A 72,089-nucleotide genomic window follows, 5' to 3' on the forward strand; every position below is an offset into this window, starting at 1 on the left:
CATTCTTCCGACAGATTTTGTCATTCTTGATTATGAAGTGGACTATGAGGTGCCAATTATTCTTGGAAGACCTTTCCTTGCTACGGGGAAGGCTCTTGTTGATGTGGAAGCCGGAGAGCTCATTTTCCGGGTGGGTGATGAAAAGGTGGTACTCCATGTGTGCAAATCTATGATGCAACCAAATAGCAATGAAGTATGTTCTTTCGTGGACTTGGTGACCGATGTGATTGTTGATGACACAAATGCCACGATTAATATGGGTGATATGTTAGAGGCTGTCTTGCTCAACTTTAATGATGACAAGATGGATGGCTTCATGGAATATGTGAACTCTCTTCATGGGATGGGGTCGTACAACTATGCACCCCGGAAACTTTCCTTAAATCTTGAAAATAGGAAAACTCCTCCTACAAAGCCTTCAATTGAAGAGCCTCCTACCTTGGAGTTAAAGCCATTTCCTCCACATCTTCGGTATGAATTTCTTGGCCCTTTATTCTACTTTACCGGTAATTCTTTCCTCTTGTTTGACTAACGTGCAGGTTGACTCTACATTGGCCGTGCTACATAAGAGGAAGAAGGCTATTGGGTGGACTTTGGCGGATATTCGGGGAATAAGCCCCGCATTTTGCATGCACAAGATTAACTTGGAAGAAGATGCCAAATCATATATTGAACATCAAAGGAGACTAAATGAGGTTATGCAAGCCGTGGTCAAAAAGGAGATTATCAAGTGATTAGATGTCGGGGTTGTATACCCCATTTACGATAGTTCGTGGACTTCTCCAGTACAATGTATCCCAAATAAGGGGGGCATGACGGTGGTCACCAAAGACAAGAATGAGTTAATTCCCACAAGAACAGTGATCTGGTGGAGAGTGTGTATGGACTATCGTAAGCTAAGCAAAGTCACAAAGAAGGATCATTTTCCACTTCCCTTCCTTGACCAAATGCTTGATAGGTTGGCCGGCCGTGCTTTCTATTGCTTTCTAGATGGATATTCAGGCTACAACCAAATACTTATTGCTCCGGAGGATCAAGAGAAAACAACTTTTACATGTCCCTATGGTACTTTCGCCTTCAAGCGGATGCCATTTGGTTTATGTAATGCACCGATGACTTTTCAAAGGTGTATGATGGAGATCTTCACGGACATGGTAGAGTACTACCTTGAATATTTCATGGATGACTTCTCAGTGGTTGGGGATTCATTTGGTCGAGGAACGCATTGTCCTTGGCCACAAGATCTCAAAGAATGGCATAGAAGTCTACAAGGTAAAGATTGAGGTAATTTCTAAACTTCCACCTCCGACTTCGGTAAAAGGCGTGCGGAGTTTCTTAGGTTACGCGGGGTTTTATCGGCGCTTCATCAAGCATTTTTCTAAAGTGGTGAACCCATTGTGCAAGCTCTTAGAGAAAGATATGAAGTTTCACTTTAATGATGATTGCATGAGAGCCTTTGAATTGCTAAAGTTAAAGTTGACAACCACTCCTCATTGGAGTATCCCTTTTGAGCTCATGTGCGATGCTAGTGACGTAGCGGTTGGGGCTGTTTTGGGTCAAGGCATCAACAAGATTTTTCATCCAGTCTACAATGCTAGTAAGACCATGAATGATTCCCAAAAAGAGCTCCTTGCCATTATGTTCGCAATTGAGAAGTTTCGCCTGCACTTGATGGGTGCAAAGGTTATTGTTCATACATATCATGCGGTACTTTGCTATCTTATGAGCAAGAAAGATTCAAAAGCTCTGTTGATGAGATGGGTGTTATTGTTGCAAGAGTTTGATAATGACATCCAAGATCGAAAAGGGAGTGAAAATCAAGTGGCCGACCACTTGTCTCATTTGGAGGAGGAGGGGAGGCCGCATGATGGCCTTGAAATCAATGACTCCTTCCCCGATGAGAAACTCTTGGCTATCTCAATGAAGGAGATACCATGGTTCACGGATCTAGAAAACTTCCTTGTGAGTGGAATCATCCCGGATGAGTTCTCTTCAAATCAAAGAAAGAAGCTCAAACGGGATTGTCAAGATTATTATTAAGATGAGCCATACCTTTTCCGGATTTGCACGGATTGGGTAATTAGAAGATGTGTACCAGAAGAAGAGCAAAGTGATATTCTTGAGGCTTGCCATTCTTCGCCTTATGGTGGTCACCATGGCGTAGCAAGAACGGTGGCCAAAGTGCTAAGTTGCGGTTTCTATTGGCCCACTCTTCATAAAGATGCAAGTGATGTGGTGAAATGATGTGATGAATGTCAACGGGACGGTGGAATCTCTAAGAAGAATGAAATGTCTCTCACTACCATTTTAGAGATTGATATCTTTGATGTGTGGGGTATTGACTTCATGGGTCCTTTTGTGAATTCTTGTGGAAACACCTACATCTTGGTCATGGTTGATTATGTGTCTAAATGGGTTGAGGCCATTTCCCTACCCAACAATAAAGCGATAATTGTGGTAGCGTTCTTGAAGAAGAATATTTTTGCAAGGTTCGGTACTCCACGGGCTATCATAAGCGATGGGGGGTTGCACTTTTGCAACAAGGCTTTTAACACTTTGCTTAGAAAGTATGGTGTCACTCATAAAGTTACGACTCCCTATCATCCACAAGCTAGCGCTCAAGTGAAAGTCTCCAATCGGGAGATAAAGAGTATCTTGTCCAAAACAGTGAATGCTAACCGGGCGGATTGGTCAAAGAATCTTGATGATACATTATGGGCTTATCGGACTGCTTTTAAAACTTCTATCGGGATATCTCCATACCGGTTGATGTTTGGCAATGATTTTCATCTTCCGGTGAAACTTGAGCACAAAGCCATGTGAGCTCTAAAGAAGTTGAATCTTGATTGGGATGCAGCCGCTAACTTGAGGGTTGAACATTTGAATGAATTGGAAGAGTTTTGGTACCATGCCTACGCAAGTTCGTCCTTGTACAAAGATAAGATGAAGTACCTTCATGACAAATACATTCGGAACAAAGAGTTCAAGGTGGGCAATCTGGTGTTGTTATTCAACTCACGGTTGAGGATGTTTCCCAGAAAGCTGAAATCTAAATGGAGTGGTCCCTCTGAAATTGTGGGTGTGACACCTTTTGGTGCATTGGAATTGAAGAACAAAAACAGTGAAGTATTCCAAGTCAATGGTCACCAGGTGAAGAACTATTTGGGAAAGGTTGATGATGTCCACGTTGTGGCGGTGATTCATTTCAAATGACGGTAATCTGCGTCGTGCCGCGACGTTAAATCAGGCGCTTCTTGGTAAGCAACCCATGTTTCTTTTTCTTTTCTTTCCTTCTTGGTAGATAGGTGTTATTTTTGTGCTAACTGGATTTGAAGTGTGTTGCACGGATGAGTGTACTTTATAGGAATTGTGCCAAGAAAATTGGCTAAGTGTGGAAAGTATTGCGGACCGCAAGTGTATTGTGCGGACATCACAATTTTGGTTGTTACAGCAGAAGGTTCTCTGCGGCCACACAAATACATTTCGGACCATACAAATTGAAGGTGGAAAATGCCAACTCTTAGAAGTTGGTCCGTCAGAGAAATGGTCGATCTGCAGCCACGACACGAATTCTACGGTCCGCAACAAAACTTGCAGCCGCACGACTAATTCTGCGGACCGCAAAATGCTAAGGCAAATGGGTCCTCAGTTAACAGAGTGCGGACCACAATGGGAATTGTGCGGCCACACTCATGCTCTCCTCCCTTGCCAAAACCCGTTCACTATAACTAGCAGAAGCTAGGGCATTGTTTCCTTTTTCCCTCTTTAAGCTCACAAAGTGCAAAATTTGAAATTTCGTGTTAAATTAGCTACTCATAAGCCTAAAAACTGCTGATCACTCATCTATTGCACAAAATTCATATCTGGTATGCATAATCATCTTGATTAATTTCTTTTAATTTTTAGATTTTCAGTGAAATTTTTGACCATTTGTCTGATTGAATCTATTTGAATAACTATGTGGGATAAATATGTAGTGGGTAGACTAGTAAATGCTCTATGGGGAATGGGTAAATTGGGTTTCATGCTTAGATGTTGTTTCCATGTCACAATTGTGCAAAATTTTGAAGCCCTAGGTGAAATACGACCTTCTGTTTATAATTGTTGGAATTTGCGGCCGCACAAGAAATTGTACGGCCAGCAGAAGTTAAAGATTAGGGCACTATAGTGAGGCATGGTTCTATGGCCGCAATGAAAAATATGCGGACCACAGAAATCCCATTGTGGCAGCTAAACAGCTTAATCCCTATGATCAGAGAATTGTCAATTTGGTGACTCTCAAGTGCGGCCACAAAGAAAATTGTGCGAACCGCAGAAAACTGAGTGCGGCCGCAAAACAACCAATTCCCTGTCATCAGAGAGTTAGAATTTTGATGACATATCAAGTGCGGCCACAAAGCAAATTGTACGGACCACAACCCAGATCTGCAGCCGCACTGGAAAATTGTGCGGTCCGCAATGCCCATTTTGTGGCCGCAATGACAATTCTGCGGACTGCACTTCCCTACCCTGCAATCATCTTTCTACAATGTTTTTCACTGCAATCTCTAGTGTGTCCTTGCATTCTTTCTGTGTCTGAAATTGAATTGCAACTAACAATCACCTTTGCTTAGTACAGAACATGGTTCGCTTTAGAGAACGAAGTGACACTTCAAAAGGAAGGGGTGGCCCTTCCCAGGGACGAGGGAAGAGACCCTTTCATAGTGCCCAACAACTTGAAGTTAGAAAGAAGACAACAGCTGGCAGAGGGAGAGGTATAGATCTTTCTGGGACCAGTTCTTATGACCCTTATCGAGATGCATCAGAGGGCAACTCAGCCTCTGTACATGAGCAGCCATCTGTCCTATCAAGTCCACCAGGGAGATATCAGCTCAGGGATGAGCCGTCTTCATCACATAGCACCTCTGAGGGTTCGGAGAGTGCTAGTCAAGCTTTTGAGCCTTCTACTACACTTGTCCCCCAGGCACCAGAGATATCAGTTCAAGGCATCCCAGATGATGGCCGAGGGGGAGATACTACAGTTATCGGCCTTGAGCGGTCAAAGAAGAAAGAGGTATGGTAGGACAGATTCGTCAGTTTGGCTGCCTTCTCTAGCTTCTGTGGGTGGTGGCCAATGAGGTTGCTCACTCTTGAGAGACAGTTCCAATTAAAAGATCTAGAAAAGTACAACCCTGCAATCTTGAGGCAGTTTCGAGAGCGCAAGGGATGGATGTTGTTCACCTAGAGCGTGGTGGATGCAAAAACACACCTTGTCCGGGAGTTCTATGCCAATGTGGCGCATATTAAGAAAGGGACAAAGGTAACTAAAGTGAGGAACCTCAAGGTGAATTTTGACCAGCACTTATTGAACACCTACTTGGGGTTTGATGATGTCGATCCCACAGAGTATTTGGAGAAGTTAGAACTTGGGGATGCAGCTCGCCTGTGGCTAGCTGAAATTCTAGCAGCTCCTGGGGTGCCTCCACCATAGATCACAGCAGGGGTGGCTATTCAAAGAAACACTTTGAGTTTTGAGGCAAAGGGGTGGCAGACCTTTGTATGCAGCCGACTAGACCCGTGTCTGAATGAGACAAATCTTCCGATCCCGCGGGCAGTTCTAGTCGCCTCTATCATGACCGGGTACCCGATCAATGTGGGTGCCGTGATGTCGGCCAACATCTCTGTGGTCGCCAGGCAGGCTGACACATCCTATCTGTATCCCAACACCATTACTGAGTATCTTACGGATGTGAGGGTGGAGCCGAAAGATTTTGATACGAAGGTGCGGGCGAAGAAGCCCTTTTCATGGAACTGATTGATGGATGCACAGAACCCTAAGAAAAAGGGTCAGCCGACTACTACCACATGACAGTCTGATGAGCCATCGGTAGTAGCTGCAGAGGCAATTGACATGCCATCCACTTTAGCCGATCCTTTAGCTAGTGCAACAGTTATGCCTCCACCTCCAGCCTCAGGGCCAACAGCAGTCCCTGTCACAGATTCCACCTCAGCTTTGAAGCTGGTGTCGATGACTACTACTCCACTCTCTGTGATGCGAGTCTCCCAAACATTGGTAAGCCTTAACAACTAGATGTAGACAGCCACTGCAAAGCTATCTAACATATCCAGTACTGTTACAACATAGTCCTCCATCCCGGCACCTCAGATGCCCCCAATAGTGGAAGAAACATTGAAGAAGCTCCTGGACAAACAGAACACTATTATGGCTACACTGGTACAGCATGGGTCAGTGATCGAATATATGGGCAAAGAAGTTAAGAAAATGATAAAGACCCAGGCCTCTAAGAATTCAGTGGACAAGCTCCGTAGACAGGTTACCAAACTTGCGGCAGCTGGAGATATTCCATTTGATATGCTGATTGACCCACACCATACAAGCCCAGATCCTACAGCACCTACAGCACTAGTTGGCAAGTCTGAGGAGCCAGACTCTGCTGCTGACACTACTGAGGTAGTGCGTCAGATGTTCACCAACCCAATCACTCCCAGAGTTGAGGACGATGAGATCCAGTTGGAGGAGACTGAGGGTGGTGATGTTGTTGTGAGACTGAGGGTGGTTATTTTCTTCTTTTTCCTTATTCTGTATATATTCTCTCTTCCCTTCTCTCATTATGTATATATTCTCTAATTGTATATATTTGTATTGCTTTCAATAGTTTTTGTTTGTAGCTTCTTTATGTTTGGTTCTCTTACTAGTTAGTGTTTAATTTAGTAGTTTCTTATCTATTTAGTAACTTCTTTTTGAATTAGTAGCTTCTTTTTATGTTTTAGTGGATAATAACACTTTGTTTTCTTAATGCCACGGTTCTTTCCAAAGGTAGTTTTTGTGTGAACCGGGTGACTCTTCACAACGATGGATGGTGTGACAACCTTCTTACGGGACTGAGTCCGTTTTGGTGATTAGGTAATAATAGTAGTAGTAATGAATAAAAAGACCTAATTAAGTCATGCTCGAAGAGTCAAACATGCTTCACTTGGCACCAACAAACTTAACTACGTGCTTATGGTTAAAAATAAGGTTTTTGGAAAGAAATAGCTCTAGTTAGTGACTTTGTGACTCTTGTGTTGACTTAGGTAATCATCGAGTGGTTCAATCGAGCCATAGTGATTTTCAATCTTGAATATGGTCATTGTGGGCCCTCGACTCTATCCTCTTTAACAATCTAGTTGCGTGAGGGGTGGGGTGTTTTTGTTGCTAGTCCAAGCACCCGTGTGAATGGTCTAGAACTTGACCTGAATGTGTTTCAAGGCAAAATCTTAAGTTTTGCTTGGCTTGAGAAGTGATTGTAGGATTTCCTTGACCCGCTTGAATTTTTCCATTGCCTACCAATGTTGTTATCCCTAGTCAACCCATTTGAGCCTCGAGCCTTTCTCATTTGATAACCATGTTACAAGCCTTTATCCGTTTTGTCGTGACCCTCTCTTGGCACCCGAGCTTTCCTTAACACTCTTGTGAAACAATTGGCTATAAACGTAAGTTTGGGGGAGATACGAGGAACTTGAAAGAGGTATCAAGGCACATAAATAGAAAATAAATAATGAGAAGGAAAGTCAAGGAAAGAACAAAAAGAAAAAAATAAAAATAAAGTGAATAAGTGGAAAATTTGAAGGGATTCAAAGAAAAGTAATGATACAAAGCATGGAGAAATCAAAGAGGGAGAAAATGAATGCCATGATCAAGAAAGAGTGATTTTAAGTCTCTCTAGTTCCCCAAGGAAAAGATTGCGCTTCAAGGAATTGGCAAAGCATGAGCCGAGAATAAAACAATGGAGTGCTTAAGGAAAGGTGAACTCACTCAACCGTAGTGTATCCAACCTTGGTCCAAAAGCCTTCATTACATCCCGAAAAATCCCTACGTGATTTCAAGCCGAGTGAGCTTACATTAGTGGCGATCTACATGAGGGGCAAGCCTATGGTACTTGAAGTCGTACTTGCGGCATTCTCTTGAGAGAGATGAGTGAACCTTTCACAAATATTTGGATTGAGTGCTAAAATTCTTAAGTAAGCTAGGCAAATGGAGAGTAGAGGAGGAGGAGTTTGGGATCCACAATGACCTACATGAAAGAGCGAGCTTCCTTGATGAATAAAGTTAACTCTTGATGCTCAAGTGTCACATTATAACTATATATGCATAAAAGTTTAACTTGTCGCCTTGTTGATAATACATAAGTAGTGTGGGTACTTGTTTGTCCCAAATGATGTGTGAAGGGCTCACTTTTGTTTAGCTAGAATGGCCCTTAACTTGTGGAGGTGGGAACTATTTTATTTGCTTGAGGACAAGCAAAAACTTAAGTTTTGGGGAGTTGATAAGTGGGGATTTTGACCACTTATTAGCGCTTTTTAGCTTTTGTTTTAGTCTAAAAGCGTTTAATTGTGTTCCCTAAACTGATGAAATGTGCAAAATTACAGGAATATTGGAAGTTGGACTCCTGAGATGAAATCTGACTCAAAAATGAGTAATCAAAACACAAGGCAACAAAAGGAATAATGGCTTGCAAAATGCGGACCGCAGAATACCATTTGCCGCCGCAGACAATGAAGCAAATCCCAACAGGGTTTCCTAGCAAACTGCGGACCGCACAGGAATTATGTGACCGCAAATGAAGAACTGGAGATGAACTTCAGAGGGTGTGAGAATTTCCAAAGCCCAAGTCCCTCAAGAATGCTGACCGCACAGGAACTGTGCGGCCGTAGAAGTAAAGATGTAGACCGCACAAGACCAGGTTACGACCGCAGTGATAAATTTGTGGATTGCAAAAACAATGCCTTGCGGACGCAGTGGAGAATTGTGCGGCCGCAGAATCCCAGATCCTGCAAGATGAAGATTTTTGCGAACCGCACATGGAATTATGCGGCCGCAAAATCTCCTGAGGGGCATTTTTGTCCGAAATTTCCAATCTTTAATAAATAGACGAGTTTCACAAAATTAGGTCAACCTTTGACATCAGCAAGTCCTGTAGCCATTTTTCTTTGCTTCTTGTAGTAGTTTTCTATATTTTGGGATATTTTAACATAGATTTTATCATTTTGACTTTATAATATGAGTTTAATTAGTATTTCTTCTTCTGTTTCTTCAATTTCAAGCACGAGTAGCTAGATTTTTATTAGGGTTGTGACCCAACCTAGTGTGTAAACCTTATGGGTATCTAATTTAGTGCATGTTAATGATTGGGTGTTTATTATTTAGCCTTGTTCATGATTTGATTTGTGGAATTAATGGTTGCAAATATTAATTTATGTCTATTTGACTTAGTCTCTACTTGAGAAAGAGAGACTTAGTCTAGGAAAACTTGGCTAATAAGAAATTGGGTCAATTGAGAGTTCGATTAACCCAATTAAAGGGTTCAACCTAGAGATAGTAATAACTCGACTTGTGCTTTTATCATCCGTTTTGTGCAATACCCATTTGGACTTGAGAAAGCCAAATTGGGCAAAATCTCTCTTTGACCAAGAGGTATTGAGTGGGTAATTGAGAGTTGATAGCTATAATGCATCCCGATCAACAAAACAAGCAATAAGGTTTATATCTCATTAGGCAAACACCTAGGTGATGGTCATAGCCCTAGGCTTTTTACAAACTTGAAAAACAACAAAAACAATTACCTTAGTTTTATTTCTTAACTTTGCAATTTTAGTTTTAAAAATAGAAATAGAAACAAAACCAATTTGTGGAAGTGTAAATTAAGATAGATCAAACTCACGTACTAGAATATATACACCTAACTCCCATATAAACTCCCTGTGGATTCGATCCCAGCTCTTTGTTGGGTTACTATTATTGCAATCGACCGTTTCATATTCTTGTTATGGGGTGTGATTTGGACGAGATCAGTAATCCACACCTCTAAGCAACCGAGTAAATTCCTACCCCATGTGCACTACATCCCTTACGAATAACCATTCAAATTATTCCTTGATTTCCATATACCCATAAAGTGTAACGCACCATGCATCCAGAAATTTCCTTGTGTGGGTCATCCTCCAAACCATCCTCTACAAGTCATAAACGATCTACAAGTATGCCTTAGACCGAAACCCATACAACACATAACCATGCAATCAAATCGTCCATAGTAGACTCCCCCACTTAGCTCCAAGACATAGAATAACACATTCCTTAACTCACAATACCCATACTCTATTACTGCCATAATACCGCAGTCAGTACAACGAAACGTTTTCTCAAGCTCATGAAATACGAACCATAAAATACCTCAATCATCCGCTAAGCTCGCATTTATTCTCTTGATAGTGAAGTCAACTTTATCAACCAAATTCAAAATCAAATCTCAACACATACACCCCGCTGGTAGAAAAGAAACTCTCCACTCAACATTATAAGGAGCACACCTACGTAGATTACTCCGCATGAGATAACCCACATGATTAGCCTCAAATTGGCATCTTGCCATACCCTTTCGCAGCCACAATTACTACGCAATCACTTAATCTTTATGAGTCCAAACTCATTAACAACACATGAGAATTTAATTTGTTCCACAATTTAACAACGTGAAAAATCCTTCAACACACTCATAACTCGAGACTATACGTCAAATCGAGACAGACATCAAGCACCCAATAGCACTTTTTACCTCTCAAGCAATCTCTTTTCATCACATTCAAACCATCTGAACACATCCCGCAATCACACCATACTCATCATATAGCCATTCCACCGCTTATTAAGCCACAAATTTCACTCGTAGGGACACTACCAGACGCATAAGTCCAAATGCACAAGTTCTGAAAACCGATCTTAAGATGCGGTCTACCCCTGGCCTCAAGTCCTCCTTACTGGCCCATCACCAAAACATAAAATACACATCTCGAACCTCGTTCATGGAATCACAAGCCGGCGATGCACAGCTAATACCGAGTGCTCACATGCGCACACGAATGCGTGAAAGAAATTCAAAGAGTTACGTTTAGAGCCGAATCAATTCTGCACGATAAGGGAAGAAAGATGAGAAGTTTATCCTAAATGCCTTGTAGCCTCTCGAATATAGGTATGGATGTCATCATACCGATCCGCAAGACTCTACTAGACACTTGCTCATGACTTGTAGTACCTATGAACCTAGAGCTCTAATACCAACTTGTCACGACCCAAAATCCACCTAGTCGTGATGGCAACTAACCCAACCCATCAGGTAAGCCAATTAACAACAAACCAATTTAAATGAGATTTATTATGAAAAGAAATGAAATTACAACTGCTTTTATACAATAACTTCCCAAGGACTGGTAGTACAAATCATGAGCTTCTAAGATTAGAATTTACAAAGTTGGTATGAAATAAATACATCCTCTGTTCGAAATGTACATAAACAGATTTGTTTAAAATCTAAGGCTGCCATGAACAAGAGGCAGCTACAACCGGAACTCGGGTACGTCTTCAAATCCATCTCCCGTCGATCACAGCAACATCAGCATCCAACATCTGCACGCAAGGTGGAAAAGTGTAGTATGAGTATAATCGACCCCATGTACTCAAACTTAACCTTAGGTTGAAAGTAGTGACGAGCTGGAACACAGGTCAAAGTCTAACATAAATAGCCAACAATAGCTCATAACAATATAACAAGAGTGGTACAGGAAAAAACTCAGAAAAAAAATGTTCAGCTCGTTCACAATTCCAGAAAATAGACATGATTTTCAAGTATAAAAGTGAAAACCCAAATCTTTTACCGAAAATACCAAAATATGAGTAAGTTTGTAAAATCGTGATTTTTCCTTCCAAAAATTTTCAACAGGTAAATGTTTCATTATCAAATGGCATGAGAAAAAGTACATATCTATGCCTACATGTCAATGTGTGTAAGAAGTCATGAATGACGTCATACCATACAGCATGAGGAAAATATGTATCTCTATGCTTGTATGTCAAGTGTGCATGCCAATGCAGTACAATATAGTGAACAACCATATGCATACTCTCAGAGTATCAATCCATTTAGTCCTCCCATTCCCACGGCACTAGCACTAGCACTAGCACTCAATAGGTACGTGTGCTCACTGGGGATGTGTGTACACTCCGGGGCTCCTTCAGTCCAAGTGCTATAATCCGCACGGACAACTCATGTGCTACACGGACAACTAATGTGTTATAGTATCAATATCTGGCACGGACAACTCATGTGTTGCACGGACAAATCACGTGCCATAGTAGCAATATCTAGATCTGCACGGACAACTCACGTGCTATAGTATCAATAACCTCACAATCAGGCCCTCGGCCTTACTCAGTCATCAATCTCTCTAGTTTCTCGGGATCACTATGTCATGAAACTAGCCCAAAATGATGATATGATGTATCAATAAATAACAACAGAGACTGAGATATAATATGCAATGAATGAACATGACTGAGTATGAAATTGCAATGTAAGCAAATAACTCAACAACAGTAATGACCTCAGTGGGTCCCAACAGAATAAATATGTAGCCTAGACATGGTTTCTAACATGGATCACAGCTCAATAACTCTAGTACGTAGAGATTTCATGATTATAGATAAGTTCAGGTAACTACACAGCACCACAGAAATAACGGAGTTACAATTCACACGGTGCACGCCCACATGTGCGTCACCTCAACAGCAATCACATAACACGAAATTTAGGGTTTCATACCCTCAGAACTAAGTTCAGAAGTGTTACTTACCTCAAACAAGCCAATTCCAATATCGAGCAAGCCAAGCGATGCTCCAAAATGCCATCCTGCGTGTACCGACCTCCGAATGGCTCGAATCTAGGTCGATAAAGGTCGAATCTTAATCAAAAATCTGAAATCGACCCAAAAGCCCAATCTAGGCTCGCACTTTGAAACCCAATTAAACTCACAAAATCTGACACCTCATTCAATTACGAGTCCAACCATACTAGTTTCACTCAAATCCGACTCCGAGTCGATATTCAAAACTCAAAAATTCACTTTATGAGACTTTAGGCTAAAATCCTCAAGTTTCTCTTTAAAGCCCATAATCCAATTACCAAAATGAAGATAATCCGAGTCCCACATCTCAAAATATGAACAAAACGACCAAACCCTCGATTTAAAGCTTCTGCCCAGTCATTCAGCTTTTGCAGACACAAGAGCCTCTTCTACGGCGTCGCTTCTCAGGACTCCACTAGCCAGTCGACTCCTCGCACCTACGGATCTCCATCCTGTTCTACGCAACCGTAGGTGCGAAGCCAAACGCGCTTCTGCGCTCCTTTTCGATTCTGCGCCCAAGGCCCTCGCTTCTGCGAGGCCGCAAATGCACTCCAATTTCTGCTTCTGCGATCTTCCCCAGCCAAGCCTACTTGTGCTTCTACGATCAACTGTCCGCATCTGCAGACTTGCATCTGCACCCATTCTTCCACAGATGCAGAAACACCATAACCAGCAAACCTACAACAATGCAACATGAAACGAAAATGATCTGAACCTCGTCCGACACTCACTCCGGACCCCGTACGAATATACCAACAAGTTCCATAACATAACATGGACCTACTCGAGGCCTCAAATCACACATAACAACATCGAAATGACGAATCGCACCTCAATTCAAACTAGAATAAACTTTGAACTTTCAACTTCCAAAACTCGCGCCGAAATATATCAAATCAACCTGTAATGAACCCAAATTTTGCACACACATCCCAAATGACATAACGGGCCTATCAAAATTTCCAGAATTGGATTCCGACCCTGATATCAATAAAGTCAACTCCCGGTCAAACTTCCAAACCTTCCATTTCAAGCCAAAATCAATTACGGACTTCCAACTAAATATTCGGACACACTCCTAAGTCCAAAATAACCATACGGGGCTATTGAAACCATTAAAACTCCATTTCGGAGTCGTTTGCATAAAAGTCAAACTCCAACCAACCCTTTTCATTTAGGGTTCCTACATGAATTTCCTTCATCTGAACTAATCCCGAAACACCTAAAAACCAAATCCAACAATACACACTGGTCATAATACATTATATGAAGTTATTCAAGACTTCAAATAGTTGAAAGGAGCGTAAATACTCAAAACGACCGATCGGGTCGTTACAATTGGTATCTGATTTGATACTTAATAATCTAACCGCAACAGAAAACTGAGAGTGCATACTCCCTTCACTTAGTGGACGACTAGAGGCCTCTAACTATTCATAAAAATATTTTGCCTCTTTGTTAGGAGTTTGTTCAACACTTTCATGGGGTTCAAACTCGAAGTGCATTCCAAAAGCATCCGCAACCATTTCATGGTATCTAGGTTGTTGAACTTTATTCCCCACTGACCTACTACTTCACCAACAACTATGTTATGATATACACTATCACTACCATCAACCTCTCCATGACTAGTCCACACAAAATAATTATCCATAAGCCTTTTTTTATAAAGATGAGTCTTAACATCCTCTGATCCAAAAAAATACAAACACTTGCACTTCACACAAGGACACCTAATCATCCCTGTGATTTGAAATGGTTCAAGTGACATTGCATGCCTAATAAATTCATTAACCCCTTCTATAAATTCCTCCCTCAAAAACCGACGATTAGGATAATTCCTATTATACATCCAACTACGATATTCCATCTACACAGAGAACAAATAAATTGCATGTTATATTAATTTGAAAGTTCACATATATCACTAAATAAGTTCTTTTAAAATTTAATTATATGAAATAATTTGACAGTTCACATATATCCCTAAATAAGTTCTTTTAAAATTCAATTATAAGAAGTAATTTGAAAGTTCACATATATCCCTAAATAGGTTCTTTTAAAATTCTTATATCCCTAAATAAGTTCTTTTAAAATTCAATTAAAAGAAGTAATTTAAAAGTTCATATATATCCCTAAATGAATTCAATTAGCTTAGATTGTATCGTTACACTTAGTATTAGATTGAGAAATAGCTTAATATATCCTTGTAATTTATTTTAAGTTTGATATAATTTATTTAAAAGTTCATATAATAAGATTGATTTATCCTTCAAATTTATTTTAAGTTTTAATCATCAACTCACAATTATACAACTAAATTTAATTAAACATTAACTAAACCCTAATTTATACAATTAAAATAATTTAAATTACTTAAATTTAAAAATGTAGATAACTAACTGTCACGACCCAAGATCCACCTAGTCGTGATGGCACCTAACCCAACTCGTCAGGTAAGCCAATTAACAACTATCTAATTCAATTGATATTTAACTGACTCTAATACACTCCCCAAGGACTGGTAGTACAAATTATGAGCTTCTAAGATTAGAATTTACAAAGCTGGTATGAAATAAATACATCATCTGTTTGAATGTACATAAATAGATTTTTATAAATCTAAGGCTACCATGAACAAGAGGCAGTTACGACCGAAACACAGGTACATCTTCAAATCCAGCTCTCGTCGATCACAACAACATCAGCATCCAATATCTGCACGCAAGGTGCAGAAGTGTAGTATGAGTACAACCGACCACATGTACTCAATAAGTAACAAACATAAACTTAGGTTAAAAGTAGTGACGAGTTGGAACAAAGGTCAGGTTCCAACACCAAAAACCAACAGCAGTTCATAACAACATAATGAAAGTAACACCAGTAATAACTCAATAATAAAATGCTCAGCTCGTATACACTTCCGAAAAATAAACATTTTCTTTTCAATTATAACAGTAAAACTCAAATCTTTTGCCGAAATCACCAAAATATGAGTACGTTTTGTAAAACCTGTGATTTTTCCCAAAACCTTTTCAATAACAGATAGGATGTTTCATTTTTAAATGGCATGAGGAAAATACATCTCTATGCCCACATGTCAATGAGTATGTGAAGTCATGAATGATGCAATATCGTACAGCATGAGGAAAAATACATCTCTATGCCTGTATGTCAAGTGTGCATGTCAATGCGATGCAACTCAGTAATAAAACCATATGCATACACTCTGAGTATCAATTCACTCAGTCCTCCCAATCACTCAATTCTCACAGTCACTCAGTTTTCCCAGTCACTCAGTCCTCACAGTCACTCAATCCCCACGGTCACTCAGTCATCACAGTCACTCAATCCTCACAGTCACTCAATCCTCCTAATCGCTCGCCACTCGCCACTCGCACTCAGTAGGTACCTGCGCTCACTGGGGGTGTGTACAGACTCCGGAGGGGCTCCTTCAGCCCAAGCGCTATAACAAGCCAATCATGGCATAAATTAATGAAACATGCTGTCGCGCACAGCCCGATACCATAAATATCCTCACCATTAGGCCCTCGGCCTCACTCAGTCATCAATCTCTCCAGTCTTTCGGGCTCACAATGTCATGAAAAATCAGCCCCAAAATGATGGTATGATAAATCAATAAATAGCAATAGAGGCTGAGAGATGATATGAAATGAATGAACATGACTGAGTATGAAGTTACAATTTAAACAAATATTCGACGACAGAAATGACCTAAGTGGGTCCCAATAATGCCAACATTTGCCTAAGCATTATTTCTAACATGAGTCACAACTCGATAATTCTAGTACGTAGAGATTTCATGATTATAGATAAGTTCAAGTAACTACACAGTACCACAGGAATAACGGAATCACAGTTCACACGGTGCACGCCCACACGCCTGTCACCTAGCATGTGCGTCACCTCAACACCAAACACATAACATGTATAATCAGGGTTCATACCCTCAGCTCCAAGATTAGAAGAGTTACTTACCTTAACCTTCAAGCTCCGAAAATACTATAATGCTCCGATTAATTAAAATGTCCAAATATCACCCACAATTCAATACCTACCATTAGATATCCTAACTACATCAAAATAAATACGAAAAGATTCATAAATATCCATTTAGGCTTCACAATTCGGCAACAAGCCTTTAACCACCCCAAATTATCCAATAGGCTCATCCATTAGCCTATTCAATTCCATTCTTATCATTTAATACTCAGTTGGAGTCATTAATAATACTATGTTAATTACCCAACATCATTAAGTCACTATTTATTGTCTTCTCCAACAAAACCCTATGTTCAAGAACACCTATTTCAAGAACTAGTGTTGTATCTTGTCCAAATGATGATTCTCTATTCAATTCATTCATCAATTAAGTTATCAAGTCTATTGGAATCATTATAAATTCAAAACAATTCCTTTTATATCAATTCATCACTATTCATCTTCTTCTTTGCCCAAAATATCATTTTCAAGACCCTCCCTTAGGGTTCATACAATATCCCATTACAACTTCAAATAAAACTCATAAAAATACTACCCATACTCCAATATGACATATATATGAAGCTCAAGTGAAGGGATTACCTCTTGGTGGAAGAATCTAACTTTTTTTTATTTTGGTGTTCTTGAAGATTCAATCCATTTCCTATGGATTTGATCCATAATAATATTAGTGTTATCACTAAATGATGTTATATGATCATCCTTGTACCAAAATAACTTACCTTGAAGTATATCCATGGTGGAAGAGCTCCTCCTTCTCTCTAGATATCAATTCCAAGTTGAGGAACTAATGTTTTCTCTCTCTAAATCCCTTGTTTCATCCCCTTTAAAATGGCCCCTAAAGCTGCGTAGCCTCCCTGTGTAGTCTACGCACAAAGGCTACGTAGGGTGGACTCTATCCCCCTTCAGTTGGAAGTTGCTGGATTTGCCTACGCAATGGTGCGTAGGCTACGCTGCTATGTTGCGTAGGCTACGCAAGACTCGCGTAGCTGTTCTATCACCCTTTAGTAAAATGGTTATAACTTCTTATAGGAATTTCCACATGACAAACGGTTTGAAGCATTAGAAACAAGACATATAAACCTTTCTTTTGATAGGTTATACACCATATAACTCTTCATATCTTGAAATTTATGCTCGTTTGAAGTTAGGTCTTGTGCGAACTCACTTGAAACTGTATCCCATCATATAATTTTCAACTTGACTTAGCCTTAGGGCTCTTCTTAGACCATAAACCATTCTTAATGTACCTCATACATATATTATCATGATCAATTGATATCATTCAAATTATCAGTCTTGTTCATATCCGAATTAATATAATTAGCACCCGCCAATCTTCTTAATGGTCTTAAAACTCTTCAAAAATTTTCGGGTGTTACACTAACCTTGAAATGATATTAGCACCTAAGACAAGCATCTAGGTCTTCCAAAATATAAAAATTCAAAATTACACAAAATACCAATTCACAAAGAGGGGCTAGAGTACAAATATGAGCTCTTCTAATATGAAATATCCTAAATAATAAATGATAAATGATAACACATGAAATATTTCAAAGGTTTAATGACAAGGCAACTCACAATTATACAACTAAATTTAATTAAACATTAACTAAACCCTAATTTATATAATTAATATAATTAAAATTATTTAAATTCAAAAATGTAGATAACTAACCTTGAAATGCTAGGATAGGGGGTTTGATTTTGGGTGGTGGAGGAGGCAGCGCTGGTGGAGGAGGCAGTGGTGACGGAGGAGGCAGTGGTGGCGTCGGTTTTGATTGGGTCGGCAGAACAATGGCGAGGGAGGGGAGGGAGACTTCAAAATGCTTTGTTTTTGGGTAAGGAGGGAGATATGAGTGATTTTGGGTAGGGATTTGGGAGAATCGCAACAGGTGGTGGAGAAGAAGAGAAATGGAAGAGATAGAGAAAAGAAGAAAATGGAGAAAAAACCATCTGGGCTAGCCTTATTTTAAAATTTCCGACCGAAATCGGTCAGAATGTTTAAGTGGGCTTTGACCCGTTTGACCACGGCCATTTCGACCGAATTCGGTCGGTAATTTAATGTTAAAGTAAAAAAAATATTTATTTTTAATACCGACCGAAGTCGGTCTATATTTTAATTTTATATTTAAAAAATAAATTATTTAATTATAAATACTATATAATATATAATTAATTGTGTATGTATATATATATATGCATATATTCACACACACACACACACACACACACACATATATATATATATATATATATATATATATATATATATAGAGAGAGAGAGAGAGAGAGAGAGAGAGAGAGATAGATACTATATAATATATAATTAATTATGTATAAATATATATGTATATATTCATACACACACATACACACACACATATATGTGGTCGGTATACACCTTATTAGTATATATATTAATACAAAGTGTGTATGTGTGTGTGTGTATATATATATATAAAGTATATATTGTTATTGTTAGATTTCGGTCGGAATTATTGTTAGATTATTTGTTATTTATAATATCTACACATATTTAACAATACACACACACACACACACACACACATATATATATATATATATATATATATATATATATATAACATAATCTTGAATGTTTTATTCTCGATCACCTTATTCGTACTTTGCTCAGATACTTCATCAGTGGATCAATTGGAAATTCAATTATATTCGATTAAAACTTACTATAACACATTTAAAAATAAAGTGTATAGTCCTATAAGATGTAGTGCTATGTTAATACTTAAGTTTTAGCAACAACAACATATGTATACTTATATTAATATAGCATTAATATGTATACTTATAATAATATCTATATATATTTAACAATACATACATTCATATATATATATATATATATATATATATATATATATATATATATACACACACATAATCTTGAATGTTTTATTCTCGATCACCTTATTAGTACTTTGCTCGGATACTTCATCAGTGGATCAATTGGAAATTCAATTATATATATACACACACTCTTCGAGACGATGGTATATTAGAAACAACTTCTTTATCTTCACAAGGTAAAGGTAAGATCTATATACACACTACTCTCTCAAAATCCTACTTATAGGATTATACTTGTTTATTATTATTGTTGTAGTCATAGTACTGCAGTAAATTAATTAATCCATTTGAACTTTTTTTCTCTTTGTTGTTTCGATCATAGCAATTGCATGTTCTTTGAACCCCACCAATAGTAGTTACTTTTTGAATATGGCAAGTAAAATATGTTTCTAAACTACAAAAAGTTAAATTTTTAGAGGAGATTTAACGTGTGTTATGTTTTTCGTCGTAGATATTCTCTTTTCAGGTTTAAATTAGGGGTTGATATTTTCAAACTCTAAGTTCTAGTTTAAATCTTCTATCCCATTGTGTGAATGGGCGTTGAGCTCGAGATTGAGACCTGGGGATGATAAACGGACGGTGCGGGTTTAAGGCTATGCGGCGCGAGGTGGGTGTGGAGCGGGACGGGTTGCGGGTTTACGCGGGTGTAAGAATTTTTCTTCTTATTCTGAGTTCCTTGTGATCACCATACGACCCATAAAACTTGCTTCTCAACAAATTGCTAATCCACTTTGTAAAAAGAAAACATAAACAATTTGCTTATTATATTAATAATAATTTTATGATATAGTTCGTCAAAGATAATACGTTAATACTACTTAGAGATCTGAAAAAAATATTTTTACAAAAATTAAGACATATAACAATCTGTTTTTGTGAAACTGAATTGTGATGTAAAGACATTCATTAAGGGGTATTAGATGGTTTATGCGGGTTTGCCCCGCAACCGCACAGTAGCGGAGCCAGGATTTTCAGTAAGGGGAGTCAAAATATAAAGAAATAAACTCACCAAGAAGTCAAGGGGTGTCATTATATAGTTTATATACATATTTTAAAAAGCAATTACCGAACTAAATAGTGTAATTTTCCGACGAAGGGGAGTCGGTTGACACCCTTTGGGTGCACGTGGCTCCGCCACTGGCACCGCACCGCACTGCTTACCATCTCTAACCTGAAGTTGGAATGTAGCTAAGCTAACATTGTAGGGAGCAGGGACCGAAGTAGGCTTTAAGCTTACCAGTTCGGCAGAATCTAGTAGCTTTGGCTCAAACACTGTATATGTGTTAAGAAATTCATTAAATATGTACAAAAATTTGATTCAAAATCCTATTACTAACACATTGAGATCGCTGTCGTAAAATTCAGAATCCATAAAGTTTAAATTCAAGATCCGTCTCTCTCACATCTTTTGTGAGAGCAATTGCTTATCTTCCTTGCTTGATGTCCAAAGTTTGTTGCTTTTCTTTCTTATCACTATTCTAAAGTTGCTCCATGAACTCTTGCCAGTCCTAAAATGTGACTTGTAAATAAAGATTATCTTTACTTATATTAATTTAGTATTGAAGAATACCAATTATAAGTTATGAACTAAACTTTAATAATCGAATAAATAGGTGTCTACATTATGTATGGTTTCTTAACCATAAATGAAGGTGGCTCCTATAGAATTGCACTTTGACATGATTACCACCTTGTTAATTAATGAGTCAATATGATTACCACCTTGTTAATTAATGAGTCAACCTAATGATTGATAATTACTTATTCTGAAAACTTGGATAAAAATTACGTAAAAGGTTTACTTGTATATAAAAGCATGTGACAAATATTGGAAAAAAGCAATATAGTTAACTCGAACTTTTCAATAACTCCCATTAAATTAATGAATTCACATAATTTGATATTTATTCTCGGAAAAGCATGTGAGAATTGATATGAACCATATCCACATCATTTTGCAAATTATATATGGTTAAAAAGTTTTTATACCAAAACATAATCGTCTTTCTCACTACTCTTCTTTTTCTCTTTCCTTCTGCTTCTTTCGAATTGTGGTGATGAAGAAAGTGATAAGAAGATCCAGAAGAGTAATTAGGGTGACAAAAGTAGGGATTTGACCGACAAGGATTGTGGTGGAATGGTAAGTACTCCTTCATCCTTAACTAGAGGTCTTGGGTTCGAACCCTAGATATGAAATCCCTTTTACCGGACACTAAGTAAAAAAAAAAAAAAGTATGAAATTGTCGTTTGTGTCTAGAGGATAGAGTGGTTAATTAATATCGTTTGCTTTCAACAAATAATGCATGTAATACATTTCTAGTATTTTGTACTTTTAAGAAACAGAAAAAGTAGCTTCTCTCTAAAAGCGGAAAAACAACACAAACTGCTTCTCACCAAAAGTATTTTTGAAAAAAACACTTTTGGAAAAAACGCTTCTCAAAATAAACTGATTTTTGCAGCTTGGCCAAACGGGGTATTAGGTACCTCATAGGAGGCAAATAAAACTTTCGAAGTTTACCAATATTAGCAGCAACTTCTTCACTTGCGACTAGAAGGGGTCGTTTGGTACCCCGGACAAGGTGGGATAAGGTGTGAGTAAATTTATACCATGTTTAATTGGCGATAAAAATTTATCCTGGTGTTAATAAAGAAAATCCTACCTTATCCCATTAAACTTGAGATTATATTATCCCACCTCCCGAGTGAGATAAATTAATCCATGGATTATCCTAGGATTATAATCCCGGGATAATTTAGTGGCGTACCAAACGATCCCGAAGGTTCTTTCCCACTAGTCGAGTAGATCCACATTATTATATGTAAATGAACAGTTATCCATAGAGACAAATACATGACCAAAACAACACAGAGATTGGAGAGTCAGTCAGCCACTGCCTATTTCCTTTAACTGTAAAATATGCTAAGATACATTACTCCTAAATGATCTCATTTACATCTATCCAAATTATTGTGAAAACTATAACATGCTTGAAGAACTCTAGAAATGAAGTTACCATTACAACAAACGAACATGGACTGGAAATTTTTTTTTTTAAAAAAAAAAGGGGGCAGCCCGGTGTACTAAGCTCCAGCTATGCGCGGGGTTCGGGGAAAGGCCGGACCACAAAGATCTATCGTACGCAGCCTTATTCTGCACTTTTGCAAGAGGTTGTTTCCACGGCTCGAACCCGTGACCTCATGGTCACATGACAACAACTTTACCAGTTACGCCAGGGCTCCCCTTCGAACACGGACCGGAAATAGTGCAACAAAATCTAAGCTGGGATTGGTAACGGCCCGCCACCGTGGAAATCCTTTGAAGCCAGCAGCTTTTCAGAAAGAGGTTCTCATTTACAAATGTCACCAAGAATCTTTCAGAACAGTATTAGAAGAAAGTTGGTTCTTGTTACTCCCTGGGACGGGCAAGCCAGAGGGAGCTAAGTGCTCGAAGTCGAGAAAAATAATCACTGATGGCAAGAAGAGCACGAGCTGATTGGCGAGTTGTCAATACGCGATGCATTTGCTGCAGTGTCTGTTGTCGTAGGTTATCAGCCTGTCATTTAAACTTTATAGGTCAGTATTTTGTATGCAAGGGAAAACTTCCAACATGTACTCAAAACAACAACTACGGATCAATCCCAACCAAGTTGGGGCGGCTATATGAATTTTCACTGACCAAGTCGCTCCATTAAGCTCATCTCAAACTAATACTTTACAAAATAAAATAAAAATAAAAAGTACTAGAAGTTCACTATATTTTCTAAATGGCACCAACATGTACTAAAACGTGCAGATAAACATTTGTACGAATGGCAGCTCATGCATGCAATTTACCATCTAATCCGACTGCACTGCGGCATGTTAAAAACAGATCTTCTTTCTGGAAGCATATTTGTCAACCTAACTAGCAAAGCTTGCAAACGGCAAAGTGCAAACCTCACCTCTGGTCTTTAACTTTTTCAACCATAACTATTAGCACCATGCTGATAAGAGTACCAGTTTTCCGATTGGTACAGCCCAGTCTCTGATTTATCACTATAAAATCAAGAGTGGAAAAGGACGAGAAGTTCTGAAATTTTATGACGCCCCAAAACCCCTCATACATCCTCTCTATCTTCGGAACATACGCAAAAAAACACAAGGACTAAATATCTTAAGCAACTTGGGAACACCTTTCTCTAGGTAAGGAACATAGCCAAGCAATTATAAGAGAGAGAGAGAGAACTACAGTTGCTGCAACTCCATTCTTTGTTTCCTACAATGTCAGGCTCGCAAATGCGAAGTGGGAACTTGGGGCTAGGGATCGCATTTGCGAACAGCTGTTCGCTTTTGCAATCTGGTCTAGGATCACTTTTGCGGTCCTGGTGTCACATTTGCGGACAAACAAAATATCAAAACATACAAGAAAAAAAGGGGAAAAAAATGATAGAAACGAATAAGTAGCTCAATATTTGTTTTTAGACAAAACGAAGCTAGGATGAAAGTTTTGCCCTCAATAAAGTCCCAAGGCACTATGTGCCTCTCGGCAAGCTATTAATGATCCCAAAGAAGTGCAAATAACAAGGTCTGATGGAAAATTCTTCAGACAATATTTTAAAATACAAACACAAGACACCTATACCACAACTAGGTACCTATTCTGAAGAACTCCACGAGTATAGTTATGCAACCTCTAAAGACAAATTGTTGCATAAATGATACAAGAGAGCCACAAGGCCCTGAAATGGAGATAGTTGACATCGCTATGAGAAAAACAGAAGAAAGAAAAAGAGAACTTTCCACCAGATAGAGCATGTATCTCTCAAATAATACATGTAATCCTGAATCTTATATCCCCATATCTGTCATACAACTATGTCACTTGATTTTTAGTAGCTCTTATGATAACTGGGAAATAAACGTCCTAACAAGCACCAAGAAATTTCCTCCATTAACACAAGGTAGTGATAGGTGGATAATGAGGCATCACAAAAAGGTCTCAAGTTGTTATTATCATGATAAGGTCCAAATGGTTCTATATGCTAATGGAACTACACCGAATCTTCTCGACTGAGAGAAGATAATTAATGCAATTAAAAGGTACAATAAATGCAACCATCATCTCCACAAGGTAGGGGTAAGGTCTGCGTACACACCACCCTCTCCAAACGCCACTATGTGGGATTATATTGGGTATGTTATGTTGTTGTTGTTAATAAATGCAACCCTCATCAAAGTCAAGATCGCCACCATATAATAAAAAATAATAGCCATGCTCGGCTATCATAATTAATGTACTATCTAATCAAGCGGTGCAATGAATGCACCGCACTCAATCCTATTACCTTCACATATATTGTCGTATTTTTGTATTCCACATCTAAGAATAGGTGTATCTTGCAACTCATTTATATCAAGTTAGTTACCAATTTAAAAACACAAATCCTCCCTCCGTTCCCTTTTACTAGCTCCTTATACCAAAAATAAATCTTCCTTCTACTTGTCCGTTTTAGCAAATCAAGGGAGTTTTTCTTCCAATATTACCCTTGTTTTTAAGTATCCTCACTTCCTAAGTTTATTGAAGTTACAACTTTAATAACCACTTACAAGGATAATTTAGTAAAACAAATCCTTAATAAATGATTTCTTAAGAGAAGTGCCACGTAAATAGAGAACTAGTAAAAGGGAATGAAGGGAGTAATTCTCTCGTTTCTTTCTCCTCCCTAAAGATTTTACACATGGTATCAAAGACTCTACGGCCTTATTTGAGATGTATCAGAGCCTCTATAAAGACATAAAGTGCTTGTGCGCTCCAAGGGCAGCCTTACGTCACCTTTTGGTCTACGTTGTTCATTTTGTAAATATACGGTGATAGCTCAGACAACACCACAGCCTTCTTTTGAAATGGTTATTATGCTGGACATCTCTCTTCCTTGTTTTGGCCACCATTCAGGCAACTTCGGTCCCTCAATTTTTGTCGTCCAGCAACACATTTTCTATCAGCATTTTGTCAGAGCTACAACACTAGGCAGGCTCATGTCACCATCTAGTGAGATGTCTCCAGTCATTGCCACCTAAACGTCCAGCGACATGTTGCCGTCTGATGGCACATTTTTAATCAGCGATTCAACAGCGCCACGTAGCGATCAAACAACACGTCTTCAGTCAAATTACATTTTTCCAAGCAGCACGCGTCAGTGCCATGTCGCCATGAGCAACATGTTTTCAGTTAATAGTCAGTTATCACCACTTCACCATCCAGCAACACATTTCCAGTCAGCTTTTCATTAGCGCAATGTTGTTTTCTAGTGACACGTGTCTCTAATTAACATCAAGTCAATGCCACATCTCCCTCTACCAACAGTTTTTGATTAGGGTCAGGTCATTGTACATTGACACATTTGCAGTTAGAGCGACGTCGTTGTCCAGGGACACATTACTCTCCACTCAGCACCTAATCTATGCTACATGTTTCAAATTCAGCTCCTTGTCGCATCCAATGACCTGTTATTATTCAACCAAAACCAGGTCGTCGCCAAGCAACATATCTTAATACATTCAGCACCAGGTGCCATCCCGTGAGACGCTGTCATCCATTCATCAGTGCCATGTCATCAAACAATAATCTTTCCTGCATGCCCAACACGAATTCCCAGTTTTTGATTTGCAAAGTGTCCTCACCATCTTGAGTTTAACAGGGCATGTTAAAGGACAAGAATTCCCAGTTTTTATTTGCAAGTAATGGTTGGTGTTATAATGATAAATACGGTCATGTCAGGCAATACATGCACTACTATCATAATAAATGTAGTCAATTAGTATAAAAAATGCACGATACTTAATCCTTTAATAATTTTACATATATTTCTGTATTTTCTAAAGTATTTTTATACATACAAAGTTGTATCTTGTAACGCATTTGTATTACCCCATATATCCCATTTTATATGGCACTCTTTCTTTTGTTAATGTATTCCAAAAGAATGACAGATTTACATTTAAAAACTTTTTTAACTTTAAATTTATCATTTTATCCTTATCGGCATGCTATGATTGGAAGGTAGTAGGTGAATCATTCATTAAATGTAAATCCACTCTCGTCATAAAGACCAATAATCGGGGGTATTCAGTCAGTTGTGATAAATATCATTTTGGTATAACAGATTTTTTATTTAAGAAAACAGCCAAACCGATAATCAGACCGAAATTAATTCAGTTCATTAATTAAGTTTTCCTCTCTCATTTGATTCTATTGAATAAAATTAGAAGAAAAATAGGAAAGGAAATGTCAAATGATTTAGCAAGTGTGCCTATCAATTAGACAAGTTAGTGAAAACACATAGCTCAATTTTGATATATTTTTTCTAGATTAAATAGTTACCTTTATAATATTTTCATTTTTATGCGCGTAATCTTTATCTGTGTATTATATTTCAGAAACTCCCTGAAGACAGTTAACCAGTGCGAGGCTATTGTTTGTTCATGCATTTGCTGCTGCTAGTATATGTGTACATCTTGAAGATATTTACGGGTATATATCAAGTTTTTCTCAAAGTCTCCAGGTGCTTGTGCACCCTCGCCGGACAACATAGGTCCGCCTTAGAGTTTTAGTATGTGCCAAACGTCTCGTTTTCCTTAAACTCAGTGCCCAATCAAACACCGCCATATAAAATGAAATGGCAAGAGTAAGTTAGTTACTAAATTATGACAAACATAACTAGTTCTCACTAGGGGTGTTCAAAATCGAACCGAAACCGAAAACCGAACCGAAATCGAAACTTAATGGCTTATTGGTATCGGGTTAACGGTTTAACGGACGGGGAACGGATTGAAATTTTTTTATTAACGGCTTATCGGTTTGGGGGCGGATTATTCAATTTTCTTAACGGATAATCCGTTAACCCGTTAAGAATATATATATATAAATATATATATATATATATATATATATATATCAAAAACCCTTCCACTTCTTCCAGTACTCCATCTCTAAGTTCTAACGCCTAATTCCTAAATAATCAGAACCCTTACATACTATGCATTAGAAGATCCCAGGCTTGGCTTAGCTTAGCTTATTCTCCCACCCTACAACAAGATTGTTTAAGCTGCTGTCTATGGTTCACCTCTGCTTTTATTTTTTTAAAGCTAATGCTTGCTGTCTATGTTTAATAGAAGAACAATAGTGTTGTGCTACAACTTTTTTCACTCTACAACACATGACACACTACATCATTCTTATGTAGGCGTTAACAGACATGTATGTTTGGACTCAATGTGTAATTTTCTATTCTGAATTTGTATGCTAGGCGGTCAACAAACAAATTAATGAACGCAATATAGATTGAATTAGGCCGATAAACCGCCCAATAACCGCCCGATAAGAGCTAAACCGTTACCAATCCGCCCGATATCTTATCGGGTGGCTAGTGGATTAATACATTTAAAAGCCGATAACTGTTAAGCCAAACCGTTAAGAGTAATTAACCGCCCAATCCGCCCGTTAAGCAGCCCTAGTTCTCACCATCTCCTCCCAAGATTACAACAAACTGAATTCTCTTTGTTACAATGTCAACAAGAAGAGATGTCAAATTTATGCTTTTTCCCGCATTCAACAGCAATGACAAAATAGAATACGACACTTTGGTGACAGATCATGTCCAAGAGGGATGTTGGTTGGCAGGAATCCTTTCGGGTGGAATAGACAAGTATGATGCAGTAAAAGGTTTATTTGAATGGACTTAAAATATGAATCTCTCTTGAGGAACCTGGAAAGTCTCCCCGTCTCATTTTATAACATACGTGTGACACGCTTTCCTTTTTATTATATCCCAAAAAGAATGGTACCTTTCTATATTTAGAAATAATTTTAACTTTAATTTTCTCATCCTTAATGATTATATTATACCCACGCAAATGTCTATAGCATGTTTTTTACCACAAGTTTCAATATTTTTTTGTTTTTCTTAAACTCTGTATCCGATCAAACACCAACAACAAACTCAGTGTAGTCTCACAGGTGGGGTCTGGGGAGTGTAGTGTGTACGCATAACTTATCCCTACCTTGTGAAGATATCCAATCAAACACCATCACAATTAAAAAATAAAAAATTTGGACGGAGCCGAGGTAGTATGACACTTTTCAATGACATATCAATGACAAATCTGAGGCTTTTAGGAGAGCATCAGATAACCAAGTCTATTTTTTCCAAATGAATACACACGAGGAAAGCATTAAGCACCTGGCGAATGAAGCCCTCAAGTGTTCCCAGCTTCCCCATTGCCATCGCCATTTGACCCATGTAATTGGCAACATTCCCCGAGGAGCCTGAAGGTCCAAGAGACCCTGCCAAGGTCTCAGCCAATGACTGTTGTAATGCCTCCATTCCCTGGGATAAAGCATCTTCTGCCTGTTGCGATGACTCTTGCAAGTTGTTGATTGCTAGCAGCTGTTGTTCAGTTAAAGGCTCTAACTGATTAATGAGAAGCTGCAACAATGGAAAAGGAAATTAAAAAGGGGTTTTTTCATTTTAGCGCCGTGGCCGAAAATAATTACAGGTGGTAGCCCAAATATACAAAACATATAATATTATATGTATATTTATGTATATCATATGCATAATTATGTATATTTATGTATATTAAAGTATATTTATACTTAATATACAAAACATATATATTTGCCGGCTATTATTTTTTAGGCGGCCCAAAAATGAAATTATCCCAATTAAAAACTAGCAGGAGGTATTGAGTTAATGAGAGCAAAGGAAGCACAAAATAATCCTGCCTTTTAAACACCTCCAGCCCTTGGAAAGAGAAATAAAGGGAGCAAGCAAAGATTTTAGACATCTAAAGCTAAGAGTAATAAAAATGAATTGTAACCAAAATAAGAGAGAAAATAACAGTGGAGGAAGAGGTATAACTAAAGCAAAGATTATCACGAGAACATAGAAATTCAGGAGTTATCCGGTCTAAAACCAAGAACTTCTGTCTAGATAAGTATAGACAAGTCCTTCATCAAGAAAGTGGTTGTAACTAAGGTCAGAAGTCGACTTGTCCTTTATTATTATTACTCCCTCCATCCCAAAAAGAATGATACTCATTGGATTTCGAGAGTCAAACTTCTTAATTTTGACCACAAATTCGGACATAGAATCTTGAAGTTTTTCGAAATAAAATTTACATATTTGGAAACTACAAGTACTATGTCACAATAATTAACAATTCAAAATATCTAAAAGGCGTATAAAAAAGTCGTGGACGAAGAACAACTCGTTATACTCTCGAAATACGAAAAGTATCGGCCTTTTGGGACAGAAGGAGTATTATTTTATGAGAAAGGTAGAAAAATTTGTCCTTTATTATTCATAGTGAAGGTACACAATAGTAAGATTTTCATATGAAAGATTAAGCTGACTTACCACGTTGAATTCTAAAAGAAATCACCTCAATATTGGTGAACTCTTTTTTGAATGTGGATAACCACCAATTGTCCTAAACATCTAAACCCATTCCGAGGACATGGCGCAGCTTCAGATTTCCGTGAACGGTTGGCTTTGACAGGTACGAGAAGAGGTAGAGGGCAACCTAAGAAGTATTGGGGCGAGGTGATCAGGCAGGACATGGCGCAGCTTCAGATTTCCGAGGACATGGCCCTGGATAGGGAGGTGTGGAGGTCGAGCATTAGGGTTGTAGGTTAGGGGGTAGTTGAGCGTTTTTTCCTCGTTGTTCCGGCTAGTCTGATAGTGTTTTGTCTAGGACTGCTAGCGGTTTTTGTTTCATCACATTATTTTTATTTTTATTTTCAATTTTTATTATTACCGTAGTTACTGTCCTTCCACTTATTTGTTGTCTCTTAAGGTGCTGATATTATTTGTCTGGTTTCTGTTATTATTACAGATCTTTTGTCTCTGAGCCGAAGGTCTCCCGGAAACAACCTCTCCGGGGTAGGGGTAAGGTCTGCGTACACTCTACCTTCCCCAGACCCCACTAGTGGGAGTATTACTGGGTTGTTGTTGTATCTGAACCCATTCCGGTTTTTTTTTCTTTCCTTAATTCCATTGGGGAGGCGGGGGTTGGGGTTTCTCGAGCAGTGTTGTCACTTCTTGGAATGGAAGAAAAAGGCTCTCACCTTGAGAAGTTCTGATGAACGGAATCCACCCAACCACAAGAAGCATCTTTCTGCAGGAGTTTTCCACATGCCTGACAATATATGAAAAACATCAGCCTTTGCAGCATCACCTTTAATCCTGAATATGTCATCATAGTGCGCCAAGATGCCATCCACGATTATACGCAGTTCGCCATCACCAGCATGAGAACTTACAGCTCCCCTAAGCTCAGTAATACGCCGGTTGTGCTCTTCCAGCCATCGTGCATATTCTACATCAAACGCCAAAGCTCCTAAAATAGCAAATGTTAATATTACTTACTTTCTCGGAACCCAAAATGTAAACTAGATACATACAAAATCAATTACAGTCCAAATATATTGATCAAAAGCAAAGAACCAAAAGGGCATTCCATTAATCACAGAGTAGTTTGGATCTGTTAATATGATCCCACTTCGCACAATTTCATTCCAATATTGGAAAAATAATGTCTTTCAAAGAAAATTAGGGTACTATAAAACAGAAGACACCATTTTTCACACTTATCCCTACACCTACAGAGAAGTCTCTACCAAACTAACAAGGTTCCCGGCAAATATTGGATTTAATGCAAGTGTAACAGCAACTACACCTTAATCCCAACTAGTTATATCGCCTATATAGATTCTGTGCTTCCACTGGGTTCTTCTCTTAGTTATGTCCACATCAATTCTAAGGTATGTCATCCTTTTTACCATCTTCAATTATTATAGTGTTGCACCAGCGAACCGGTTGAAGGTTTATGTTGGCCAAACCATCTCAGGCTTGGAAGTAGCAACTGTTTGAAAAGTTGGAGTTTTTTCACCATTTTGCAAAGCAAATAAGCTTACCATTTCCAGTCTTTGACTGTGATTGATCTCCTGAACTTGAAATAAATATGCCCTGCAGATGAAGAACAAAGCTTATCAAAAATGTTTATCATCTTTAAATGATACTAGCCAACAACTACATAGGTTACTAGTAGTTCTAGAGCAAGACGAAATAAATGAGGAAAAATAATTGCGCCGAACAAACCTGTTGCCGAGCTCGCTGAAGCTCCTGCTCTAGCTGTGTCAGCTTCATTCTACTACTCTCTAACTGTTGAACATATGCCTAGACCACCAAAAAACCAAACATAGCAAATACTTGGTGTAAGTGAAAGTAAAAGTATATGCCCTGCAACTTTAAACCCCGTAAGAATGACAGAGGAGCGAAGTTAGACAGAATTTTGGTGACAGTTCAGATGTATAGGCTCAACCATGCAAGGGAACGGCATGATGGATAAAGATGTGAAATGGATAAGGTAGGAAGATGCATAACAAAGTGAAAGATAAAGTACTACAGAATGTTTGTAAGACCAGCAATGCTATATCACAATGAAAGCTGCACCTTTAAGGTTCGATATATCCACAAGATCAGTTACGAAAAAGAGAATGTAAAGACGGCAGTACAATGATCACATCCAAACAGAAGGTACAAGTACAACAAATACTGGATAATAAGAGAAAAGGCGCCTAAGATAGTTTGATTGTGTTCTACGCAGATGCAAATACCGTTCCACTAGTGCAATGATTACAAGGTGCTAAACGAATAAAATAGACCTAAAATCATATGAAGCGAAGTTGTCTCAAAAGATGTTCTGTCTTTTGAAATCAATGTAGACTTGGTCAAAAACAAAACAAAATATAAGCAAAGTGTGATGCCCCGTCCCATTATTTACTTGTATGCATCACTTGTTAGTACTATTACTAGGAAGGACATGCATACTTATGAGATGGTATGATTATGGATGTGTTTCACCGCAAGGGAATGATGAAAATACGTTCAGACTCATGTTGCTAATGCTTTGGTTGAGAACGAAATGAATTGGGATAAATTTTGGGTGTGGAAATGAAACAAGAGCGCTATTTCGAAGCAATGTTTTGCTGTTTTATTACACCGGTGTAGATCCGAAGTGACTAAAACACTAAAATGTTTATCAATTTTTACTGTTGTATGTAACACCCCAAAATTACTAAACTAATATGTGCATTTTCAATTGACCATATCTTTATAGTGAGGATAAATTGTACTTCACACTTCTTGAACTTGAATTTTCACGTTATTGGAAAGTTGCTTATTGACTAGCGATAAGAATCCCTATTTTATATCGGGTATTGGGCATTAAGTTATAGAAATTATCTTATTAGATTCAAGTTATAAAGTATTTTGTGATACAGATATTGGGACGTCATGGTGTAGCTATGTAGAATACTCTTACTATTATTTTCTTAAATAAATTATGAAATAGAATGGCTTACTCAGTTTGCTAGCATTAGTATTAGTATGATATCCTTTTATTCATAGATTGCTATTACTACCTAGAGTTTAACTGCTTTTTTGGCTTCGGTTATCTTTCCATATCACTTTGAGTCACTTAAATTGGAGTTTTACATAAGGAGATTTGCTAAAAGTACCAAAATATGTGCAGTGTAAAAACGGGTTTGGTTAACTTACCATAAAAGAGAGAAGTAACTTGAGGTTCAAGAAAAAACAAGTCTAGCTGGTTGATTTAGCGAGAGAATTTCATAGTTTTCATGTAAGATTACTGGATTTTGATAAGAAAGAAAAGAGGGTTGGGGTTTGCTTTTTAGGAGTTCTTTAGCAAGAGGGAAAGAAATGAAAGGAGGTGAAAAGGATTATGACACAAAAAGGTGATATATATCATCTTGGATAAACATAAAAGGGTGGCTGCCCAAAATACTAAAATAACTATTCCATTTCATAATTAATTTAAGAAAAGAATAGTAAGAGTATTCTACATAACTACACCATGACGTCCTCATATCCTTACCACAAAATACTTTATAACTTGACTCTAATAAGATTATTTCTATAACTTAATGCTCAATATCCAATATAAAATAGGGAATCTTATCGCTAATCAAATAAGCAACTTTCCAATAACGTGAAAATTCAAGTTCATTAAGTTTGAAGTAAAATTTATCCTCACTATAAAGATATGGTCAATTGAAAATGCAAATATTAGTTTTGTAATTTTGGGGTGTTACACGGCAGCAACAACAAACCCAGTAGTTTCCCACAAGTGGGGTATTACACGGCAAGACCCGTAATTATTTTCTCATATACTTTGGTGCCTTTTGAAATGCGAATAAATATACTTCTAATAGAAAAGAAGAAAACTTTGGAGTAACTTATTTGCAGATCAAATCTTAATTACAAAAGGATGAGAGCAATGCAACTGTAAGAGGATTTACCTTTTTCCTTAGACGACTCTTTCGTGCAGCTTCACGATTCTGAGCAAGCCTGCGAAGCGTCTGCACAAGAAAAGTTCAACATCAGTAGGATACTTTTTCTTTTCCAACCATGTTTTTTTATCAAACTATAAATGTGCATAATGGAATGGTTGGAACCTTTTGATCTCTTGGTTTGTCACTTCCATCAGAAGTCACACTGGCCACTGGTTGAGAGTTTAGAAACTGCGCCAAGAATGATGAATATCAATTTCATTAAGAATGAAGTACAAACTAGTATGGTACAGCAAGATTCTGGAAAGTTATGGAGTAATTTGCCAGCTTGAAATCAAATTTGTGTATTCTTTTCCAATATCTGTGTACTTAAAATTAGAAACAGGATTGCTCTTTTTTTCCCAAGTGTTCCTCTTTTCTTCCTGAAATTCTTTGATAACATGTTCTGGTTTTGCAAAACAGGAAAAGAAATCATGTTTCAAGTCATTTTAGAACATAGGGAGATGAGATAATAGAATATAACAGAAGAGAAAATCCATATTAACTTGATTTACTTGTCAAGAAAAAAAGCATAAAAATTATTTACATTTCTTTGAAAAAGATAGCTACTTAATTTTCCAAATAGGAACCAAACTTTGAATGAAGATAACTAAAAATCATCAACCAAAATACCATGCAGTTAAAAGATTATGTTAAGTCCAGAAAAGCTATAGCTGAAATTTGAAAACAATAAATGAGACAAGAAAGTAAAGACAGATTTCAGAAATAACTGGTTTACCCTCAAGTTTTTATCATCTGTATCAGCATCTGTTGATGTGCTAGGACTGATATCTGCCATCATGAAGTGTTACCAACTTTGCAGATGATCACTGGGAACTTAGATTGACTCTCTCTGTAAAAGCACCGAATTAGAACACGACGTCAATACATATAGATGAAATTAAGTTGACAACTGTACACAGATATTGTGCAATCATATCAAAATGCAGAAGAACTCCACCTATGTGAGCTTTGCAAAGTATACTAGTAGCGACTCCAGATAAGAGAAAATTAATGACGGGTATTGAAATGTAGAAATTCTCTGAATATTTAGCTTTAACAAAGAGAAAGCACATCTATCTCCTAATTAATACTAAGCTTCAGCCCCACTAACATTGGCCCTTAGATTTCATGCATCAAAAGTTAAATCACAGGTTACTTTCTCTTCTGTATTTTTTTTCCTTTTTCTTTTTTAAATTTTTTCACATTGCCAACTGTAGCTTGAGGGCTTGAGCAGCAGTACACAATCTAAAATAGAAACGACGACCTATAGTCGGAGTTGGTTATATGAATCCTCTATGTCTATTCTCCTATAGTGCGCCCAAGGGTGTAGTCTAGCGGTCAATGTAATGGGCCCCACTAGGAGTTAATTTCTTCTCATCTATCTAAACATTGGTGGTCAATCATAAGATACTTGTGCTGATGGGAGGTAGCAATACCCGATGGAATAGTCGAAGTGTGCAATATGGCCCAGATAGCACCGTTAAAAAATGTCTATTCTCCGACAGTTTAGACCGATTTCATTCCAATACTCAATACTTTTTCTTTCCAGACAAATCAGGAAATCCTTTTTTTAAGTATCAGAGATACAATTTCACATCAAAAAAAAAAATTAAATTGCTCAACAGTTATCAAATCCTAGACAGACTTAACTTCTGAGCTAATATGATCAAGAATAATTTGCATCTCATATAGAATATAGGGCTTTTAACACATTTGGTCAGTCCGCCAAAAATAAATACAGCTGCTAGCCAAATATACAAAAAAAATACTCGCTCTGTTTCAATTTATGTGAACATATTTTTTTTTTTTAAGTCTGTTCCAAAAATAATGACTATTTTCCATATTTGAAAACAATTTATTTTTATGCAATAATTTATAGCCATACAAAATATATAAACCTCATTTTACAACACAAGTTCAAAAGTATTCTATCTTTTTTTTTATTAAACTACGTGTCCAGTAATATGTATACAATATATAATTATAAAAAAGATATACATTCGTCTGCTATTATTTTGAGTATTATATACTAACATAAAAAATTATTAATTCATCAGCTATTATTTTGAGGGGCGGCTTAGTTTCCCCAATAATAAAACCCAAATCAAATCTTCCCCCTCCCCCACCCCACCCCCCACCCAACAAATAAATTCAAATTTGCTAATCAAATCTTTAAAAAAAAAACAATATTTTCACCTTCCACCTCAAAAAAAAAAACAGACAGCCTTCTAGCAAGTACATGGCAACTGAAGCGAAAGAGAGTTAATCGACTTACAGTTTAATAAACGAATGACTTTAACAAAAAACCAAAGTTGGAGGGAAAAAATTCGGTGTTTTACTTCTGTTGTTGTTTTTGCAACCCTTATTCTTTTGCTTCTGGTTTCTTCTTCTCCTTTTTCTTCAGAGTTCAGTAAATCGGTGAAATCAATTGAAGTTTTTATTCAGCAAAACAACAAACAAAAATGGGGATATTGATGAGTTGGTGTGACGTTCACTGCTTTGTCAGCTCTCTCTCTCTCTCTCTCTCTCTCTTACAAAGCCAATTTGACTTTTTTTGGTCTGAGTGGATTCTTCTCTCTTTCTTTTTTTCTTTCTTTTTTTAATTTTTTATAACACCTTTAACTAGCATTTAAACATAAATTTAGTTGAAATATGAAAAACAATTGAAATTGTATTGAAAAATAATTTTTGACATGCATTTTACTTGAAAAAAATTAAAGTTTTATTAGTGGAAGAAAAATTTTCATCCAAAAAATAGCTCAAACCAGTTTTTAGAACTTAAAAAAGAATTTATTCATTTTGTTTTTCAAAAACCGATCAAATTTTATGAATAAATAATTTTTTAATCTTTTTTTGAAAAAAATAACCGAAATCTATGTTCAAACGGGAGAAGAGGAACCTTGAAATAACGAACAAGTTGTCTTTGAGTGACCTATTGCTTGCATCAAGGTAGGTTGTCTATCCCTTGGAGTGCGACCTTTTTTCGGACCCTGCGTAAACGCGGAATACTTCATGCATCATTTTTTGTTCAAACGGGAGCTTAGTTTATGCGAATCTTGATTAGTTTTATCAAGTAATGATAATTGCGAACCTTGATTAATTTTTATCAAGTAATGATAATTTTGTCCATCAAAATTTAGATAAATAAAAAGAAATAATTTAATATTTTTATCTCCACTAAAATTTGAGCATGAAACATATAGTTCTTCATCCACTTTAACTTTTTAAAAAATTTTCTATTTTGGGGCTTATATTTGTCTTTTAGCTAATAAATTTGAACCTTCCTAGTTAGTCCCTCATTTTGTCTCTTTGAGAAGTTAATAATATTTGAGAATTACTGTGGGGACGTGCATCGCAATACAATGTTAAGAAAAACACAATTTAATTATTTGTTTTAGATTTTAAAGTTTACTATAAGTAATTCTATGGTAATAATATTTTAAGAACCGCAAATATGTAGAATAAATTAATGAAACTTAATACTTCTTTTTTCTCTTCAATAAACTTCCTCTGCTAAGCTTTTAAAGCAACTAAACCACAGTTAGGTTGTCGAAGACACGTCTAAAGAAGGTAAGGCAGAGTTAGAAGGTAAATCCAAAATGTTAAAAAATTTAGCCTTCGTTTAAAAAATGTTATAATAAATTCGATAAAATCCATGTCTGTAAAATGAAGAAAGAAGGCGAAATAAAGATATTAAATTTCTATCAAAATAAATGAAGTTTCAACTTTTAACTAATAAAAAGCCTTATGAATCTACTCGATTCAATTACATACATCGAAGGCAATTGAAAAATATTCTTTTATGGATTAATAAAAATGTAAAAAAAAATAACTTAATGTCTTTTTAAGTTTGTTAGTTTCTTCCTTTTTACGTTTGGCAGCATGAAAAACAGTTCCAAAGAAATTTTTATCTTTACTCTACAAAAGAAAAGTTGGAAATACTTTTCGCTTGTGTTTTGTTAACAAATCGCAAATCCTTAAAACTTCAACGTGTCACAAATTATTTATTTTGCGATCAATTCAATCGTAAATTGTTTGCGACCATATATTTTTCGACGGATCATTTTCAATCGAAAAAGTTCGATTTTCAACGAATTTACGATCGATTTGACTGTCGGAATTTAGCCATTTCTAATAGTGACGCCACAATTAGACTAGTTTGGAATTTCTGAAAAACATAAGATTATCCAGAATTGATAAAGACAAACTGGAATCAGCAACATGAAGTATGCTATGACAAACTTATACGGCGTGCGAGGCTAAAAATTTACTTGCTTTCATGTTTATACTAACTCAAATATGATACATATTTTTATATTTTCTTACTACTAAATTATTATTAATTAATATACTTTCTCATCTTAATTTATAACTTAATCATAATAAATTAGTATGATTAATATAAATATCGAATGAGTGTAAGTTATAATTGTTGCAAGTTGTGGCATCCCTCTCAATTCATGCTACGAATTTAAATATTTGGATAAATACATTGACAATATAAAATTATATTTTTGTTGATGAAAAAAATTACTCGTATTCAATATTAATATATAAATATAAGACATATATCTTGCATATATATTTTTATCGCTTAACCATGACTGATATATGATTTATGTTCTCATTTGAGTTCGTAATTCTTCACTTTAAAATTGTTTGATATTATGTAAACATTAGATACAAGTTAAAAAAAAAATCTTTGTTAAGCCGCCTTCGTATGAATATTTGTCTCCCAAACATATATTTTTGAGTCATGTAGACTAATAATGAATACCGTCAAATATTTACCTTTTCTAGATATTAGCTACAAATTGAAGTTATAATTTTTTTTTTTTAACTTAATACTCCTGCTGCCCAGTCAATATCGATTATTTCACATATAATTACTGAAATTTACTCATTATAACTGTAAGTCGTTAAATTATTTTTTTACTCATTAAAATAATTGAACTTTAATTCACTAGAATAATAAAGTTAATAAATTATCTTTTTTTGGTAAACTTCTAGGTTGCAACAGAAGCTAACAATAATAACTAAAAATAGTATACTCGCTTCGAAAAGCACTCCGAGCCTTCCCTATTGAAAAACAAATTTTCTTTTTCTCTACAACGATAATTTACTAGCAAATTTATTTAACTAAAAAAAGAAAAAGAAAGAGATCCAAAAAATTAAAAAGGGAAAAAAACGGAAATTTTTTCTCCTACAATCTCTCGCAATCAATCTTTAAGAAATGACCTCCTGTTTCCAATATTGGAATCATCCCTTTCTTTACCTTTAATCTTCCTCCCGCACTTGAAGGAAAAAAATAATCATACAATTTATGATGAATATTCTCTCTTTAACAAATTATTATTTCTTTTCTTGACCCCTCCAAATCCTCATTTCTTTCATGCTTTTCATCGTCATGTCACTCTCAATCCCCATCATTTTGCCACCTTTTTCACTCATTTGGTTCTAATATATATATTCATTCTAATTTCCTTCTCCTTCAATCTGTCCACTTGAAAATAAGGCATAATTATTATTGTTATTGCTGTTGCGGTTGAACTTTTTTTTATTTGAGATTGAGGTGTAGTTATTATTGTCGTTATTGCTAAATCTTGTAGTTGTTTGGGATTGAAGCGCAATTATTGTTGTCATTGTTGCTAAATCGATCTCTCTTGTTCTTGTGTTATTTCATTGAATCCAAAATTTGACATTCAGGCGTAACTATTGTTGTCGTTGCTGTCGTGGTTGAATTTTTCTCTATTTGGAATTGAGTCGTAGTTGTTGTTGTCGTTGTTGCTAAATCTTATAGCTGTTTGGGATTGAGGCGTAATTGTTGTTGTCGGTGTTGTTGCTGAATCTCTCTCATTATTGTGCTATCTTTTCATCTTCATTTCTTTGCACTTTGTCCCCTAATACAATGGGGAATTGTTGCTCTAGTGGGGAAGAACCTAATGAAATTACAAACAATGAAAATGGACAAACCAATAACCCTAAAAATGGAGAAAATTCTTCATCTACACATAATCTTGATTCCACAACACCAACAAAAACAACCCCTCCTCCTCAAACAACAACAACATCCCCTAGCCCTTCATCAAAACCTTCAAAACCATCACCAATAGGGCCAGTTTTAGGCAGACCAATGGAAGATGTTAGAACAACATACACTATAGGAAAAGAACTTGGTAGGGGACAATTTGGTGTAACACATTTGTGTACACACAAACAAACAGGAGAACAATTTGCATGCAAAACAATAGCAAAAAGAAAACTAGTGAACAAAGAAGACATTGAAGATGTTAGAAGAGAAGTACAAATAATGCACCATTTGACAGGACAACCAAATATTGTGGAATTAAAAGGAGCTTATGAGGACAAACATTCTGTGCATTTGGTTATGGAGTTGTGTGCTGGAGGTGAACTTTTCGATCGAATTATCGCTAAGGGGCATTACACAGAACGTGCAGCAGCTTCATTGTTAAGAACAATTGTGCAAATTGTGCATACTTGCCATTCTATGGGAGTTATTCATAGAGATCTTAAGCCTGAGAATTTTCTACTTCTTAATAAGGATGAGAATGCACCTCTTAAAGCTACAGATTTTGGTCTTTCAGTATTCTACAAGCAAGGTATTAAAATCTATAACTAAACTTTTGCTTTTTTTTTAAAATAATGATGGTGTGCGGGGCAGTTTGCGCGTACTTCGACTATTATATCAGGCTTGTTACTTCCTACTAACACATGTATCAGGTAACTCTGCCTAAAGACGGATTCTGGATTTAAATTTGATTAGTCAATTGTTAAGTTTTTACCATTGAACACAGTGGCGGAGCCATCTTATGCTAAGGGGTGTCCGTTGACACCCCTTTGCGGGAAAATTACGTTGTATACCTCGGTCAAAAAATTATTTTCATGTATATATACTATATGTTGACTTCCCCTTAACTTCTTCGTGTATTTAACCTTCTTTATATTTTGACAGTCCTTAGTAAAATTTCTGGCTCCGGCACTGAATGAACAAATTACACTTTTGAAATTATGAGTTCAAATTTAATACTTTTTGAAATTGTAGTGATTGTAATATATTTGTTATGTTTTCTACAGGAGATGTATTTAAAGACATCGTGGGTAGTGCATATTACATTGCACCTGAAGTCTTGAAAAGAAGATATGGACCAGAAGTTGATATATGGAGTATTGGGGTTATGTTATACATTCTTCTCTGTGGAGTTCCTCCTTTCTGGGCAGGTAAATCACACATATAAGACTTAAAGGTCAAATTATTCGCATCTAAATATCCCATGTTTATACTAAATCAATAAATGCATGATATGTGTATTTTATATGTATATTTATTAGTTAATCATGATTAAGTGATATATATGATCACTTTAATTTACAACTTCCAAGGTGAACTTTCATGGTTCGTGTAAACACCGGGTGTGGCTAAGTACCTCCCCATTTACCTTTTTCCATCATTTTTCTTTTGCGCTGAAATAATAAGATACGAGTGAAAATAAAATAAAAATTAAGGTGAAACTGCGTAATGGACCCAATGTGATCCGGCCTTTTTTCTAACATGTGCATAGTAAGAGTTTAGTGCATTATCGAGCTGCTAGTTTATTGTAGGTAATATAACAAATCTTATTGTGTCACTCTAGGCATAGGTTAAATTCGTTGAACAATTAAATCTCTTTTATTTTTTTCAGAAAATGAAAATGGAATATTCAATGCAATATTGCGGGGACATATTGATTTTTCAAGTGATCCATGGCCTTCAATTTCCGGTGGAGCCAAAGACCTTGTCAGGAAGATGTTGACAATAGATCCTAGGCAGAGATTAACAGCTATGCAAGTCCTCAGTAAGTTATTTACACTCGCAATAAGTGATCTAATCGTATAAATATTTGTTTGCAACATCAGTTCATACAATTTAAACTAAAAAAATGGGCAGTCTCGTGCACAAAGTATCATATTTTCATGCAGGATCCGGGAAAGTATTGCACCCCAAAGGGTGTGATATAGACAGTCTATCATAATGCAAGCATTATTGATTACTTCCACGGCTCGGCCGGAAACAACTTTACATTTACTCCAAGCTCCCCTTCATACAATCTAAACTCTTCCAAGTATTATATAATCAAAGAACTTATGTCCCATGCACTGATGATATATAAAAGATTATTTATATAATCAAGTCATTTATATAAGGTAATTACTGATAAAGTTCTATGATAAGCATTAAATGGTGTCTACTAAAAATGAAAACATTACACCAATTTGTAAAAACTCTTTAACTGTCAGTGTATATAACTCTTATTTTCTAACATTTTTAATTGTTATGTATTAAGATCATTCATGGATCAAGGAGGATGGAGAAGCACCAGATACACCACTGGACAATGCTGTATTACATAGGCTCAAACAATTCAGAGCTATGAACAAGTTTAAGAAAGTTGCTCTTCGGGTAAAGAATTTTTACACGTTCAGTATAATTTAATTTATTGCAGTAAATTGTTTGTCTTATATTCCAGATTACTAGTCCACTTTTTATGGACAGTTACCTTAATTATCTTTTAGGTGATCTAATAACGCAAAAGTTCTTTTATCCTGTCAGTATATAGAAGTTAAACTCTTGTTGTTAGTATTGACCTTTGAGAAATATTCTTATGGATTTAAAAGTACATTTCATGTTAATAAATTTAAAGGTAAACAAACTCATTACTTTAGGGAGATTTTTTCAGGTTATTGCAGGGTGCCTTTCAGAGGAAGAAATTATGGGATTGAAGCAAATGTTCAAAAACATGGATGCTGATAACAGTGGATCAATTACAATTGAGGAATTAAAGCAAGGATTAGCCAAACAAGGGACTAAACTATCAGATTATGAGATTAAACAGTTAATGGAAGCTGTAAGTTCTACAAGTTCTTTTTTTCTTTTAAATAATCGTGGTGTCCAGTCCAGTTTGTGTGCATCCAACTAATTCTACGGAGTACTTGCTATCTCCCGCGAGCAATTCTACAAGCTTAATTTTCAATCAATTTTTCTCGTTCTATCTCGAAGTATCCATTCACTCAAAATTGCTCAGCTTCTGTTTCTACTTTCCATAAGCGAATATAAGCTTTTTCGAGTTTTTAATAGCCTCTTCCCCTTCCCCCTCCCCGTTGTTCTTCTATTCGGTCGCTTAATTTCGAGTTTTCTCTTTAATCTCTGATTGTTCGAAAATTTTCACAAGCACAAACTCCGCTTTTTATTCGGGGAATAATACTTTCACAAAATAAACCATCTTTTTTCTTTTTTCAGAAAAGAAAAATAAGCCATTTTTTAGATCCAATTTAAGCCGTCATAATTCGGATTTTTTTCAAATTCAGGGCTTATTCATTTTTTATTTGAGATAAAGGAAAGTTTTCTTAGTATAGGAATGGATAGAGATGATACATATACCCAACAACCTCTATTATCTTCAATAGTGATTTTATCAAATGTGTTTTTTTCCAAACTTTTTGAAATCCAAAACTGTTATAAAATGACAAAATATTTTGAAGAATTAACTCAAATTCCCATCCACCAGATCGCTTAAACTAAAAATAGCCTGCGAATATATAATATGGGTATAATTCATGTATAATTTATATATAAATATGTATAATTAATGTATAATCTATATATACCGGCTAAAAATAATAAATAATAAATCTGAACGGCTATCTATAATAAATTTTTTCCTGACCAATGAAAGACATAGTTGGTAAAAAGGCTATTGATTGCTTTATTTCTTCCTCGGGTAGGTTGTTTTTGAAAGTTTATTTTTAATGCTAAATACTTTTTATATATATATTGGGAACATTTTAGGCTGATGCTGATGGAAATGGGACAATAGATTATGAAGAATTCATCACAGCAACAATGCACATGAACAGAATGGATAAAGAAGAACATCTTTACACTGCATTCCAATATTTTGATAAGGATCACAGCGGGTAAGTTCATTGATATAATATTTATCTGGGGAAAGAAGGAAAAAACAAAATAAAAGATTGAAAAATATGAAAACCTGATAATTAAGTTGAGGAAAATAAAATAAGTGACTAATAATTAGGTCGCTTTACTCTTTCATTTGAATTTCAAATTTTGGTTCGTTCCTAATTACATGTTATTTGGACTCTTTGCTCGCTTACAAGCGGATTCGAACTGACACAAGAGTTTTCAGTCCTTTGCTATAACCAACTGAGCTACCTGAACCATTTCTTAAATTCTATTTTTTTTTTCATCGAAAAACGCCCAATCTAGTAAAGGGGCAAATTCGTGGATTTAATTCCTTATGGTGTTATTATAGAATCGGAAAACAATATACTTAAATACTATCCAAACTAAAGTAGAGATAAATTAAATTAACTTCCTCTTATTTCTCTTTAATTGCATTGAAGAGATAGAACTCTTCAGATCCCCGTAGGTAATATTTGCAAATTTTTGTGCAATACGAGTATAACTTCAATGGCGGACCCAAAAGTGCGTATTGCGAAAATGCCCATTTTCGTGGATTTAATTCTTTCTTTTTTTATAGAATCGGAAAACAATATACTTGAATAATATCCAAACTAAGTAGGGAGCAATTTTATATTGAACTTCCTCTTCTTTCTTTTTATTTTCCCTAGATTGAGTTTTAATGTTGCTGTGGATAGTATTCCACATTACTTAATATGTACTTGTTATTTTTCTTCAGATATATATCAAGAGAAGAGCTAGAGCAAGCTCTACGAGAATTTGGTATGAATGACGAAAATGATTTGAGGGAAATCATTAATGAAGTTGACACTGATCATGTAAGTCAAAACAACTAAATATACACATGCTAATACACATTCATTTCTTCTTCTTCTTCTTTTCTTTTGAATATATAAAAAGTTTGACTATGCTTTTCCTGAGCCGAGAAAAAAGGCAACCCGATGCACTAAGCTCCTGCTATGCACGGGATCCGGGAAAGAGCCAAACCACAAGGGTCTATTGTACGCAGTCTTACCTTGCATTTCTACAAGAGGTTGTTTCCACGGCTCGAAGTCGTGACCTCCTGGTCACATATCGGAAACAGCCTCTACCTTCACAAGACAGGGATAAAGTTGCGTACACACTACCCTCCCCGGATCCCACAAGTGGGATTACACTGGGTTTGTCGTTATTGTTGTAATATATAAAAAGTTAAGCAATCAATATTTTTTGGTTCTTGCAGGATGGTCGAATAAATTATGATGAGTTTGTAGCAATGATGAAGAAAGGAAATCCTGAAGCAGCAACAATGAACCCAAAGAAAAGAAGGGATTCATTTGTTGCATAAATTTTCGTCAACTAATGAAAAATGTCTCAAAAGAATGAAAAACTATTATGTTAATTGTCTTTGTTGTAGAGAAAACCAAACTATTACATAGTAAAAATTTCAAGAACCATTCATGAGACTTTGTATATTAACTATGATATTAAGAATATAAACACACACAAACGCATTTACAAAGAATAGATTGTAAAAGTCATGGCTATGTTGAGATTTGAGGGTTGATAGGATCTTCTAATGCCAAACACAGTTTGGTTAAAGCTTTGATCTGAAAAGAATGGAGGTCTTTCAGAAGTATATATGTATCGATAATTCTCCAATATAGAAAGTAGGTTTCAAAAGTTCATTTTAATCCGTTATCTTTTGGATATTGTTCGGTGTAAACATCATATTCATTCACTCCAATTGTGTTTGTTAGTACTTCGTTTAATACCTAAACTCTAGAGATGTAAATATATGCAAATAAATTAACACACGGAAGAAGAAATATACTTTTTTCCTGTAACAACAGCGTCCGAGCCAGCTTGTCCACATCTCAACGAGTATATGGCATCTCCCATCAACACAGAAACATGCTTAACTTTGTCCACCAAAGCTTAAGCAAATGAGAAGAAATACCTAGCATTTTCTTTTCCTCTCCGCCGCTGGAATTTGAATCCGGTCTCCCATAGTTTTCGCACATTTCATTGATGCTATGCCCACACTCTTGGCTGCCAAAAGAAGAAATATATTTGAGACAATTTCTTGTCTGTTTTTCATTCCAAAAGAACAAAATAATTCATTGAACTTATAGCCTACTTTGATTCAAGACAACACAACAAGGTTACAAAATCAGAAAATAATAGTTGACCGCTGCTGCTAAAATACAACTTATTATCCCCATTCCCCCTGCTGCTAGGGATCCCCAGCTTACCCACTGTGATTCTTCGAACTGGTGGTTTGTAGGTTGGAGGGGAAAGTGGCTTTTCCCTTTTTTGATAACAGAACATTGATATTTGGATCAGTTTGCGTGCATCTCGATGGATTCACTGGATACCTGCGATCTCCGACCAATACAAGTACTGAGTAACTCTGTCCACAATGCACTCCTATCAAGCATTCTTCGTTATTAATATGTTTTGATAAATCTTTAAATTATTTGATTAATTCAGCCAATGGCACTGAAAGAATATGTAGCAGACACTATGTGTGTACAAAGTCAAACTATTCATGAAATCTTACCAAGCTTACCCAACTTCCCATACAAAAAAATTTCTACCTTTACATCAGAAGTGAAATGAAACGAGAAGGGGGTTACTTTATGCACCCCAAGAGTGTGGCTTAGTGGTCAATAAAGTGAATTAAGAGCCATGAGGTCTCAGGTTCAAATCCGTTGATCCTAGCGGAGGCAAAAACACAAGATGATTTCTTCCCATTTGTCCAAGCCTTGGTGGATAGAGTTACCTGGTACCTGTTGCTAGTGGGAGATAGCAGATATCCTGTGATTTTAGTCGAGGTGTGCGCAAGCTATCCCAAAAAAAAGGGAGTTACTTTAAATTCCTTAAGCTATCCTTAGTCCCTAAAGAAATCCTATTCCTTTCATCCCATATAATCCTAAAAAGTCACAGCTGGCTAGTTTCCCTAGTGCTTCAAACTCAGCTCAAGCTTCTTCATGTTCCGAATTTCCAACCACTCAAAGTTCAAAATCTTTTTTTTTTTTGAATTATCATCAATTTCATCATGCAGGATATATCTAACCGGTTGTTGCCAGAGTTTTCGACAGAATCTAGACGGATGTTTAAACTCTAGTGGCAATGAATAACGTGAGCTTTGGTCAGTAAGCTCAAAATTCCACTTCCACGCAGATATTCAAGGAAGCTAAAGAATACTTCAATTTTGTTCAATAAGAACCTTACCTCTGAAATTCATCTACTTGAAGTTGATCTATATTGATTATCATTCAATGACGTGCAATTTCATCGTTGATGCCACGTGATCCTCTGCGAAACTGAACTTGCTGGCTGCAAATTCATTCCCTTGAAGTTGATTTACATTGATTATCAATAGATGACGTGCAATTTCATTGTCGATGCCATATGATCCTCCGCTTTCAACATTGAACTTGCTCGCTGCAAATTCATCCCATTGAAGTTAATCAGACTGCTTCAATTATCAGGGGATGATTAATTAGCAACTTCTTGATTGGCACAATATAACTTGAACTGTCATTATCTTTAGATTTAGATAAACAGGTGATTATGTGAGGGCAATGCATACAAGAATATAAAAACTTCTGATTCACCAGGTCTAAGCTCACTTCTCTAGATATGTAAAACATTGAAGCAAGATAAGATAAGGAGTGAATATAAATAGAGAAATTTGCACAAAAATACAACCCAACACACCACATTGCACCTACATAGCCATGTTTTTAAGTTTAGATCTGCATAGCCCTTTTTTTGCAACAGTGCTTATACACCTGGTATACAACATTATACACTTGTTATAATGTTGCATACAAAAACTGGGTTTTGTCTCCTACGAACTTCAATTCACGATAAGCACCACGAAATAGCTTAAATCTTCACCGAATAACTTCAAATTTTAACCACGGCTTCCAAATGACATCCCCAACGAACTCCAATCATCAATTTGTCAAAAACTTTAACAAATCACAAAACCTATTTATGAGTTTTCAAGCTTTTAAAACCCCCAACAATGGAGTTTCAAATTTTTTTACTTTGATTCACCCAACAATGTTTAAATCTGTGTAGATAAACATAAATTTCACTCTCAAATCAGTTTCTGACAAAGATCTTCTTAAGAGCCTGAATACCCTGTTAATAGGTGAAAAGAAATTTCAAATAATATATAAGATGGGCAAAATTATGTAAGAAAAAAAATATAGGCTAAAATTGGTTGGGGAAGTACCCCACGTGTACTTCCGTGTAATTGTTTCATGAAAATATCAAGTATAATACAATCCTTGCTGTAATTGCAAATACATGATAGCAATTCACGTGCACAATTTCACTTAGGCAGCTTGCGGAATTTCTAGAAAAGGACACTTTTAGCTTCTTCTTTTTTTGTCTAAATCAGTTGTTCTTGTTGATTTGAAAGCAGGATTTTAAAAGTTAAAGAAATTATTTCCTGTAATTTTAAATCATAATTTTTACTCCCTAGGGTAGAGGTAAGGTCTGCGTACTCACTACCCTCCCCAAGCCCTACTTGTGGGATTTCACTAGGTTATTATTGTTGTTGTTGTTATCATAATTTTGAGTACGGAAGTTTTGAGCTAAAGAATATAAGTCTTTTTTCTAGCTCAAAAAGATATATAGTTCTGAGTTACAACCCAAACTGAGAGCAATGCCTAAGGTATTGAGGAAGTAATGTGCTTTTTCAAGGAAAGAGGATTAGTTGTGTGAACAATTGTTGTACTAAATTTTTTTTATAAGGATAGTAGTTGTACTAAATTATGAGTAATGCGATGAAATTTGGGAGAGAATGATTGAGCATAAACTTATGAACCATTGTTTTGGAGACCGAGAGGCGACAAAAAGCGATGAGGACCCGCTTCACTGAGGCGAGAAGCAAAGCGCTCACCTTTTCGAAGTGAAGCGCCAATTAATACAAAAAAATTAAACTATTAAATTTGCACATATAAATAACCAAAAACTCAATCGCAATAACATAATAGCAAATATTTCAATTCCAAAACTAAAAGCATATAGTAGATACTAAAAGTCTAGAACTTGATAGTCAATAATTCATAAGACAAGCAAATTCAAAAACCAACATATAAACGAAGCAACATCTATTCTTAGCATAATTCCAAGCTATGTCATTCTTTTTGCTACCATCAGATGATGTCATTGAATATGCTATTTATAGGAAAAAATAATTAAGTTATTATGCAATCAATTGAACACTAAAACTGGAAAAAAATGCAGGTTGGGGGAAGCAAAAAACTCCAAAAAACAGAAGAGAAAACAGAGGACGAAGAGAACACAGAGGTTGCTACGGAAAAAAGAGAGTTGCTGCCAGAAAAAGAGAAGCAAGTACCTGAACGGCTTAACCCTAGCTGTTGCGATTGAAAGAGGAAGAATAGAAGAAGAGCTGCACAGGGGTCTGAGTCTGACCAATAAACCCTAGATGTTGTGTTTTTAAGTTCTTGTCTTTTCTTTTCTTTTTTTAAGAAGGACGCTTCTCAATGCCTCGCTGCCTCATCGTTGCCACGTTACATCTTGTTCACTTTTCAGATATCGCCTCGCCTCAGAGCAAAAAGGCGACAAATGTATGCTTTGCCTCGGTTCACGATTTAAGCATTGAGGCGAGCGTCTATCACAACATTGTTATGAACACTATAAAGGTGTTAGAGACCAGTTTGAATTTATACCTAATAAATCCAAAAATAGAGGTTATACTTTTGTTATTTGGTGGATATTTATAAGCAAAAAAGGAAGAATCTTCACATGATATTCAGAGCTAAAAGCATGTGATAGAGTGCCAAGAAAAATAGTTCGGTAGGTGCTAGAGGAAACAAGATATTCATAATATGAATATACAAATACCAGAAAGCATATGAAGGAAAGCACATGTCTTAGGTGTGACGATAGGGGAGGGAGACTGTGACAACCCGACCCCACATTTTGAGTATTTGTGTTCCAATTCATGTTTTGAAACATTGTATAAGCTGGAATTATGTTTTGGAACTTGTTGGTATGGTTCGGGTTGAACCATTTCAGCTGTTGCTGAAATTTTTGGTGTCTGGTGTTTGCCATCGCAAGCCAGGCACCGCGAAAGCGAAGAGGTAAGCTGGGTTGACTAGTTACGGAGACTTGCTCTCCGCGATCGCGACCAACTAGCGATGAAAGCAGTAGTCAACTATATTGACCCTCCACGAACGCGAAGCCATGACCGCGATCACAATGTGTTAGCGGGGAGTTGAATGAAAGGTCAAATGATCTCCGTGATCGTGAAGGATAGCCCGCGAATGCGATGATGTAGGTTGAGCCTGGACCGGGATCGTGGTAGGTGGTTCCCAATCGCAATGAGGGAAATGCCGAAGCATAAATATCTGCTTTTACGAAATCAGATTGGATATTTTTCAATTTTAGGAACTCGTGGGTGATTTCTTTTCGGACCGATTTCGACCCAAATCATAGAGGTTACAATAATTCCTTGAAACTATGTGATACATATACTTGAATTAGGTTGAATTCTAGAAACATGAGATTCAAGAGGGGAGATTGGAGATTTTAGACACCGGATACACTCCTATACTAAGTACTAACTAAAGCAAAAGAAATAAATAAGTACTATGAATAACACTATATTAGCTATTTGAAGGACATTGTAATAAGCTAACTAAACAAAGGAAGACTCAAATATGTGCAGAAGCAGAGTAACTAAAACAAAGAAAGAAAACTTAAGACATGCAGAAACAGAGTAGTGCAGGTAGGGAATCAGGATAGCAAAAATTGCAGAATATATCTGCGGAAGGAAAACGTAAGCACATGAAAAGTAACTGAGTCTACGATTTGCAGAACTCCTAGGGAAGTCACATAATAAAAATTCCAGAAGGACAGATCATGGGAATAAATTCTGCGAAAAAGCAGAAAAGTTCTGCGAAATGCATAATTGATGAGTCCAGGTTTGTCCATTATAAAGGCATATGACTTCACTTGTTTCCATTCATTTGTTTCATAATCAGTTTAGACAAGCACAAAAGAGCTCCCGAATTTTACACGAAGACCCGGTCAAGAATGAATATTCAAAGACAACAAAGTAATTTCCAGCCATTATATTAGCACAATTATTCACTCAAGATTCATTCACAACAAAAGCATCACACCAGCAAGAAGTTTGAAACACACACACCCAACTTCAAGCCACAAGTATGTCGATTTCATAACTCAGTTCATGCAGTGCAACAATATCTCAACAAAGAAGTAACAATCTCAATTATTCAAGTGTAAAAACTCTTAGGTAGTCTAAACTGAAACCCTTCAAGACTCACAGAATTTATACAAGATATACCACAAGAAACTCAGCCAACTTAGGTGAGAAACATACCAGCTAATGCGACAATAATGAGAGAATTAAGGTTAAGGTTCGAGGACTCTTGCTGTGAAGGGAACGTTAATGTAAAGGTGAAGAAGGCGAAACATCGAAATTCGACGATGGAGGGAAAGAAAGATCGCTCAACAGCTGCCAGAAGCATGTGAGATTATATTACTGAGCAGAATCTAACTGAAGCTTGGGGATACTCATGTGAAGCTTCATCAACAATTCACTGCAGGGAATGCTAAATCCTTCTGAGATTTTCTGTGAAAATTTGGCAACAGTTCCTCCACATTAACATCTTCAGAAAAATTACAAAGACATTCCAAGATAGTTGAAGTAATTCTTGAGTCTAGCTCAATACCCTTAGCAGCCATTTTGTGGAGCAAATCAACAATTTCTCCTGTTTGACCATTCAAACTAAAACCCTTGAGTAAACAATCATACACAGTAATGTCTGTCAAGCCAGAAGCATCCATTATCTCAAATAACTTTTTCGCCTCCTCCAATTGTCCTAGCTTCGAAAACCTATTTATTAATATGGAGAAAGTGAAAACATCAGGATTCAAACTCCTCCTATTCATACCAACAAGCAACTCCTTAGCTGATTGCAAATTCCCTGCTTCGAGAGTCGAACGAATGATAATATTGTACGAGACTATATCGGGTTCACAATTTGCATCTAACATCTCTTTAAACAATCCCGTCGCTTGCTCCAAGCTACCCTCTTTGCACAAGGCATCCATCAATGAGTTGTAGTCAAAAGCGGTCGGATGATATCCGTTCTTTCTAAATCTAAGAAACAAACCTTTTGCAATATTGAGCACATTTAGCTTGCAAAATCCATCAATTATAGTGTTATAGGTTATTGAATCGGGAATAAAATTCAATTGATTTAGCTGCTTCCAGAGTTCCAAAGCTTTGACAACATTGTTTGCCTCTAAGTAAGCTCCAATAAGTACAGTAAAGGTTCCGATATCAGCTAGACTCTTGTTCTCAACCATCTCGTTATGAATTTTTGCAGCCTTATCGAGCTGGCCGTCTCGGCAAAGTCCGCATATCAGTACGTTCATTGTAATAACGTTCGGCTGGACATAAGTCTCGTCACCCAACATCGATTCGAAAAGTGTCATTGCATCATCTACTTTCCCACTTTCACAAAGTCCTTTTAGTAGTGTATTGTAAGTGACCAAATCGGGTGTCTTGCCTTTCTCTATCATCACCTTTAAAATGCGAAAAGCATCGGCCAATAATCCTTCCTTGCATAGTGCACTAACAAGAATATTGTAAGTTATATTTCCGGGCTCCTCACCCCTATCAAGAATCAAATTGAACAATTCCATTGCTTTTTTAGCCTTCCCCTTAGTGCAGAGCGCACCAATCATACCCACAAACATAAAAATGTCGGGTTGGATTCCCCTGTTCAACATATCATCATACAACATTGTACTTTCTTTCAATTTGCCCTGCTTACAAAATCCATTAATTAAGCACGAATAAGTGACTACGCTCGGAGAAATTCCTTTCTCCAACATCTCATTCAAAAGTTCTTTCCCTCTACTAACATACCCTTTGTTGCAAAGCCCATTTATAAGTGTAGTGTACACGACAACATCAGCTTCCAAACCCTTCGTTCTCATCTCTTCCAACAACTCCATCGCGTCATCCAACCTACCCTCGGAACAAAGACCCTCCATCAACATGCTATATGTATACGAGTTTGGACCACAACTAACCACATTTTCCATACTAAACCTCAAATCCAGAGCCTCCTCTATTTTCTTCTCTTTACAAAGTCCTCTCACGAGGGTGTTTAAACTAACTACATCGGGCATTACCGCTTTCTTATCCAAACTACAAACAAACTCAATAGCCTTAACAACCATACCATTTTCACATAAACCCTTCAATATCACATTAACAATATACACATTAACCTTATAACCATTCTTGAAAATCAACCCCAATACACCAATTGCCAATTTTGGCTTTTGAAAATGCACAAAAGATTCAATCAAAGCAGCTAATGATAAAAACCAAGGCAAGACTTGAACTTTTCTCATTTCATGGTACACCATTAAAGCAAGATTGTACTCCTTATTCTTTGCAAAAGTTACAACAAGAAAATTGCAAGTTGACTCTGATGGGATTTGACCCAAATCAAGATTTTGGTTAAAAAGTGCAAATGCATTAATTAATTGGGGTTTTTTAGGGTTTTCACAAAGGGACCTTAATTGGGTATCCAATTTTTGTGTATCTGATGAGTGAAGTGTAGCTGCTGCTGAAAAGTGTGTGATAAAAAATCGATTTTGGGTATTAAAGGGTTCTGGAAAATAAATGCAGAGATTCGTTAATTGCTTTCTAGTCATCATTCTGAACTGACCATAGAGATATGCAGCTGAGGTGGTGATTAAGACCAAGAAAGGTGGCAGTTATGTTGTGTAAATTGGATTTGTGAGAGAAGGTGTGAAGGGTAATACTTTAAACCTAGAACGAGGATCGAAAATCACCTGTGAGTTGTGACGCCACCGCTTATGGCTTGAGCAGCGGTCGCCGGTCAGAAAGGGGCGACCGGACAGTAATATTCTCAACGTACAAAGGAGGTTGAAACAGAACTTCAGTTAGAGCTTGAAACAAAACTTAGAACTTAGTCAATTGGCCATAAATTTACAAATTTATTATGAAAAAAATGTGATTTCGGTGAAGGTTGTTTTGAAAACATATTTTCTAAATTTATTTTGAAAAAAAATGAAACATGACTTATACCCACAAGTTCTAAAAATTATCATAAATATTCAACGTTACCATTATTAATAACATTCATTATATTATCGCAAACCATAATTCTAAATATAAATAAATTTGATACAAAATTATTATTTTTATAATGAGCTACATGATACATTATTATGTGACCAAGAAGACGAAACAACATTGTTACAAAATAATAAATGGTGAGATCTTTTATAAAATACAAAAGTTTGGGTTATTAAAAGAGAATGAAAACTCTCAAATTTCCGCCGTCATTGTAGCAGTGAACAGTGCCAAACAGTACCGTGAACAGTGACTTCGTTATTGTTCATCGCGGACAAGCTGGAGCTTTAGGCTTCGATGGTCACAATGGCCAGCGACCAGCCACCTTTTCCGGCTGGTCTGCCCTCCCCCAGCGTTGCACAACAACATACAACAACTAACTCCAACCCAGCTCCTCTAGATTATTCTAAGATTTTGAAACCAAATTCTTTAAATCCTCCAGCGATGGCTACTGCTGCAACTTCAATTCAACCCATTCCACTGCGACGAGCAGTGTATTTGAATGGCCAACCAGTGATTAAATTCACGAGGCAGAAGTAGACCGAATGAACGTGATTGAAGGCCTCCAATATGTTGTCATTGGCAAGCTTTCATATGGATCTCCGGAGATTCACGAGCTTCGCTGAATAATTCCAACTCAATATAGTATCAAAGGTGAGTGTAATATCGGATTCCTTAGAGATCGCCATGTGTTAATTAGATTAACTCTATGGCAAGACTTCCTCGATTTCACATCGAAGAGTACGTACTACATCAAAGCCAAAGATGGGTATGAATACCAATTGCGTACTCTTATCTACGATGCAAAATTTAAGGCGGGTGAAGAAACTCTGATGGCGATGGCGTGGATTTCTTTTCCTGGACTGCTGCCTACCTTTTTTTAAAGAAAACTCTATTTTCTTTGGCTACAGCTGTAGGAAGGCCAGTGTGTCTTGACGCGGCAACTACAAATAAAACTAGGCTGAGTTGTGCAAGAGTAAAAGTTCTTGTCGATTTGTTGGCCGAACTACCTAAAAAGGTGCGCTTGGATATTGATGATGAAACTTCTGGTGGTGTTTGAATAGAATGGGTGAGAATTCAGTATGACATGCTATCAAAATATTGTAAGGAGTGTAAACTACAAGGACATGATGAAATTGAATGTTGGCGTTTGCACCCCGAGCTTATTGAGAATCAAAGCAGCAAGAAAAGGAATGATCTTGCAGAGTTGAATAACTGGAATACTGCTGCTGATGACCAAGGAAAAACCAAAAATCACACTACCCCTTTAATGATTCTCACGAGTGGAAAAGTAGTCACGAACATAGGTGAACAGTGGAAGGAAGTTCGGGATAATCGGGGAACCAACAAAAAAAATAAAACCCAGGTACAAGGGCAAACTGGCAATGCAATCGTGCCAGTGAATGTTGGTGTACTGCAGGTGCGCAATAACTTTGCACTGGTGGAGGTCGAAGAAGATCAGACAAACAAGGTTCAAACAAGGAATAAATTTGCAGTATTAAAGGAGGAACGACGTGATATAAACGAGAACAACCAACTGGTTTTGGTGGGGGGAAAACCAGTCTTCAATTCTAAAGATGGTCCTACTCCTTCTGGAATTCAATCCACAATCGACTGGGTTCATAGAAGGTTTGGGACAAGCAAAGAGGAGCTAAAACAACTAAATATGATCACAAACCAATCTTGTCATGTGATTCCATCTCAAACATTTAAAGATTCTGGGCAGATTGAGGATCTTGATGAGGTAAACTTTACAAAGGTCTTATGGAGAAATACAGTTGAGGTTAAGGATGATCAGTTGGGCAAAACAAAGACAACAGAAGAAAAGGTGAAGAAGGACAACAGTCCAAGCTCACCTGGCGATAGGCCTAAAGCCAGGTTCACCCGATGAGGCAGCTATAGTAAACCCCAACCTTAGAGCCACTTAAGAGATTTTGGCCTATGTAGATGGTGTTCCGGCTTATGCATCAGAGAACAAACTTGATGGAGATGTTGATGTGAAGGTTAGGGATGATATAGTGGGTTCATACCAAATTTCAGGCAATGGGAAGTGTGGTGATCTCACTAGAACAGTGCTTTTAGAGCAAACTGCTACAGTAACTCATGGCCCAGGCAGTGCCTATGAGCTACAACTCAAGGAGTGTGAACATGCTGATGAGCGAGCAAGTGTTCCAAGAGCATATAGGGAAATAGAGAAAGTGCCTATGGAATCTGGCACTGATCAAATTATGCAACTACATCTTAATGTTCCAATTAAGACTCCTCTACAACAGTTACATGATTTAGTTACACACAATGTGACACTAATTGATGAAGACTTATTGAGACAAAATCCAATAGAGGATGAAGGAGAAGATGAATCAACTGCAGAAAACTTCAAACAAGTGGCTAGGGAAGGGGATTTATCACCCACAGCTTTTGCTAAAAGAGGTAAGAAAACTAGGAAGAATCAGAGTAAAGATCCACCACAACCTTCAAGAATAATGCCTAGGAGGGAAGCCTCTCTATCTAAATGATGATGATCAAAACATTAATATGGAACATAAGGTCTGTGAATACATAACATGACTTTCCTAGGGTGATCAACATGAATAGGGAGCATAATTTTTGTGTAGTTGCACTGATGGAGCCTTTTTAAAAGAAAGGACTCATTGATAGATATAAAAGGAGGTTGAATATAGAGACTGTTTATGCAAATATTAATGGGCAAATATAGTTGTTCTTCGATGAAGTGGTAGAATGGGAAATAGTGGAGGATACCGAGCAATAGGTGACTGCGAGAGTGTTTCACCATGACCTGGGGCAGCACATGATGATGACATTTGTTTATGCAAAATGTTCAGCAGTGGAGAGGTTGGATTTGTGGTATCACTTGTATTACTTAGCAAGTGATATAGAATTACCATGGTTGGTAGGAGGGGATTTCAATGTAATATTGCATGAAGATGAGAAAATAGGGGGACTTCCAGTACACCCCCCTGATTATGAGAATTTTGTATTTTGTGTAAACCCTTATGGTTTGTTTGAGCAAGGGTACAAAGGAAGTCCATTCACTTGGTGGAATGGGAGATCCAATGCTGAGTGTATATTCAAGAGATTGGATAGGATTTTTGTGAATTTGCCATTTCAGAACATGTTGCCAACTATTGAAGTTGGGCATCTAATCAGAATTGGATCAGATCATGCACCATTGCTAACGGCATGTGGGGTGCAGACAACCAATTTTGTCAAGTCTTTCATATTACTGAACTTTTGGACAAACCATGCTATATTTATGGATGTGGTGAGGCATAATTGGGAAGCTGATTTCATAGGGGATCCGTTTTTGATGTTCAAGCAGAATATCAAGAGGATGAAGGCAGCACTCTCAAAATGGAGTAGGGAAACATTTGGTGATATCTTCAAGCAATTGGCTATTTTGGAGGACATTGTTAGGGTGGATGAGATGTTGTTTGAAGAAGAGCCTACAACTGAGAATAGGATTGTGCTTCAAATGGCTCAATCTGAATTGAAGAAATACTCGAGTATTGAGGAGCAGTATTAGAAACAAAAAGCTGGGATGACTTGGTTTGCTGAAGGAGAAAGGAATACTAGTTTCTTTCACAATCATGTCAATGGAAAAAGAAAGAAATTGCAACTGAAGAGGATAAAAAAATAGCAGTGGGGTATGGATTGAAGACCAGGAGCAATTGGCTACAACTGCAGTGGACTTTTATCAAAAATAGTTCATAAATGAAGGTGATGCTTCTGAATTTTCCTTGCTCAGTAATGTACCTTCAATGGTTACAATGGATCAAAATTTGGAACTTAGCAGATTGCCAACAAATAAAGAAGTAAGGGCAACAGTTTTTGAGCTTAGTGGGGAGAATGCTAGTAGTCCTGATGGATTCACTGGCTTGTTTTATCAAACATGTTAGGATGTTATTGGTGCTGATATACACAACATGGTGCTACACTTCTATGGAGGAGCTGCATTGCCTAAATCCATCACTTACATCAATCTAGTGTTGCTGCCCAAGAAACCTAGAGTTGAGACCTTCTCTGACATAAGACCTATTAGTTTGAGCAACTTCATTAACAAGGTCTTGTCTAGGGTGTTACATGACAGATTGGAGAGTTTTTTTCCATCTTTAATAGCTCCTAATCAATCCGGATTTGTAAAGGGTAGGGGTATATTTGAGAACATCTTATTGACTCAAGAAATTGTCAATGACATAAGGTTAAGGGGAAAGCCATCTAATATGGTGATCAAGCTTGATATGTCTAAGGCCTATGATAGGGTTTCATGGAAGTACTTATTGCATGTGCTAAGGAAGATGGGATTTTCTGAACACTTCATCAACATGGTGTGGAACTTGATGTCAAATAACAGGTATTCAGTATTGGTGAATGGGCAGTCCTCAGGGTTCTTTAAGTCGACAAGGGGTGTGAAACAAAGGGATCCCTTATCTCCAGCATTGTTCATTTTGTTAGTTAAGGTACTTTCCAGGTCTTTGAATAAACTCTTTGAAGACAAGATATTTGTGGGATTTGGAATGCCTAAGTGGTCTGATCCTTTAAACCACTTGGCATATGCTGATGATACGATAATCTTTGCATCTGCTCATCCCCCCTCTTTGAGCAAGATTATGGCAGTGTCGGGAAACTGTGAGAAGATATCAAGTCAGATGGTCAACAAAGATAAGAGTTCATACTACATGCATTCAAAGGTTGCTAATGGATTGTTTCAGGTAGTTGGAGCTATTACAGGATTTGCAAGAGGTAAATTCCCCTTTACATATCTAGGGTGTCCTATTTTTTACACTACAATAAAGAAGGACTATTATGAGGATCTTATCAAGAAGGTGAAGGCTAAATTGCATTAATGGAAAGTAAAGCTGTTGTCATTTGGAGGAAAGGCAACACTCATCTCTAGTGTGTTGCAAAGTATGCTAGTTCACATGTTATCAGTCCTTGATCCACCAAACATCATCCTGAGGCATCTACATAAGACTTTTGATAGGTTCTTTTGGAGCACAAAGGAAGAAGGGAGAAGCATACACTGGGCTTCACGGAAAAATCTCTGCCTTCCTAAAGAGGAAGGGGGCTAGGTTTTAGGTCCTTAAATAATGTCTCAAGGGCACTGTTTGCTAAACTATGGTGGAGGTTTAGGACCACAAAATCTTTGTGGTCTAATTTCATGTGGAATAAGTATTGCAAGAAGGAGCTACCAACAGTGGTGCATTTTAGGGGAGGGTCTCATGTTTGGAGACAAATGCTGAATGTTATAGAAGAAGCAGGACATGATATCGTATGGGAATTGAAGAGTAGAACAACTAATATTTGGCATGAAAATTGGACTGGATTGGGTGCACTTTATCACGTATTACCTGAAGACTTTCCAATTAATGAAGGTCTTCAGGAAGTGGTAGAACTACGGTAAGCGAAAGCATGGGATGATCAACTGCTAGATCAAACTTTCAATGAGAAAATTGCAGAACATATAAGGCTAAATATGCACTATGAAGGCAGTGAAGGATATTGGGATAGGCCATACTGGATGCCAACTCCTTCAGGCAAGTTCAGTGTTAGCAGTGCTTAGCAAATATTAAGGCATAGGGTTGATCCTAATCAAGAATTCAAGTTAATGTAGATTAAAGGTTTGCCATTCAAGATATCCTTCTTTTTGTGGAGATTGTGGAGGCAGAAAATAGCCACTGATGACATGTGGAGGAGGCAAGGGCAAATGGTGATGTCTAGGTGTTGGTGTTGTCAGCATCCCCAAGAGGAATCCATTGAGCATATATTTGTCACAAGTCCTACTGCCTCTAAGGTATGGAACTTGTTCATGGGGGTTGCTGGAATTTCTGTGCAATTGATTCAATTGAAGTAGATTATAAGGCATTGGTGGTATGCTCAGTGTTGTCCAAAATTAAAGTCATTGTTTCAAGCAGTACCAGTTATCATCACTTAGGAGCTTTGGAAGAGAAGAAATGCAGGTAAACATGGTGGGTCAGTGTCCACAAATAGGGTGATTCATGAGATAAATAGGACATTGCATCAACTGGCAAGGGTGCAGTACGCTTAGATCCCTAATATTCCATTGTTATGGCCAGACATGATTCAATACTTTGAAGGATATAAACCTATATTGATCACTATAAGAGTAACATGGCAGCTTTCTTTTCATGGTTGGTACAAATGTAATACTGATAAAGCTTCAAAGTGCAATCATGGACCTAGCTCCCTAGGCTTTTGTGTGAGGGATTATGAAGGTGATGTGGTGTATATTAGGGCAATAGACCTGGGAGTGACAACTAATGTGGTGGCTGAAGCTAAGGCTATTCTTCAAGGGTTGGAATATTGTGTGGAGCATGATCTTCACCCTCTCATACTGAAGACTGATTCATTGGTGATGAAGAAGGTGATAGAAGGGGAATGGGATCCTCCTTAGGTAATTGCACAGGATGTGAAGAAAATTATAGAGATGAAGGACAACTTCAATGTGATCTTTCAACAAGTATTCAGAGAAGGCAACTCAGTGGCGGATTTTATAGCTAACATTGTGTTTTCTTTTGCAGGTACATATGAGTTTCATTCATTCTCTGAACTGCCTAGTACAGGGAGGAGGTTGATCAATCTAGACAAATCTCAATCACCTAACCTTAGGGTTAGGATAGCAAAGAGAAGAACCCCAGACTAATGGCTTCACAGGATTGGACTCTGCGTAAATTGATATGTCCAAATACTAAGGAAAATGCTGAACCCATCATATGGTATTTTTGGAGATTGTTGAATCATTTCTCAGTGGTATTAGCATGCTTTCATGCTCAATCTGAGGATGGTTTAGTAATGTTTAGAATGATGTATACATTAAAGGTTCTAGTAGGAAAGGATCTGAGCTTACAAGATCACAAAAAAGCACAATTTCAAAGGCTGGCCTTTTCCTTGCAAAGCCTGTCTTGGCTTTTGCCTTGCAAAGCCAGCCTAAAGTCAGCTCATGCCTGGCTTTTGCCTTGTAAAGCCTGGCTAAAGACAGCTCATGCCTGACTTTTTCCTTGTAAAGCCTGACTAAAGCCAGCTCATGCCTGGCTTTTGCCTTGTAAAGCCTGACTAAAGCCAGCTCAAGCCTGGCTTTTTGCCCTACAAAGCCTGCCTAAAGCCAGCTCATGCATGGCCTTTGCCTTGCAAAGCCTACATAAAGCCAGGCTCCTCTTCTACACATTAATTTTGATGAGTGAGCACATTATTAATACTTGAACAAAATCAGTCCACTGCATATGGAGATCATATAGTAGCTACACTTGGAAGACTATGCTGGCTTCAACTCTGTGGTGGAGATATTTGGAATTCATTTAATCATATTGACAATATACCCTGGCACCCGGTGAGAGCTTGATAGGTGCTGCTTGGTATTTGCCAATGATAATTGGATTCACATACACTAATAGGAGAAGGAAGCATTCAACTTATCATGTTATAATAGCTAGTTCATTAGATTTTAGCTTTTCTATCTTTTTAATAGCTAGTAGCTTCATGCAACTTCTATTTTGGTTTGGACATCTTGTAAGCTTTGGACCCATTTTGGGATTTTATTTATATATTAGCCACTAGGCAAGTGCTGCCGAGTGGTATAGTTGCTTAAAAAAATAATATAAAAGTTTGGGGTAATTTTTAAAAAATGTAATAGTGATATTTTTGCCCAAAACTAGCTACTGAGTTGGTTTTGAGATTTGGGATTTGAGATTTTGCCAAAATATAGGTAAAATCTATGGCCAAACATGTGTTTGCCAAATAAAATCCAAATTTATTTTGGCAAAATCTATAGCCAAACGGATCCTTAGTTGACACGCCTGTGCGGAGAAACTAAAAAGTGTTAAATGTTAAATTAAACCGGATCTTAAGCTTATACATATGGGAGGAATAAATATGCTTTCTAATTAACAATGATTGTTATTATTAATATTTGATGTGACTATAGGTATCTATTGCTTAAAGTTAGGAGTTGCAGACTTGTTGGCCAAGAATGAAAGCAATTTAGATATTTTTGATAGCTTAATGAATTACTTCCTCCGTCTCATATTATCACTCGTGGTTACTAAAAATAGTTGTTTCAAATTATTTATTATTTTAGAAATTCAAGACAAAAATGATTATTTTTTTCTTTTTTACCCTTAGTAATAATTATCTTTGAAGATTACAAACACCTCTATTATGGGTAACTTTATTCAAATACCAATAATTCAACCTTGATTTCTTAAACACTTTATCATGTTTTACACAAATGCAATCAATAAACACTGAAATCCTAACAACTTTTACCATTCATTTAGTAAATATCTAGATAATGTCATTGATGAAGATGACATATAAATTGAAAAAATATTCAATTAAGAAAAATTAATAATAGAAGACGTGTACAAGAGAATCATCTATATATTATTAAAAGGAGAGGAAAAAACCCTCTCCTTAAGCCAAGTGGTAACCCAAAAAAAAGTCACATGGCATAAGTAGTTAATAATTAGTTATTGGTTATTGTTTTTGAATTTAAATATTTATGAAATAATAAAATAAAATATTTTATAATAAAAATACAAAAATTAAAAAAAATTATATATTCAAATTGGAGAGGAAAATCCTCCACATTAAGCAAAGTGGTAACCTCACAATGGGCCACTTGGCAATTTAGGACAAAGTTAGTTAGGCTAGGTAATAATTAATTTTTTTAATTTAAATTTTAAATGATTTACATTATGCATTATGTATTGTTATAATTAGCTACCCTTTTTGAGTTAACAAATTTGGAGTTTTAAAATTATTTGACAATAAAAAAACGAAAATAAAAAAAGCGCCAATCCAAATTAGGGAGTAGTTTCTTCCTAATACGGTAGTCTGTATCTATAAAATACTACCAATAAATTTTTTATACAGAAAATAATTTGATTTCGAATTTAAAGAAAAAAATATTATTTTAAATATATAGATAGAAATATCTATATATTATCAAAAGGAGAGGAAAAACCCTCTCCTTAAGCCAAGTGGCAGTCCAGAAAAAAATCACTTGGCATAATTAGTTATTGATTATTGTTTTTAAATTTAAATATTTATAAAATAATAAAATAAAATATTTTATAATAATAAAAAAAATTATCCATTCAAATTGGAGAGGAAAAGCCTCCACGTTAAGCCAAGTGGCAACCTCACAATGGGCCACTTGGCAATTTAGGACAAAGTTAGTTAGGTTAGGTAATAATTAATTTTGTTAATTTAAATTTTAAATTATTTACAGTATGCATTGTTATAATTAGCTACTCTCTTTGAGTTAACAAATTTGGAGTTTTAAAATTAATTTACAATAAAAAATAAATATAAAAAAAACCTCCAATTCAAATTGGGGAGTAGTTTCTTCCTAATACGGTAGTCTATATCTATAAAATACTACCAATAATTGTTTTATACAGAAAATAATTTGATTTCGAATTTAAAGAAAAAAATATTATTTTAAATAAATAGATAGAAATATTTGAGTAGAGATATAATAAAAGTTCACTTGCTAATGGCAAATCTATATCTATATATTATTAAAAGGAGAGGGAAAAGTCCTCTTCTTAAGCCAAGTAGCAGCCCAAAAAAAAGCCACATGGCATAAGTAGTTAATAATTAGTTATTTAGTTAATAATTAGTTATTGGTTATTATTTTTCAATTTAAATATTTATAAAATAATAAAATAAAATATTTTATAATAAAAAACGAAAATTTAAAAAATATTGTCCATTCAAATTAGAGAGTAGTTTCAAGTTGAAGTTTTTAAATTATTTTAAAATAAAAAACTAAAATTACAAAAAATAAAAAATCTATATCTTCTATATATTATTAAAAGGAGAGGAAAAACCTTCAAATTAAGCCAAGTGGCAACCCCATAATGTGCCACTTGGCAATTTAGGACAAAGTTAGTTAGGTTAGGTAATAATTAATCTTTTTAATTTAAATTTTAAATGATTTACATTATGCATTATGTATTGATATAATTAGCTACTCTCTTTGAGTTAACAAATTTGGAGTTTTAAAATTAATTTACAATAAAAACGAAAATAAAAATAATCGTCAATTCAAATTGGGGAGTAGTTTCTTCCTAATATGGTAGTCTATATCTATAAAATACTACCAATAATTTTTTTATACATAAAATAATTTGATTTCGAAGTTTAAAAAAACAAATTATTTCAAAATATATAGATAGAAATATTTGAGTAGAGATATAATAAAAGTTCACTTGCTTATGGCAAATGATGTAAATATAGCAATTATTAAGAATATCAGTAAATTTATGACAAAATAGTAAATTACTTATCTGTTTATATATTTTTTAAATTAAATATATAATAAAAGGAGAGGCAAAGACACTATAGTTGTAACGACCCGACTTATCATTTTAAGAATTAACGCCACGTTCAGTGGCTTAAGGTTTCGAACAGCTTCGCAATATGTATTATGACTCGTGGATGTGGTCGAGTTTGATTTACTGAAGATTCGAAATTTAATTAAAAGAGCAATTCTTATTTAGAAACTTAAATGTAAAGAGTTAACTTTTGAGAAAATGAACCGGGAATAGGATTTCGAGGATGGCAATAGCTTCGTATGATGATTTCGGACTTAGGCGTATGTTCGGATTTAGATTTGGAAGTCCGTAGGACAATTCAACACATTTTGGCGAAAGTTGGAAAATATAAGATTTTGGAAAAGTCCGACTGAAGGGTGAATTTTTGATAACGAGGTCGGATTTCGATTCGGCATCGAACCTAGGATATTTCGACGTCGCTTCTTCGAGTTTATGTGGTATCACATTAAGCAAACGAGATCCAAATTCAGTTTTTATTGTAGGATTAGATCCGTATTGAAATTACGAAACCATATAAAAAAGAATCGTCGAATTCGGACATCGTATAAGAGAGTTATGCCCATTCCCGTATCAGAAAAGATTTTTCGTCGCCACGCGCACCCAAAATAGCGTGGGGCGCTAGCCTTGGCACTGGGATATTTAAGGGTACTGGCATAAGCTGAGATGTATCTATTAGAAAAGATCTGTACAATTCCTCTAAAATAAAAAGAAAAGAACTGCTAGCTTTGTTTGGAAGAAAAGGAAATGAAAAATGAAAAATAAAAAGAGAAAAATGAGCTCAAGTGAAGTGACAAAAAGTAATGTAGTGTTTGCTTCAAAAAAATTGAAAACTTCTTTTGTGAAATAAAATAATAAAGAAACGATGAATATTACAAAGAAAGAGAGAGAATTCTATTGATTTTGAGATATCAATTACAATGGGATAAAACTCCTCTATTTATAGAGGAAAAGTAACTTAGCCATAAAGTATCCAACTCTAAAAACTATATAAAAGATAGACATTTACCTTAAATACAATTCTATTTATAACACTCTCACTTGAATGTTTATTCAACGGATAATGTACCTCGTTAAAATCTTAATTAAAATAAAATCCAGTAAAAAAAATTATAGTGAAGGAAAAAGAGGACACATGTTTAGAAATATACCTTTTGGTTATCTCGTTAAAAACCTTACAAGAAAAATACAGTATGAAACCTTGTAAAGAAAAAAAAGTACACGTGTATGTAACGACCCCGTCGATCGTTTTATGTAAATGCGCCCCATTACCCCTTTTATTGCTTCCCACATCTGTGTTTATGATTTTATGACTTGCAGGGTCGGATAGTTTCGTTCCGGAAGCTTTCGGGTTGATTTGGACCCTTGATTCATGACTTATAAGTTTAAATTAGAAAATGTTGACCAAACTATGACTCTTGTGAAAATGACCCCGGAACTGTATTTTTATATTTCGGACAGCTTCGTATCGTGATTTCGGACTTGGGCGTATGCCAGGAATTGATTTTTGAAGTCCGTAGGTTGATTTATATTGATTTACCGAAATTTGACAATTTAAAGTTGAAAAGTTTGACCGTTGATTGACTTTTAGCTATCGAGCTCGAAATTTGATTTTGAGATTTGGAATAGGTCTGTTGTGGTATTTAGAAATTGTCAGGGAAAATTGGTGTCATGTGGAGTTGATTTGATATGATTCAGACGCTTAATTTTAATTCTAAAAGCTCTTGAAAATTTTCTTGAATTTCATGCATTTTAGAGTTCAATTCATACTTTTAGATGTTATTTTTGTGTTTTTATCGCGCGAGTGAGTTCGTATGATATTTTTAGACTTGTGCGGATGTTCAGTTTGGAGCCCCGAGGGCTCAGATGAGTTTTGGACATGTTTCAGAATAGTTTTGGACTGAAATTGGACTGTTGATGTTCATGCATAGCAATTGCGAAGGCGACAGTAAGGGCTCTGATGTCGCAATTGTGACAACCTCTTCGCAATTGTGAAGCCTGCCAGATTTCACCTTAGTTCGCATTTGCAAACAAATGTTTGCTTTTGCGATGTCTACCATATCGCAATTGCGAAGACCATATCGCAATTGCGATGTATGCTGAGTCTTTAAGGGTTCGCAAATGGGATCCCTGGTTCGCAATTGCGAGGGTTCGAAAATGCGAACCCTGTATCACAAATGCGACATGTGCAGCTGGTTAAAAGGCTGGGAGACGGGATTTTTGAACTTATTCTCTCATTTTTGAACCCTAGATTTTGTATGAGGTGATTTGGAGTGGGGACTTTCATATACAAACCTTGGATAGGTGATTCTAATCCATTTTTAATTATATTCCATTAACATATCTTAGATTTGAACATCAAAATCATGAGAATCAAAGTGAAAATTTGTTAAGTTTTTGAAAAAATAAGAAATTGAGTTTTGAGAGTCGATTTGGACTCGGATTTTGAAACTAATCACATATATGAACTCGTGGGGTCATAGTAGATGGAATCTACCATTGGTCCCCGAGTTTTGACCGGGCAAGACCCAGGTTGACTTTTGTTGACTTTTGGGAAAAGTGTAAAGGTCTTAACTTTATCTATTGTAATTGAATTCCCTAGCATTGTTTGATGATATTGAGTCGATTTTGGTTAGATTTGAGCCGTGTGGAGGCAGATTTTAAGGGAAAAGCTATTTCCAAGTGTTGAACTGGCCTAGTTGAGGTAAGTGTCTTACCTAACTTCGTGTGGGGGAACTACCCCTTAGGATTGGTATTGTTTGACTCAATTGTGCTAAGTTAAATTCGTGTATTCAAGGTAACGAGTGGGTATACAGGTTGTACGTCGTATTTGACCGGTTTATGCTACTTAGATTATTTCCATGCTTTAATTGAATACCATATCATGTTCTAATTCTTTTAGTTAATCTATTTGTACTTGTGTTAGTCTATCCTTATATGCCTTAAATGATTTCGTTAATACTTGTTCTACCTCCTAAATTGGTCATTTGCTCCATGCTTTAGTTGAACTTGTTGCCTCGTTAATTGTTACATGCTATCTCTTCATTGTTAATTATCACTATTTGAAGTTGTTGATCGTGTTATCTCTTTCCTTATTGATTATTATTTATTTGAAGTAATTGTTCGCGTTATCCATTTCATTGTTGATTTCCATTATTTGAAACTCATTGCTAGATATTATCTCTTTTATTGCGAGTCAGTCTTATCTAATATCGTGGTTATACATTATTTTTCTCATTGTTGAGTTAATTAATGTTGAAGTTGTGAAAGTCATTAACACGTTGAGGTGAAGTTAGTTATTGTTGAGACACCTATATTATTGAAAACTTTTACATCCATTGTTGTTATTGATATTCTTATATACGTTGTGGTGGAGCCATGGGCTATTATTGTAGAAATATTGGTATTGTTGTTGTTGTTGGCAAGTTGTGATACATGGGTACTCGTGGTGTGAATTGTTATTTGTGATATGATATTCTCGCGCATAATGTGGTATACATCTTGGGGTTAATGTGCATGCGGCGGTATAAGGTGGGACTTACTGTGCATGTTGCTTGTAGGGGAATTACGTGAAGCCACATGATATCATAATGTGGGCCAAAGTGCGTGTTGCTATTTCGAAAAAACTGTTTTTAAAACCTATTTCAAATGCAAGGCTCACGCAGCGGTATAAAGAAAGATTGTGATTGAAAATGAGAAATATTGAATATGAGGCGGTACCTCGATTGTGATTCATGATTATACGAGGTGGTACTTCAGCTTTGATTTCATTATATACGAGGCGGTACCTCGTTGTGATTCTTGCTGTTTATTTTATGTTACAAAGTGTTTTGGTGGGAATATTTCTTGTTGTTTCATTCTTTATTGTTCTAGTAGTTGTTTGTTCGCACATGATCATCGTAGCCCCTTTAGTTGCTTCTTTTATGCTATTTCCAATGTTGATTTCCTGTACTAGTTCATTCTATCATCTTGTTTCGTATAAGTTATTTCTTCACTTTTCTTTACATATTTGTATTATATTTTCATACTATTTATTTATATCCTAGTAAGTGTCTTGACCTGGCCTCGTCACTACTCTACTGAAGTTAAACTTGATACTTCATGGGTACCATTATGGTGTACCCATACTACGCTTTTGCATATTGTTTTGTGCAGATCCAGGTATGTCTGCTCATATCGATCGTTAGAGATTGTTTATAGCTGCTGCTTGGGAGACTTCAAGGTATACCTGCTCCACGTCCGCAGGCCTCGGAGTCACCTTTCCTATTTTACTTCATGTTATATTTATTTCAGACAATGATGTATTCGATATTCTAAAATTATTCTATAGAGCTTGGACTGAGTTCCACCAGTTTAAGGGGCGTACTGTTGAGATTATGTTTTGATTCGGAAGGTTATATCAGTATTCAGCTTGTTTTAGTGTTTTGATAAATGGTTTATGCCAAGTTACTGTTATTTGTTAGGCTTACCTAGTCGTAGAGACTAGGTGCCATCACGACATCCTACGGAGGGAAATTGAGATCGTGACATCGTATTAACTCCCCCTGATGAGAGCATAAGTTCACAACTTTGAGTCTTCGCATTTCATTCTTGTACACTAACTTCTTGAATATTGATGTCAGTAGAGATTTGGTGAACAAATCAGCTATATTATCACTTGAACGAATTTTTTGCACATCGATATCACCATTATTTTAAAAATCATGAGTAAAAAAGTAACTTTAGTGAAATGTGCTTTGTCCTATCTCCTTTTATGAATAGTCCCTTCAATTGGGCTTTGCATGTTCCATTGTTTTATACAAAATTGTGGGTAGTTTGTCACACTTCAAACCATTATTTTCTCGAATAAGATGTATTATAGACCTCAATCACACATTCTTAACTTGCTTCGTGAATAGTAATTAGCTCAGCATGATTAGATGAAGCAATCACGATTGATTGCTTAGTCGATAGCCAAGATATGGAAGTGCCTCCACATGTAAACACATAGCATGTTTGAGATCGAGCATTATGTGGGTCAGATAAATACCCACCATCAGTATAACCAACAAGATCGGGATTGTAATCGTTGCCATTAAATAAGCCGAGCTATATCTTGCTATGACATTAACTGAAAAAGGTTATGTTAGGCCTTGTAGTATTAGCAAGATACATCAGTACACCAATTGCACTAAGATATGGTACTTCGGGACCAAGAAGCTCTTCATTCTTTTTTTTAAGGATGGAACGGATCCTTATTCACATCAAGTGATCGAACGACCATCGGAGTACTTAACGGATATGCTTCATCCATGTAAAACTGTTTCAATACCTTTTCTGTATAGGCAGATTGATGAACAAAAATCATGTTTGCCAAATGTTCACTTTGGAAACCGAGACATAATTTTGTTTTTCGATATCTTTCATCTCAAATTCCTTCTTTAAATAATTTCCTTTTGAAGCTCAATAGGAGGTCCAATAAGGTTTATGTCATCAACATATATGACAAGTACAATAAACTACGATGTTATTTTCTTTAAAAATATACGTGGACAAATTGCATCATTTATATAACCTTCCTTTAATAAATACTCACTAAAGCAGTTATACCATATTCTTCCTGATGCTTTAGACCACACAAAGATATTTGCAATTTGATTGAAAATATTTCCCAGGACTTTAAATTATGTTTGTCGGGAATTTTCATGTATATCTCATTATCAAGTGAGCCATAAAGGTAGACTATAACTACATACATTAAATGCATGTCAAGGTTTTCATTGACAACAAAACTAATGAGATAACGAAATATTATTGCATCCATAACAGAGAATATGTCTCTTCATAATCGACCCCAAGCCTTTATGAAAATTCTTGTGCAACAAGGCGTGCCTTATGTCATTATACCTGATTTTTCTCATTCCTTTTACATACAAAGACCCATTTATAGCCAACAATCTTAGCATCACTAGGTGTTTGAACTACATGCCCAAACACTTCACGTTTCACAAGTGAATTCAACTCTGATTGAATTGCTTCTTGCCATTTTGGCTAATCACGTCTTTATCGATATTATCCAATAGATTGAGGTTCAAGATCCTCACTGTCTTGCATAATGCTAGATGCAACATTATATTTGTAGATATAATCCACCACTATATCTAATATATTCAAATTCGTATCAATATCGATTGAATTTATTAATAGTTCCTTATTTTCTTGAGTCTCATGCTTGGTGATTTCCTCATGAATCTCGGGATTGGTTTAATCATGGATTTATTTATAAGCTCGTTCGTAGTGTCATCTTGATCATTTACTTTTCTTTTTCTAGGATTTTGATCCTTAGAACTGAATGGTCTACCACGCTTTAGGTGTGCTTTTGACTCATTAGCTATGTCAGTAGAAGATTGTCCAACACAGACACCAATATGGATTGGAACATTCTCTATAGAGATATGTGATTTTATTATCCTATTCAGATCCGTAAATACGTCTGGCATTTGATTTGTTATTTTCTTCAAATGAATAATCTTTTGCACCTCTTTTTCACAAATAGAGGCACGTGGATTAAGACGAGACAATGATGAATTTTTCCACAAAATTTCTCATTTGATCTCACCATTTTCTCCCCCTAATTTTGGGGAAAATGTCTCACCGAATCGACAATATGTGAATCTAGCAGTGAACAAATATTCCGTTAATGTTTCGAGGTAATGAATAATGGAGGGCAATTCAAGCCCAGCATATATGCATAACCTTCTTTGGGGACCCATCTTGGTGCGATATGGATGTGCTACATGCACATATACTATGCATCTAAAAATTCTTAAATGAGATATATTAGGTTCATGACCCAAAACTAATTACAGTGGGAAATATTTTTGATAATTTGTCGTTGTGAGACGAACTAGAATTGTTGCATGGCATGACCCCAAATAGAAGTGGGCAACCTCATTTTGAGTGTGAACATGAACTACATGTTGTTTCACTTTTATCCCAGTGATAAACAGTAATCACCAAATGCTTGGGATGAGAACTGCAACGACCCGACCAGTCATTTCGAGTATTTGCATTTCGCTCGGTAGTTTGAGGGTATGAGTAGCTTTGTATGATGTATTATGACTTATGTGAACCATCAATTTTAGTTTTTCAGGTTATTCGGAATCGATTTGGAAGAATGAATTTCATTGTTGAAGCTTTAAGTTAGAAGAGGTGACCATGTTTGACTTTTTTTTGAATTTGACCACGAAACAGAGTTTTGATGGTTCTGTTAGGTTCGGATGGTGATTTTGGACTCGGACGTATGCCCGGATTTGCATTTGGATATCCCTAGAAGGATTCAGCACTAATTGGCGAAAGTTAGAAATTTAAAGGTTTGGAAAGTTCATAAGTTTGACCGAGAGTTGACTTTATGGATATCGGGTTCAGATTGTAGTTCCGAAAATTGTAATAACTTCATTATGTTATTTGGGACTCATGTGCAAAATTTGAGTTCATTCCGATTTGATTTGTTATGTTTCGGTGCGAGAT

At 36.3% G+C, this 72,089-nt stretch overlaps 5 protein-coding genes across 9 annotated transcripts in view; 3 read left to right on the plus strand and 2 right to left on the minus strand.

Moving 5' to 3' along the window:
* LOC138891626 (uncharacterized) overlaps positions 1 to 2,823 on the plus strand; it is a 3,425-nt gene extending 602 nt beyond the window's left edge. The window contains exons 3-5 of the mRNA XM_070175251.1: positions 70 to 444; positions 1,127 to 1,272; positions 2,312 to 2,823. Coding sequence (XP_070031352.1) covers positions 70 to 444; positions 1,127 to 1,272; positions 2,312 to 2,823 — 1,033 coding nt within the window. The remainder of the gene's footprint in view (positions 1 to 69; positions 445 to 1,126; positions 1,273 to 2,311) is intronic.
* Positions 2,824 to 22,507: 19,684 nt separating this feature from the next.
* LOC104117968 (transcription factor TGA2.2-like) lies at positions 22,508 to 36,583 on the minus strand. Of its 2 annotated transcripts, XM_070192533.1 has the most exons (10): positions 36,306 to 36,583; positions 34,767 to 34,880; positions 34,154 to 34,219; positions 33,998 to 34,057; positions 31,776 to 31,853; positions 31,592 to 31,643; positions 30,743 to 31,014; positions 28,836 to 29,099; positions 23,279 to 23,328; positions 22,508 to 23,188 (listed from the first exon to the last, which is right to left on the minus strand). In XM_070192533.1, exons 2-10 carry the CDS (start codon positions 34,827 to 34,829, stop codon positions 23,140 to 23,142), a joined length of 954 nt encoding a protein of 317 aa, XP_070048634.1. In that variant the 5' UTR covers positions 34,830 to 34,880; positions 36,306 to 36,583; the 3' UTR covers positions 22,508 to 23,139. The 2 variants fall into 2 exon arrangements, with proteins under 2 accessions (XP_070048634.1, XP_009627416.1); XM_009629121.4 differs by lacking the exon at positions 23,279 to 23,328 and having other exon boundaries at positions 28,854 to 29,099; positions 36,306 to 36,579.
* A 2,700-nt stretch (positions 36,584 to 39,283) lies between these two features.
* LOC104117965 (calcium-dependent protein kinase 17-like) lies at positions 39,284 to 45,531 on the plus strand. Its single transcript, XM_009629117.4, has 8 exons — positions 39,284 to 40,650; positions 41,126 to 41,269; positions 41,731 to 41,883; positions 42,373 to 42,488; positions 42,766 to 42,933; positions 43,875 to 44,002; positions 44,746 to 44,845; positions 45,250 to 45,531. The coding sequence occupies exons 1-8, from the start codon at positions 39,939 to 39,941 to the stop codon at positions 45,352 to 45,354; spliced, it is 1,626 nt and encodes a 541-aa protein (XP_009627412.1). The 5' UTR covers positions 39,284 to 39,938; the 3' UTR covers positions 45,355 to 45,531.
* Positions 45,532 to 45,690: 159 nt separating this feature from the next.
* LOC104117966 (pentatricopeptide repeat-containing protein At4g28010) lies at positions 45,691 to 54,045 on the minus strand. 4 transcript variants are annotated; one of them, XM_070192546.1, is made up of 5 exons: positions 51,403 to 54,045; positions 49,390 to 49,723; positions 47,244 to 47,456; positions 46,262 to 46,384; positions 45,691 to 46,058 (listed from the first exon to the last, which is right to left on the minus strand). In XM_070192546.1, exon 1 carries the CDS (start codon positions 53,760 to 53,762, stop codon positions 51,612 to 51,614), a length of 2,151 nt encoding a protein of 716 aa, XP_070048647.1. In that variant the 5' UTR covers positions 53,763 to 54,045; the 3' UTR covers positions 45,691 to 46,058; positions 46,262 to 46,384; positions 47,244 to 47,456; positions 49,390 to 49,723; positions 51,403 to 51,611. The 4 variants fall into 4 exon arrangements, with proteins under 4 accessions (XP_070048647.1, XP_009627413.1, XP_070048637.1 ...); XM_009629118.4 differs by lacking the exon at positions 49,390 to 49,723; XM_070192536.1 differs by lacking the exon at positions 49,390 to 49,723 and having other exon boundaries at positions 46,262 to 46,436.
* A 2,974-nt stretch (positions 54,046 to 57,019) lies between these two features.
* On the plus strand, positions 57,020 to 58,121 carry LOC138891627 (uncharacterized). Its single transcript, XM_070175253.1, has 2 exons — positions 57,020 to 57,741; positions 57,971 to 58,121. The coding sequence occupies exons 1-2, from the start codon at positions 57,020 to 57,022 to the stop codon at positions 58,119 to 58,121; spliced, it is 873 nt and encodes a 290-aa protein (XP_070031354.1).
* The last annotated feature ends 13,968 nt before the right edge of the window (positions 58,122 to 72,089 follow it).

This window comes from Nicotiana tomentosiformis, chromosome 1, assembly GCF_000390325.3.
Source record: "Nicotiana tomentosiformis chromosome 1, ASM39032v3, whole genome shotgun sequence".
NCBI classification, from domain to species: Eukaryota; Viridiplantae; Streptophyta; class Magnoliopsida; order Solanales; family Solanaceae; genus Nicotiana; species Nicotiana tomentosiformis.

Excerpts from the sequence above, each read along its gene's own strand:
- LOC138891627 (XM_070175253.1), top strand. The coding sequence starts at position 57,020 with ATGACATTTGTTTATGCAAAATGTTCAGCAGTGGAGAGGTTGGATTTG. Across the intron at positions 57,742-57,970 it reads TACTCGAGTATTGAGGAGCA|TAATGTACCTTCAATGGTTA; the intron begins GTATTAGAAACA and ends TTCCTTGCTCAG.
- LOC104117968 (XM_009629121.4), bottom strand. The coding sequence starts at position 34,829 with ATGATGGCAGATATCAGTCCTAGCACATCAACAGATGCTGATACAGAT. Across the intron at positions 34,220-34,766 it reads CAGATGATAAAAACTTGAGG|TTTCTAAACTCTCAACCAGT; the intron begins GTAAACCAGTTA and ends TTCTTGGCGCAG. Across the intron at positions 29,100-30,742 it reads GTTCATCAGAACTTCTCAAG|CTTCTCATTAATCAGTTAGA; the intron begins GTGAGAGCCTTT and ends CCATTGTTGCAG.
- LOC104117966 (XM_009629119.4), bottom strand. The coding sequence starts at position 53,762 with ATGATGACTAGAAAGCAATTAACGAATCTCTGCATTTATTTTCCAGAA.
- LOC104117965 (XM_009629117.4), top strand. The coding sequence starts at position 39,939 with ATGGGGAATTGTTGCTCTAGTGGGGAAGAACCTAATGAAATTACAAAC. Across the intron at positions 42,934-43,874 it reads TTAAACAGTTAATGGAAGCT|GCTGATGCTGATGGAAATGG; the intron begins GTAAGTTCTACA and ends GGAACATTTTAG. Across the intron at positions 44,003-44,745 it reads TTTGATAAGGATCACAGCGG|ATATATATCAAGAGAAGAGC; the intron begins GTAAGTTCATTG and ends ATTTTTCTTCAG.